At 65.7% G+C, this 67174-nt stretch overlaps 2 protein-coding genes and 1 long non-coding RNA gene across 7 annotated transcripts in view; 1 reads left to right on the top strand and 2 right to left on the bottom strand.

Moving 5' to 3' along the window:
- ADSS1 (adenylosuccinate synthase 1) overlaps positions 1-4782 on the bottom strand; it is a 17402-nt gene extending 12620 nt beyond the window's left edge. The window contains exon 1 of one of the 2 annotated variants that reach the window (XM_039255795.1): positions 4561-4782. In XM_039255795.1, coding sequence (XP_039111726.1) covers positions 4561-4635 — 75 coding nt within the window. In that variant the 5' untranslated portion in view covers positions 4636-4782. Of the gene's footprint in view, positions 1-4159; positions 4361-4560 lie in introns of those variants that run through there. The other variant, XM_039255794.1, reaches the window with a different exon arrangement.
- Positions 4783-7916: 3134 nt separating this feature from the next.
- Positions 7917-34936, bottom strand: INF2 (inverted formin 2). Of its 3 annotated transcripts, XM_039255793.1 has the most exons (23): positions 34791-34936; positions 23336-23735; positions 21962-22077; positions 21732-21891; positions 21333-21366; positions 19969-20110; positions 19124-19265; positions 18174-18911; positions 17367-17512; positions 17228-17289; positions 16679-16781; positions 16377-16462; positions 15933-16033; positions 15291-15361; positions 15113-15220; positions 14967-15037; positions 14164-14284; positions 13803-13967; positions 13596-13698; positions 13320-13481; positions 12238-12819; positions 11748-11804; positions 7917-8851 (listed from the first exon to the last, which is right to left on the bottom strand). In XM_039255793.1, the coding sequence occupies exons 2-22, from the start codon at positions 23724-23726 to the stop codon at positions 11749-11751; spliced, it is 3660 nt and encodes a 1219-aa protein (XP_039111724.1). In that variant the 5' UTR covers positions 23727-23735; positions 34791-34936; the 3' UTR covers positions 7917-8851; position 11748. The 3 variants fall into 3 exon arrangements, with proteins under 3 accessions (XP_039111724.1, XP_039111723.1, XP_039111722.1); XM_039255791.1 differs by lacking the exons at positions 7917-8851; positions 11748-11804; positions 34791-34936 and adding exons at positions 11811-11903; positions 25334-25351; XM_039255792.1 differs by lacking the exons at positions 11748-11804; positions 34791-34936.
- Positions 34937-51078: 16142 nt separating this feature from the next.
- LOC120247790 lies at positions 51079-54444 on the top strand. Of its 2 annotated transcripts, XR_005532414.1 has the most exons (3): positions 51079-51439; positions 51578-51669; positions 53088-54444. It is a non-coding gene; the product is annotated as an uncharacterized LOC120247790 (long non-coding RNA). The 2 variants fall into 2 exon arrangements; XR_005532413.1 differs by lacking the exon at positions 51578-51669.
- Positions 54445-67174: the final 12730 nt, after the last annotated feature.

The raw sequence follows: 67174 nt of genomic DNA, 5'->3' as shown, positions 1-67174 counted from the left end.
GCCCCCAAGTCTGGTCCGGTGCCCGCAGGCCTTGGGAACGCTGACAGGGGCTTGGCTGGCTCAGGGGATCATCCGCTGTTCAGGGACATCACCTCCTCGGAGGCAGCCAGGGGAGGGCTGGGAGCCTGCATGGGGGGCAGGGGAAAGGGTGTCCCTGGGGCGTCCCCCCACCCGCAGGGCTGTGGCTGCTCCTCCATCCGCACCACCCCTGCCTGGCCCAGCTGCCGGGTGCCTCTCCACACCCCTCCTGGCCTCCACGGTCCACACCCACAGGGCTCTGTGTGGCTGCCCTGGGGAGGGAGGCTTGTCAACGGCATGTGCACCCGATGTCCAGCATCCCTCCTCATCCCTGCCCCCCCCCCCGCCCCGTTCTCCAGCCCTCGGCCCTGGCAGGCGCCCTGCTGTTTGGAAGGCCTTCTGCTGACCTCTGATCTGCCAGGGCCCGACCCCTACAACCTGCTCGGCCACCACCCCTCCCGTTGTCTCTGAATCCCCAGCTACCCGGGTCCCCACGCTGCTCTGGACGGCTGGTTTGGCCACAGTGCCCTCTCGGCTCCGGCTCCCAGGGAGGCACCAGCCTGGCCGTCTGTCCTGCCATGCAGTCCCCTGCCCTCCCCAGCCCTGCCATCGTCAGTGTTGAGGGGCCCTGAGCCCCAGACTCCCCTTCTCCCCGACGTCCCTGACTGTTTTGCAGACAGCCCCGCCCCCGCCGCTGCAGCCAGAGCCTGCCTGTCCTCACTCTGGACAGCTGGTGCCAGCTCCTCCGCCCGCGTCCCTCCCCAGCCCTGGCCCACGTCCCGGACAAGTGGGCACCAGAAGCAGGGAGGTGAGCATGGGCGGGGGGGCGGGGCAGCTTCTCTGAGGCTGTGGAGTCCCCACCACCAGGCCCCCAAACCTAGGGGACAGAGAGGCCGTGGGCCAGCCCCGGTGTGCTTGGGGTCTGGTTGGGTCTGGTCTGGGTCCGGGACTGCAGAGTGGAGGTTTTATCACGACACACAGCAGGGGGCCAGAGGGTGGAGAGGCCTGGGGAGGGCCACCTGGGCATTGCTTCACCAGGTCTCTGTCTGCCGGCCAGCTCCTTCGCGGGTTCACTCACTCAACCCAAACAAAAAGTAGCCCTCTGCTCAGTGAGGCACCGGGCGGGGGCTGGGAGGAAGGTCCTGGGCTCCAGGCCTCACCTGCCGGGGCCACCAAGGGCTGTGTGACCTGGCAGGCCCTCCCTCCAGAGCCGCCGCTGGGTGGCCAGTGCCGCGTCAGAGGGTGCAGACGTGCAGGGGACCTGCTTCTGGAAGTCACACCGGGCACTCCAGGCCCCTGTCCCCGTGAGGGCCCTGACCAGCCTGGGGTTCCAGGTGAGGTGTGTCCTGACATCCATCCGGGGAGACGGGTCCCAGAGCAGCAGCAGCAAGCCGCAGGGCGTGGCCCCTCAACCGCAGCGGCCACCGTGTGCGCACCAGGCCTCTCCGCCACCCGCTCAAGGCCACTGGCCCTTCCCGGGGGGACTGGCTGCACTAGAGCGGAAACCAGGGGAGAGCCAGCACAGCACCCTCGTACTGAGCGCGGCCGCACAGGGAGCCCGGTTAACACTGCAGCCGGAACGAGGGATTGTAAATCTTGACCTTGGCGGTCCTGGGAGGGGGACCCGGAGCCTTCTGACCAAAGTAACTGTGGAAGTGGAGGGAGGGTTGAGCTGAGCGGCTGGCTCCGCGGGCCTGGGGCGGCGTCCAGGCTGCGGGTGGGATCAAGCAGCAGGAAGGACACTGACAGAGAGAGGCCGCAGGAGGTGTGGGGGTTCGTGGGGGGGCCGAGTGTCCGTGCAGGGAGCAGAGACAGGGATGCCAGCGCCACAGCAGGCCCCCAGGGGCCCCCAGGGGCTGCTGCGACGTGGCCCAGAGGGAGCCTGCCCTGCCAAGAGCAAAGGGAGGCCCCGGGGGACCCAAAGCAGCCCCCCCGAGACCCAGAACGCTGGGCACGGATGAGGGACTGCGGGGTGGGGGCTGGGGGGGGGCATGAAGGCCCGGAGGGCACGGAGCGGGGGCACGAAGTATCTGTTCAGTGAGAAGGGACCAGCCCCCAAAGGGCGGGAGGAGGCCAAGCCTGAGACCCTGGACAGTAAGGGAGGTCGTGTGGGAGTCCTGGGGCGCTGACCACAGGCCTCCCACGACGGATGGCTGACCACAGGCACCTCCCACGGGGTGCAGGTGGCCCCAGACCGCGAGGGCCACGGAGGGCTTCCCGGGTGTACAGACTGGGAGGCGGGAGGAGACCAGCCTGCTGGTGTGGAGGGGCAGCAGAGCAGCGGCAGCGTGCAGCCAGCCAGCGCGTGGGGGACGCGGCTGCCACTCAGGACGGCCCCGGGCCCAAGTGACGGGCCAGGTGACCCTTCTGGTCACTGGGGCTGGCCGGCCTCAGCCCTTCCAGGCAGCCGCCCAGATGGACTCCCGGCCTGGCCCGCCCTGCACACTACACGGGCCCGCTTCCCTGGGCCCCTCGCTCCCACGTGCCACCCCGCTCCCGGCTCCGTGTGGCTCTGTCACCTGATGGCCGTGACTTTGGGCTTCATGTATTCACACCCTGAGGAGGAGGCCGCCTTCCCCAGGGCAAAGGCTGGCCCCTCGCCGTGCAGCCGGACACCAGGGCTGTCTCCACGGCTGTGTGGCACACGTGAGGGCCCACACATGCCGCTTACTCTCACTCCTCAACTTTTCTGGGCCTCACTTTCCCTGCTTCCCCCGCTTGTGGGGAGGTTGGAGGGGAGGGGGCGCTGCGGGCTCCTCCCCACATGGACGGCTGGGGCTCCTACAGGCGGAGACACGTCTGATCCCGTCTGAGAAGTCAGATGGGGGCCGGTGCCCAGTGGGCCCTCAGGGCAGCTGACGGGCTTCCAGCCTGCTCTGCCCTTGGCTGGTCCTGTCCAGGACTCTGGCCAGTGACAGACCGGAGGGGGGGGCCTGGCCTGCTGACCGAGGTGGCAGAGCAGGGAGGTCCCGCTCCAGAACCATTTCCAGAACCAGGGGAGCACACAAAGCCCCCCCCCCCCAGTCTTTTCAGGAGGGAGACGGGCCCCAGACACACGGGAGAGGCTCCCTGGGGCCGGCAGGTTACATGCAGGGCCGAGGCGCCGTGTGTCCAGAAGCAGGGGACAAGGGCACCTAGCTCGTGTAGCGGGGTACCTGGGGACTGCCTCTGTCCCCTGGAGGCTCTCAGGGGACAGGAATGGTTCGCTGGCCCAGCTCAGGGCAGAGAGGGTGTGAGCCTCTCACAATCCCACCCCAGGAAGCACCTTCCAGGAACCCACTGCCCGGAGGGGGCCCAGAGAGCGGCTGACGTGTGCCGAGAGACAAGCGTTGGGCTCCCCCTTCCCCGGGGCCATGCCCCAGCCTAAGCCCTGCTGGCAGGGGCCGGGGGAAAGACTACAGACCAGGCCGAGGAGCTCGGGGGGTGTCCCCTCCCCTTTTGGGGCAGCATTTCTGGGCACGGCTCCAAACTGCTTCAAAGCCACAGCCTGCGGCCTAACGCCCGCCCGCCTGTCTGGGCCCTGAGCTGTCACCCAGCAGCCTGGCTCTGCCCCTGGTGCAGGGGGCAGTGTGCAGAGAGCCCACAGCTGGCAGTGCCCACCCTGAGCCCTTGGGGAAAGAGCCTGTCTGGCTCTCCGGTGGTGCTGCCAGCCACCGGGTCACCCTGGCCGGCTGTGTGCGGCCCCTCCCTTTCCCCCTGAGTCTGGTCGGGACCCTCCTTGCCCCTGGTGTGTCTTCCTTCAGGTCCTGGCCCCAGGGCCACCCCCCGGCCAGCTCTGTGCCAGATCCAGACAGGAGGAGAGGGCAGTGTCTCAGACCAGACAGGCGGGGGCGCCACCCCACCCCCACGCGGAGGGCCCAGCGCCACACCCAGGGCGCCCCACCCCACCCTGGGGGGATCAGGTGTGCCCAGCTCAGCACTTGTATTTATAGCTCTGCCCTGGCCCCCGCCTTGGGGGGTGGGGCTGGGCGGGGGAGGCGGTCCCTGGGGGAGGGGCAGGGGAGGGGGGTAGAGAGTGTGCAGGGGTCCCAGGTGTCCAGGAAGGGAAGGTATCTAGGAGGCGTGTCCAGGTCAGGGCCGGGAGGACAGGGTCCCCGGGTGCGAGGGGAGGAGGGGGCTTGCTGGGGGGGGGGCCCCGCACCTGGCAGCGGCTGATGATGTCGGCGTCCGTGGCCAGGAGGTCCACCACCTTGCCTTTGCCCTCGTCCCCCCACTGCGCGCCCAGCACCACGGTCACCCGGGAACCAGTCGCCGCCGCCTCCTGCTGCAGCCGCCCCCGCTTGATGCCGCCCGTGCCGGGGGGTCGGTCATTGGAGGAGGCTCGGGTCCCCGACATGCTGGTTTGGCTCCTCGGCTGCGCTGGGCCACGGGAGGGCCTGGCCGCTGCACCATTAAAAGGAGCCGGCCCGGGGTAGGGGGCGGGCCGGGGGCGGGCCCGGCCGGTGCGGTGGCGCCTCTTGGTGACCTCCAGGCCGCCAGTCCCGCCCCGCGCCCGCCCAGCCACCACCGGGGAGCCCAGCTGGGCCGCAGACGCTTACTCACAGAGGTGGGGGCCCAAAGACAGAGAGAGTGCTCCGCAGTGCAGGTTTCTCCCTGGGGGAACGCGAATGGGGGCATCTGCGTTCCCCCCGCCCAGGCAGGACCCGGGTCCGCACTGCACCGGGTCCCCACCAGGCCTCTGATCTCAGGATTTCAGGAACTCCAGCGTGGGAGTGCTGCTTGTAAAAGGGGCGCCATGTCCTCACACGCCACCTGGAGGGGCAGCATCCTGGGGGCTCGCTGCGCACCTGCCCTGAGCTGAACCTGCTCCCTGGAGTGAAGTGCGCACTCTGGTGGCCACAGAGAGAGCGCGCGGCGGTCCCCACCCGGCACACCCACGCCTGGTCTCAGGGGCTGTGTGTCCAGCATGGGGGCGGGTGGGCTCCACCGGGCTGTGCCGCCTTCGGTCCCAGGGCCCTAGATCCAGGGACACAGGACCGCTGATGGCAGAGTCCCCTGGCCAGTGGAGAAACAGCCAGGGATGCTGGCCAGCCCCACACCAGACCCCTTCCTGCCCCAGCCTGCGCGGGGACTGGGTTTCCGGAGAGGATCTGCATCCGTCTGCTGGGCTCCCGTGCTCCCAGCTGGGTGCCCGGGAGCCTCCCTGGACCGCCGACATCCTGAGTGGACTGGGGTTTGGGCGTGGCTCCCCCCTCCTCCCCCTCCCACCTCCACTGGGAGAAGGGGCCAGGCATGGGCCTGGGGGCAGGAGTGCACTCTTAGCCTCTCACCCGGTTCCCCCTGGGGGTGGGCAGAGGGCCCCAGAGCCCAGCACCAACCTCTGGGCAGGGCTCAGAGGGCCGCTGGGCTCTGCGGGCTCCGCGGGCTCCTGCCCCGGGACCGGAGCGCCCACGGAGGAAGAGAGCAGACTCTGGCTGCCACACACAGCCCCTCACAGAAAGACCTGGCACAGGACTGCCTGCCAGCCTGCCCCTCGTTTGCCCCCTCCTCCCCTCCCCCCCGGGGGCCCCGGCTGGGCTCTCTATGCTGCCTAGACCCTCCTCTCTCACACGGGAGCACAGGGCACACGGGCAGTTCCTTCCCCTGGCACTGCTGTGGGGTAAACGCCAGAGTGCGGGTTATAGGTGGGGTGCAAGGGGCAGGCCTCCCGGCCTCGGCCTCCACAGATGACAGCCCCCCCCACCCAGTGGCAGCGTGCGGGAAGTAGCTGGACACGGGCAGGCGGGCTGCCTTCTAGAAGGCCAGGCCAGGCCAGGCGGAGCCGCCCGAAGGTGGGGCGCAAGGTCTCCTGTGGCCTGGAGGGGCTGTGGCGGGGGGAGAGGGGGGGCTTGGTTGTTTCTGGGAGTGAGGGGGTGGGAGAGGGACTGGCTATGTAGACACCAGGCAGAAAGGCAGGATTGCAGCAGAAGGAACCACGAAGGTGGGAAGGGTTTGCATTTCCAGAAGGAGTGCAGAGGGGAGGATAGACGGCTGGAGTCACATCAGATGGGGGTGCTCCTCTCTGCGGAAGGGGGTGCTGGCTTGGAGCCCTTCCTGAGGGAGACCAGGGCTGGGCGGGTCAGCGTGGGGGTTCACACGGGATCTGCACGGCCCATCGCTGGCCAGCAGGGGCACCGACTCCCCCAAGCCCTGGTCTATAAATAGCCGGAGGGCCTGGGGGCGGGGGTGTCGGGCTTTTCTATAAAAAGCCCTGTCCTGGCCCAGCAGGTCACGCTGCCCTGCCTGAATTAGAACACACCCCCCTGCGGCCTGTGCACAGTGGGCCGGGCACCAGGGTGGCGGCAGAGCAGGTCAGCAAGCTCGGGGGACTCACTGTGTTAGCTCGGGCTCAGCCCCGTGGGGTTCCCACTCTCCAGGGCCACGGGCCCCCCGGAACCACATCACGCACAGTGGTCCAGGACACAGACACCACGGACGCCTGCACAGCAGGGGCGCAGGCGGACAGTGCGCCGCAGGGGTGAAGATGGCGGGGGGGGGGGGGGGGGGGGGGNTGGAGCCCTTCCTGAGGGAGACCAGGGCTGGGCGGGTCAGCGTGGGGGTTCACACGGGATCTGCACGGCCCATCGCTGGCCAGCAGGGGCACCGACTCCCCCAAGCCCTGGTCTATAAATAGCCGGAGGGCCTGGGGGCGGGGGTGTCGGGCTTTTCTATAAAAAGCCCTGTCCTGGCCCAGCAGGTCACGCTGCCCTGCCTGAATTAGAACACACCCCCCTGCGGCCTGTGCACAGTGGGCCGGGCACCAGGGTGGCGGCAGAGCAGGTCAGCAAGCTCGGGGGACTCACTGTGTTAGCTCGGGCTCAGCCCCGTGGGGTTCCCACTCTCCAGGGCCACGGGCGGACAGGAACCACATCACGCACAGTGGTCCAGGACACAGACACCACGGACGCCCCGCAGGTGTGAAGATGGGGGGGCAGTGCGCCGCAGGGGTGAAGACGGCGGGGGCGGGGCGGACAGTGCGCTGCAGGGGTGAAGGGGGCGGGGGCAGGGCGGACAGGCGCCGCAGGGGTGAAGATGGCGGGGGGCGGGTTGGGAAACAGTGCACCGCAGGTGTGAAGATGGGGGGGACAGTGCGCCGCAGGGGTGAAGACGGCGGGGGCGGGGCGGACAGTGCGCTGCAGGGGTGAAGGGGGCGGGGGCGGGGCGGACAGGCGCCGCAGGGGTGAAGATGGGGGGGGGTTGGGAAACAGTGCACCGCCGGTGTGAAGATGGGGGGACAGTGCGCCGCAGGGGTGAAGACGGCGGGGGCGGGGGGCAGACAGAGCGCCGCAGAGGTGAAGCCTGGCCGGTGACGCGCGGAGCACGCGCGCACACGAGCACGTGTGCGCTTCCCGCCGCAGCAACGCGGGGCGGTGCGCACCACGCGTGAGAGGGTGAGGCCCGGCCACACGGCGGGATCCTGCTCAGCCAGGAAAAGCAGTGGAGTCCCGACACGCGCTGCGACTCGGAGGAGTCCCGGGAACACGCTGCGTGGACGCAGCCAGTCACCAAAGGCCACGTACTGCGATTCCGCTTATACGAAAGATCCACAGAAAGCAGGTCCGCGGAGACAGCAGATTTGGGGACTGGGGAGGGGGCGGGGAGTGACCGCTGCGAGAACTTTTGGGGGTCGGTGGAAGGTTCTAGGACTGGATCGTGGTGCTTGGACGCCTCCTCCATCTGCTGAAAAGTCACCGAATTACTCACAGCGGGTGAGACGCATGTCGGCGAATTCTGCCCGAGAGCCGCGCTCGCCTCACGCGCCCTCGGGGGTGTTGTCGGCCTGCCCTGCCCCGTTCCGGGTGCTCCTGGGAGCAGCCGCCCCCGCCCCGGCCCCTCACAGCGGCTGGGCCTCCGCCCCTCGGGCACTGCCCGCCCTGCACCCTCGCCCGCAGCTTCTGGACACCACGCGCACTCGCTGGCCGGGCTCTGCTCTTGATTTATTGGTCTGAGGCTCTCCAGATGCCAGCCTGGGCGCGCACCCCTGCGCGGGCGCGGAGGTAGGGCAGGCTGCCCCTCGCCGGGTGCGCCCTGGGTCTCCTCTCCGCCCGCCGGCGAGGGGGGCACACCGGACCCCTCTGGTGGCTGCGGCTGCAGAGGGCGGTCACTCTGGGGACAGGGTGGTCGGGGCCTGGCGCGGGCAGCGAGAACAGATAACCTCCCACCCCCAGGATCGCTGTGCGGGGTGTGGACCCCCTCTTGTCCGCTGAGGAAGGGGACCATGGCCTGTTTGTGTCGTTCCTGGCCAGCCTGCCCCTGCCCGAGGCCCCAGGGCCCTGCCACCCGCCCATACCCCACTCGGCTACCGCAGGGCAGCAGGAATGCATTAACAACCCTATTTCAGTTAAAAACTGCTCTGCTGCAGCCTGGCTCAGCAGGCTGAGAGGCAGAGCTGGGAGCCGGGTAAGGGGGCAGCTGGGGCGCAGGGCTCCTTTGCTCTATTGGGGGAGGGCCTGTCTTCAGAAGCATCTGGGTACCAGGTGGCCGGAGGGCAGGGCGCAAGCTTCAAGGTGCCCTGGGGACACAGCCAGTGCCCCTCACCCCTGTGGGCGGTGCTGGGGTGCATGCGGGCGCCGGCTTGGGCATCGCATTCAGAAAGCAGACCAGGAGGGGCGGGGGGCGTGCAGGCTGTCCAGGAGGGTGCGGTGGGGGGGGGCTGGGCTCTGGTGCCTGCTGGGGTCTCGGCCTTCAGGAGGCCCACGTCCCTGGAGGGTAAGGCACAGAGTTTTGGTTTCCTGGGGGCCCTCTCCCGGCCAGGCCCTGGAGGAGCCCCGCTCAGCTGCACGTCCGGCGGCTGCGGCTGGGTGGAGGCCGCGGGCGCTCTGCTCTCACTTGGCTTTGGGCTTACGGCTGAGGCCTGTGGGGAGCGAGAGGAAATGGCATCATTAGGAGCAGACTTGCTGGGGACAGAGCCGAGGTGCCTGCGTGGGGGTCACCAGGCTCCTGCTGCCCCTCCGCCACTGCCCAGGGGCTGCACTGTGTCTCCTTGGGTCCACTCTGACCCTGGACCCTTCCTCCTGCACAGCAAGACTTCCAGGTGCGAGATGCTGGCATGACCCCCAGCTCCTGTCCATGAGTCCAGTCCAGACCTGGGCCCGTAGCGCATGGTCCACCCTCCCCGATCTCCAGCACTGCTGTCTCTTGGCGTGTCCCCAGCCGTGACCCTCCCGGTCCCTTACACTGTCTTCACCTGGACAGTTCTTGCCACCTGCATCCCCTCCCCCCCCAGCTGGCCTTGCAGGTCCCCTGCCCGGTAAAACCCTCTGGTCCAGGAGCCCTAGCTCAGCACACCCACCAAACACGCGCCCCCCCCGCCCCCCCCCCGCCACACCAGAGCCAGGCCCATCGCAGGCCCCCATGGGTCTGGGGCAGACTTGAGTTTGAGGAGCAGGCTTGAAAAAGATGGGGCACAAAACGAAGAGCAGAAAGGTCAGAAGTCACTCAGTGGGGCGCCTGGGTGGCTCGGTCAGTCTGACTGTTGATTTCGGCTCAGGTCACAATCTCACGGTTTGGGCTCTGTGCTGACAGCTCAGAGCCTGCTTGGGATCCTCTCTCCTCTCTCTCTGCTCCTCCCCCATTCTCTCTCTTTCTGTGTCTCAAACAATAATAATTTAACTTAAAAAGATAATCTTAAGAAAGGGGCGCCTGGGTGGCTCAGCTGGTTAAGTGTCTGACTTCCACTTAGATCATGATCTCAGGGTTCGTGGGTTCGAGCCCCGCGTCGGTCTCTGTGCTAACAGCTCTGAGCCTGGAGCTGCTTCCGATTCTGTGTCTCCCTCTCTCTCTGCCCCTCCCCTGCTCATCCTGTCTCTCTCCCTCTCTGTCAAAAATGAACATTAAAAAATTTTTAAAAATAATCTTAAGAAAAACATTCAGAGCAGGGTTCTGGCCCAGCCCCACTGCAGGTGCCAGGACATGGCGCCAGGCTCAGGGGGAGCCCAGGGCACCGCACAGCAGGGGTCTCTGAGTCACCACCTTAACCAGGTAATAGGCATCAAGGTCACTGACCACAGGGACGTGGCCCCGAGCCCTCCTGGGCTGCTCTGGTGGGGACACACGTCACGGATGCAGAACTCCTGCCCAACCACCACCTGGAGCCACGTGGGCTGGGGGCAGTGGGACACACGTGGGGTGAGGCGTCTTCCACAGTTTCAGGGTCACACGAGACAGACTGAGGTTGGAGGTCTGGTCCTGGGGAGGACCTCATTTCCAAAAAGTCCAAACCACGGCCATGAAAGGTGTGACGGGCCTGCCTGGAGACACCCGCCTGGGGAAACGCGCCTGGGGACACCCGCCTTGGGGACACGCGCCTTGGGGACACGCGCCTGGGGACACCCGCCTGGGGTCACCCGCCTGGGGACACCCGCCTGGAGACACCCGCCTGGGGTCACCTGCCTTGGGGACACGCGCCTGGGGACACCCGCCTGGGGTCACGCGCCTGGGGACACCCGCCTAGGGACACCTGCCTGGGGTCACCCGCCTTGGGGACACCCCCTGGGGACACCCGCCTGGGGTCACACGACAGACCCTGAAACTTCCTGGGGCGTGGTGGGAAGAGCAGCCTTGCTCTTAGGAGACCTCTGAGGTCGGGTTCAGGGGCCAAGTGTTATGATGTCTAGAACTTTCAAATTGAAAGTTGAGAACAAGGCAGCAAGTGCTGATCATTTTGCTATTTTTTGTCAGATTTTGCCATTTCGGGGTGGAGGGTGGGTGGCATTCATTATCATCTTGCAAACTTCCTGTTGGGTTGGCGTTTTGCAAATAAAAGTCTGAGGAGGCAAGGAGGACGGGGCTCCTTCCTCCTGCCCCCCCCCCCGAGATGAGGGCACCTGGGAGGGCTGTGTGGCAGCAGGGGCAGCACCCTGGCCCTTCACTGGACAGTGGCCACACGTGGCCGTGAGCCACCAAACCCACAGACCACACGGCCCACCTGTCCCCTACACCCAGGGCCAGCAGCGGGGACGGATCCCGACTTCTGAGGGACACACGGGTGACGTTCTAGCCCCGTTTCACACGAGAGCCCCGCTCGGGAAGTACGCGGGAGCAGACAGGCTGAAGGCTGTACCCGACCGTGAGGGTAAACTGTAAAGAGGGGTGCACCTGGCTTCACTCCTGCCCTTGCCTCTTCTGGGCACCGGCCGAGGCCTCGGGCCTGGGGCGGGGAGCCGGGCCGGCCTGAGCAAGGCCGCGGGTGTGTGAGAACCTGACGGGCCGCCACCCGTGACAAACCGGATCGGCATCCGCTAACACAGTCGGGAGCGCAGCAGGGCCCCCGGGCCTGGCTGTCTGCACCCGTGAGCCTCTCAGGCCTCGTCAGAGACACGGACGGTCCCGCCCATGCTTGGGGGCCTGGTGCTGTCGACCCATTCGTGGGCTCCAGGACCGGCCCCCCGGGGAACGTGTGGCCCGACCGGGGCTGGGTGTGCCTGTGGAAGGGGGGCGCCAGCCAGACTGGTCGGGACAGGGACCCAGCGGCCCTGCCCCCGGGAGGCACCCGGGTGGGTCTTGTCCACCCCGCCCTCTCGAGGCCCCGAGCGGGGCGCACAGCTCCGAGGTCGCACCTTGCCGCAGCGGGGCCGCCAGCTAAGCGAGGCAGGGGTCCCGAGCGGGAGGGCGAGATGGAGGGCCAGCAGGTCCCGCCACCAGCGGCAGGGGGCGCAGGGGGGCTTGGCGCCAGGCCCGGCGGCTGCAGGGAGCGGGTTAGAGGCCCCGCCTCCCTGCCACGTTAGTGCGGGGCGCCAGGCGGTACGTACCTTACTGAATCACACAGAGCCTTTTTGTTTTATTATCGTCAGAGTCAGGGACAACCTCTGCTTTCAAATAAGAGAAACGCACTCAACGGCTTATTCTCGGTCATCCCTGAGCTGGGAGCTGGGGCTGCGCGGACGCCGAGCCAAACACGGCTGGGCCTCACGTGGCCCCCGGCCACACCCGCCCCGCCTGCCCCTCCCTGCCTGAGGCCGCGTGGAGCGGGACCAGCGGGTCAGGGGCACGGCCACACGGGCAGCGGCGCCCACAGTCGCCCCTCCCGCGTGCAGAGGTGGAAGGGCTGTGGCTTCCTTCCCTCTGCGGTGGGGGCGGGGGGAGGGGGCCAAACGGCCGCTGCAGGGAGAGACTCGGGGCCCTGGTGGGGGACAGATGGGCTCTGACCACACACCAGTGCCCCCAAGCCCCGTGTGGCCTGCCACCCCAGGTCCCCGGTTTCGGGGGCACGAGGGATGATGGGAGGGGACCCCCAGTTACCTTCCTGGCTCCTTGAGGGGCGTTTCTTCCTCCGCTTGCCTGTGCCCTTTGAGGCTCGTTCCCGGGGCCTGGGGAGGGTCCCGGACCCCGAGGAGTCCATCGCCGTCTCCTCAGAGAAGGACCTCTCCAAGGACGTGTCCAGCGCAGAATCTGGGGCCGTGTCCTCCTGGTCCTCTGCGACACCGTGGTCACGGGTGGCCGTGGCCTCCAAGCTGTAGACCGTGCTGTCGGCCTCGGCCAGGCAGGCGTCCCGAGGGGCCTCGGGGTCTCCAGCGGCTTGGTTCGACCCCATGGCCTCGGGGGGCCGGTCACCAGAGAGCCTGAGAGGCTCCAGGGCCTGAGCTCCTCCCAGCAGCACCGGCCAGGCCCCCGGGGGGAGCGGGGAGCCCTGGGGGTCGTCTGTGGCCAGGACGTCGCTGGCATCGGTGTACCAGGAGGAACGCCTCTCCGGGGCCCCCGGCCCGTCCTCCCCTGACGGCTCAGCGGTGGGCTGTGGGCCAGGGGCCGGGGCGTCCGCGAGGTCCCTGCCGTGGGGCTCAGAGGCGGGACGACTGGTGCCTCCTACAGGGTCCCTGGTGGTCACTGTGGACGCGGGACACGGCAGCTGAGGGTGGCGCCCAACTCCCAGGTCAGCCCGATGGCGCCCGAGCGGGGGACGGGCCTCCCTCCGCACGCGCTTCTACCCGGACGCCCCCAGTTCCGCCCCAGAGTCATCGCCGGCAGCCTCCCGCAGGGGCTTCCCAGGGGACAGGCCCCAGCATCCTCTGTCCGCCCGCCATGAGGGCCTATTTCACCCCCGTCCCTAAGCCCCCGGGGCAGCCGTGTGGCGTGGACCCTCCCTGACCCCCGAGCACCCCGGAGCTCCAGGGACAGTGTCAGAGCCGCACTGGCGCGTCCCCCCCCCCCCCCCCCCCCGCCGCCTGGGGCTGTCACACCCGCGGGGAGCCCTCTGTTGTAGCAGAGGCATCCCAGCAGCAGAAGGGGGAGCCCGCCCTGCGGCCCCGCCTCCCACAGCGAGGCAGCTGAGAGGGCTTCCTGGAGGAGGCAGGAAACAGTGATGAGGAGGTGGGAGCCGGCCTCACCTGGTGCCTTGTCCCTCACGGGGTCCACGGCAGCCGCCTTGCCGCTCCCCTCTGCGTCCCCTCGGCCACGGGCCGTCTTCCGCAGCTGGAAACCCTTCCGGATGTCCGCCAGCAGGGCGTCAATGACACACACTTCCTCCTGCTTCCCGACTCCCCTCCTGACTGAGAAGCCCGGAGACCCTCAGAGAGGCGGCTGGTGGGTCCCCGGAGCCGCGCAGGCGACCTTGCAAAGAAGCCGACCCAGAGGGGTGGGGGAGGGGCAGGAGGGGGCCTCACCGGGCTTCCCGTCCTCGCCCCGCGGCCTCCGCGCCTCCTCCTCCGCCAGCTGCCGCTTCCTCGTCTCCGCCTTCGCCGCCTGCTCCTTCCGTTCCTTGTTGTCCTGCGCGGGCGGGCACGGCGGGCGCCCGTGAGCCCGACTGCGCCAGCCCGGCCCCGGGCGCGCTTCCCCGCCTTCCCCGCGGCGGGCAGGGGCCGCGGGCCCACCTTCAGGGCGCGGATGAAGAGGTCCCGGAAAGTCTTCAGGGTGCAGAAGGTGTCCTCCAGGGAGAGCAGCTGAGAGTCCTCGCACAGGTAGCTGGCCAGCTCCCGCTTCTTCTGCTCGATGGCCCGGAGCACCGCGTCCAGCGCCCGGGAGGCCTCGATGCTGGCCTGGGGCGTGGGGGCGAGGTCACGGCCCTGGGAGGGCCCCACGGTGGGCGCCGCCTGCCGTCACAGGGAGCCAGCCCAGCAGGGTGACGGCCACCTGCACAGGCCCCACTGCGGCCCCCGGCCCCGGCCTCCCCTGCGCCCAGCGGGCCCTGCCCGGCCGCCCCCGCGGCCGCTCCCCGAGCTCGGCCCTGCTTGCCTGGAGGCGCTGGGTGTACTGCTCCTGCACCTCGGGGAGGGAGGAGGACACCTTCCGCTCCATGTCCAGAAGCTTCTTCAGGTTGGTGCTGGCCTCTGAGCGGATGAGCTCAAGGTTGATCCTGCAAAACACCCGCGAGCCCCGTGGGGTCAGGTGACAGCTGGGGTCCAGTCTTGTGGGGGCAGAGGGGGCCCTCACCCTGCACACCCGTCGGCGCAGTGGGGGACCCTGGACTGTGCACCCACAGAGGCTTCTAGAAGCACATCACAGCTCTGGGAAGGGCCAGGCAGTGCTGGGGGGGGGGGTGCCAGGATAGTGACCCCAAAGGCCCAGCCCATCGTCCTGTGTGAGCCTCTGAGAAACGTTCTGCAGCTCTCTGACCTGACGACCTTCCGCAGCCGCGCGTCCCTGGGGTTGGGAGGCCCAGGCCACCCTCCCCGAGCTGCACCTCTGGGCCGAGTGACCCCCAGGGATGCAGCCCCACCTCCCCGGGCCTCCGTTCTGCCCATCTGTGCAACGGGCCTTCCTCACGGGCTGTTGTGAGGATCGACCTGATAAAGGGGTGGTGTTGAACTGGCTCCTGGTGTGGCCTCCCTTCCAGACCTCCACTTCCTCCTCTCAATCACCTGGGGACAGGCCACCAGACCACGATGGACCCAGGGTCCTATCTCAAGCTGAAAGCGAGCGTCTTGTGGGCATCTGGGGGCCCAGCCTGGTCCAGCCCCCTTACTGGGCAGGCCCAGAGGCGGGGGTCCTGGTGCGGGCAGGGGAGACGGGGGGGGCGGGGGCACATGGGCACGTACCCCGCTGCCTGGGAGGGCTGCTCCAGGTCCCTCGGGAGCTGTAGGAGCCCTGGGTGGCTCTTCTCCACCTCCTGCAAAGGGACGTGTCCGGTGAGTGCGCTGTGGCCACACGCCGGCCCCAGGCACAGCGGGCCCCGCGGGCGCACCTCCAGCACGTGGTGCAGCAGGGTCACGCGGCTCTGCTGGGACTTGGTCTCCGTGAGCTTGAGCAGCGTGCTGATCTTGAAGCCGTCGGCGTCCCCCGTGTGGCTGCCCTGCGAGGGCGGGGAGTCAGCGTCCTGCCCCCGGGGGGTGCGGGTGCAGCTGGGGGCGCGGCCCACTTACATAGTTGAGGAAGTTCCCTATTTTCAGGATCAGCTGGCAGAAGACGGGCAGCCGGTGGCTGGTGAGCAGGCCTGCGGGAGGGCGCAGGGCTGAGGGAGAGGAGGCTGCAGCGGGGGTCTCAGTGCCCCTTCAGCCCTGTCCCCCATGCTCAGGGGTGCAGAGCATGGCTGCACCCCCACGTGAACAGCCTTGGGGACCTGGGAGCAGGTGACACACCGTTAGCACTCACTGAACCCTCACACCCTGGGGCACGTGACCCCCAGCCCTTTCTGGGGGTGACGGTGCTGAGAGGAACCTTCTAGATGGTTGTCGCCGTGGCCTCCCCGGTTTTTAGCTAACTGTGGGGCTTCAGGGAGGTGGCCCCTCTGGCCCTGCAGCCAAGACGGGAGGAGACGTCCACGGCATGTGGCCCTGCCCCGTGGCCGTGGTGTGTTCCTGATGCTCCCTCATCTGGAGAAAGCGGTGAGTCTGTGTGCGCACGTGTGCGCGCGTCTGGGCGTGTGTGCACATGACACGCATCTGTATACGTGCGTGTGTACGCGTGCACATGTGCACCTGCAGGCGCAAGAGTGCCTGTGTCTGGTGAGGGGGCCCCTCCTCCTCCTGGTGCCGAGCCCCCCCCCGGCTTTGCCTCCCACTCACTGTTGCAGGCGGCGAGCACCAGCTGGGCCTTGGGCTGCAGCATGTCCAGCACGACGGCCGTGCCCTCGCAGAGCAGCATGCACTCCACCCGCAGCTGGTAGCTGGGGGCAGAGCAGAGCTCAGGGTCCGGGCCCCCTGCCCGCAGCTGGGCAGCTGCCAGGGGCGGAGACACAGAGCTTGGGAGGGTCCCCCAGCCTGTCTCTGTGCAGCACACATGCTCCGGGGCCACAGCAGGATGTACGCAGGGCCCAGGAAATGGCACTCCGGACAAACTCTGGGCGCTGCAGAGGAGGGCGGCCGCCTCCCTGCGCGGCACCCCTCGCTCTCGGATCGGGGCGATCGGGGCGGAGCTCCTCACGGGGTCCTGAGGGAACGGCGTGCACAGCCCCACCCCCCCTCGAGGTCTGGGCCCACCTCCCCTCAGCCCCTTCCCTGCTGGCTCACCAGGGAATGCCCAGCAGGAGGAGGTAGAACTGGTCGCCGTTGGCCAGCTTGGTCCGATCCTCTGTGAACGCACGCAGGTTTTCCACCTGCAGAGAAGAGGGTACCCCTGGGGTTCCAGATCCTGAACCTCCCAGGAGGCCCCCTGCACCGTGTGGACGTGTGTGGACCAGCTCAGGCCGGCGCCCGCTCACGCCCAGCGCAGCTCCGCACGCCGAAGCCCTCCTCCCCACTCCCCTGTACTGCACCCCGCCCCGGGCACGGCAGCCAGTGTCTTGCCCTCTCACCACGTGCCCGTGACTCACCTCGTGCTTCTCGGGGAGGAGCTTGAGGAGCTGCTTGAGGACCTCCACGTCGAATTTCGAGGTGTCCCCAGCCCGGATCATAGCGGTGACATCCTCGTTGGAGCTGCAGGTGAGAGGGGGTGGCTGGGGTGGGAGGAGAGGGGCCTCGTGTGGGCTCCTGGGGACCCTGCCAGTGGTGGACTGCCCTCGGCCTGAGACATCTCCGCCAGTCACACCTGTGAGGTTGCCGCAGCCCAGAGAAGGCGAACCACCTGCCTGGGTCACACAGTAAGGAGGCTGGGGGCTGAACAGAGCAGTCTCTGCCTCCCCCTTCCAGGGGCTGCTCACGACCGGGCGGTCTGGCTCATGCATCCCCCGGGGCTCCCTGGCCAGAGAGCCCAAGACCTGTGGGGGGCGCTGCGCTCTGTGCCCAGGGGTCCCAGCTGCTGTCTGGGTCTCCGGATGGGAGATGCACTTCCCGGGAGCAGCCTGCAGAGGGCACTGCAGAGCCCGGATGGGAGGTGCCGGTGAGGGTAGGGGGCTGGGCAGCAGCGGCGCTGTGCCACTCACCATCGAAACTGCTTCAGGAAGATGTTGAGGTTCAGGCTCTTCTTGGAGTCCAGAAAAGTGATCTGGAAAACACCCCCGGCCTGGTGTTGGTGCCCGGGGAGCCCCAGAGGCCCCTGACCGAGCCCCAGCCCGGCCCCACCTCTTTGGGCTCCTTCCTGGTCGGGGCCGCCGCTTGCTCCTTGGGCTTGGCCTCCGGGAAGCAGAAGAGCCGCTCGATGCTGGAGAAGTCCGGCTCCACCACCTCGGGCTCCAGGCTGCTCAGCAAGGCCCACATGGAGCTGTGCTCTGTGGAGGAGGTGCCCTGGTCAGGCTCGCGCCACCCCGGGGCTTGAGGGACGCGGGGAGCCCTCCTGTTGCCGTCACGCCGTGTGTATGCGTGCGGACGCCCGTGTGCCCGTGACCCGGCCGGGTGGCAGGAGGCCCCGGCCTTGACCTGCTCTGAGCATCGGCGCCCAGGGGCCCGGGCGTGTGGGGCTGTGGTGTCGGAGCTGCCCATCAGCTTGCAGGGGTGCGTGTGGGAAGCGAGGCTTTTCAGAGGTGACCCTCTGACCCGTTCCCGCCAGCCTCCCCCCACCCTGGATGGACGCATGGACAACGCTCAGCGGGGCCCATGCTCTGCACGTGGCCCCTGTAGGCCAGAGGCTCATGGGCCTGAGGTCAGCCGCGGCGCCACGACCCCCGTGTCCTGCCCAGACCTCCCAGGAGCTGAGTCCAAAGCAGAGACCACACGGCCCTGGGCCACAGTCGGTGGGGGGGACACGGAGGGCCCAGGAGTGAGCACATAAACTATAGCAGTTCCGGGCCAGCAGGGCCCAGCCCCTGCCTCAGGCAGGAAGCCACTCACAGAGCCAGGGCAAAGGGGGCCAGGGGGGAGTCCTCACCTCGTCCCACATCGGAGCTGGGGGAGGCCCTCACGCCACATCAGAGCCTGGGGGGGGCCCCTCACCTTGTGCCACATTGGACGGCAGCTTCTGCCAGTTGAGTTTCTTCATGCGCACAGTGGGAGCGTGCACCCGCCGGTGGCTTGGGACCAAGGTGGAGCCCAGGCTGGAGCCCACGTGAGCCACGATGACCTCCTCCACACCGATTGAAGACGGGCCAGAGGTACCCGGCAGGGGTGGGGGTGCAGGGGGGCCCCCATCTGTGCCAGGCAGTGGGGGTGGGGGTGGGCACCCCATGCCGGGGAGCGGTGGAGGTGGGGGAGGTAGGCCCCCGCTAGAGGCAGGCAATGGGGGTGGTGGAGGGGGTGGGGGGGCTGGGGTCCCCAGGCCTGGCAGTGGGGGAGGGGGAGGGGGCCCTGCAGTGCAGCCAGGGAGTGGGGGTGCAGGTGGGGGGCCTGGGACCCCCAGGCCTGGCAGTGGGGGAGGGAGGGGAGGAGGTGGTGGGGGGGGAGGCGGAGGGGTCCCCGTGGTGGAGCCAGGGAGTGGGGGTGCAGGTGGGGACGGGGCTTTCAGCTGTGGAGCGGTCACGTCCTCAACGACATGCAGGCTGCTGAGATCAGCCTCGGGCTGCGGGCCCTCCACCTCGGCCTTCGGGGCCCCACTGTTTTGGGGCACGCTGCCCCTCTGACCCTGGCCTAGGTCAGCCTGGACACTCTTGTGGGCCTTGCTCAGGGAACTCGGGCGTGGCCGCCCCTTGACAGACAGGAGCCGCTCCACCATCTCTTCCAGGGTGCATTCCTGAGCTGGGGTGGGGGGTCGGGGTCAGGGTCAGGGTCAGGGCAGAGGAGGTGGGCAGGGGGCGGTGGGAGAGGCGTGGCCACTGCCCTCAGGCGGGGGGCAGCTACCTTCCCACAGTGGTCCGAGACCCCACCATCTGTGCAGCACTCGGGGGTCAGGGAGGGGGAGGCAGGAGGGCCGTGGGCACGGGCGCCCCCGCTCGGCCCCACCTGCTCACCGTCACTGGCCAGGAGCACGGCCCGGTTCACCAGGGTCTCCAGAGCCTCCCAGAGCAGCTGGCTGGAGGGGAGGGTGGGCTCCAGGTAGAGCAGGCCCTGCAGCACGGACAGCAGCTGGGCAGATACTGGGGAGCAGCTCACCTGGGGGGCGGGGAGAGGCTGGGTCAGTGGCCATGCCCTTCCCAGGCGCACCTCAGCGTGCCAGGAACATCCACCCCATCAGCACTCTGTGCCTTGCAGGGGCCCTCGTGACGAGCTGGGGTCACAGTTCCCTGACCGTCGCACCGGTGACACTGGGGGTGGGGCCACTCTCCCTGCGGGGGGGCTCCTCGTACACTGTGGGACGCTGGTCCCTGCCCACTTGAGGCCAGTAGCACCCTTTGCCCCACTGTGACAACCCTAATGTCTCCGGATGTTTCCGGATGCCCCCTGGGGACACTTGCCCCTGTTCCTCGAAGGACAGAAGGTCCCGGCCAGGGAGGGCCCGAGCTGCACCAGGGCTCAGCCTCCTAGCCTCCTGCTGGTCCCGGAGCCCCTCGGGCCCTTGGACGGTGGCCCGCGTGCCGGGGCCCAGGACCGTCCCGCCCCCTCTGGGCAGCCCTGGCCTTTACGAGGCTGTCGTCCTGGGCGCTGGGGCCCTGGCTCTGTGCCTGTGACAGCCTGGACCTGCCCCCAGGCTGCCTGCTCCAGGTCCTGTCTCCTCACTGCTCCCTGATGCAGCTCCGGGTCTGGGGTCTGGCCCCCCTGCTCTGGTCGGGGTGAGGCCTGGAGGGCCGGGCAGGCAGCCGCGTCCCAGCCCAGGAGCCTAGGTGCAGTCCCTGGTGGGGTCCCCGCCCCGGCGCACCTTGTGGAACACGGAGGCAAAGACCTCCTGGTGGCTGTTCATGTTGATGCCACCGCAGACTCGCAGGAGCTCCTCCTCATCCTCGGCCTTGGCCTCCTCGAAGGCCTCCAGCTGGATCAGCAGGTCGGCGTCCTCCAGGTCCCTGGGGCGAGAGGGGCCAGCGGGCTGAGGCCACTGCCCCACCGGCCTCCCCCGACCCTGGCTGGACGCGTGGACAACGCTCGGCGGGGCCCGTGCTCTGCACGTGGTTGCTGTAGGCAGGGACAGCTGGGCCAGAGGCTCACGGGCCTGAGGTCAGCCGCGGCTCCACGACCCCCGGGAAGGGGAAGAGCAAGCTGTGACACCCGCAGGGAGAGATGCAACCCGGGGCGGGGGTGCATGCTGGAGTCGGCCAGAATGGAGGGAAGGCCTGTGCCCAGGCCACACTGAGGGCCCCCCACACCCAGACCGCACTGGGGGGGTCCCCCCATACCCAGACCACACTGGGGGGTCCCCGCCTGCACCCAGACCGCACTGGGGGGTCCCCGGCTGCACCCAGACCGCACTGGGGGGTCTCCGCCTGCACCCAGACCGCACTGAGGGGTCCCCCTATACCCAGACCACACTGGGGAGTCCTCGCCTGCACCCAGACCACACTGGGGGGGTCCCTGCCGCACCCAGACAACACTGGGGGGTCCCTGCCTGCACCCAGACCACACTAGGGGGGCGCCCATGCCCAGACCACACTGAGGGGTCCCCCTTGGCCTGCACCCTGACTATACTGGGGCCCACTGGGGCCTCTGTGAGGGGCAGGGCTTCTGGGCTTCTGGCCTGAGGAGCGGGAGCTCGGGCATTCACTGGGTCTAGGACCCCCCAGTCACCTAAGCCTGGCCAGTGAGCTGCGCCCCTGGCGACAGGGTGGGCCCCTCTTGGCACCCAGCACACCTCAGCCTGAGCTCAGGGTCAGTGACATACACAGACCCAGGTTGGTACCCTGGCTCCCTGGTCCCCAGCTGGATCCCTGGGGCTGGGGTCCCACCCAGGAGAGCCGGCCTGAGAAAGCTCAGGACAGGGGTTCTCAGCTACATGGATTCCCGGGTACCCAAATAAGTTTGAATTTCAGATACCCAACCAGTGACCTTCAGCATAAGTATATCCTATATGGCATCTGGGATATACTTACACTGAAAGAGCCCTCCTACTCGGCTAGCTGTCCTGCACTGCAGGTAGCACCCCTAGCCTCCAGGGGCAGCTGCCAAGGCCCCAGGCAGGGAGACCCCGCATAGTGGCCCGTCTGGCACACTGCGCTGTCACTGGGGCCTGGGTCCGGTGGGCGGAAGTCCCCTCCTGCCCTTCTGGAGGTGAGAACCGTGCCAGGGACTCACCGCAGCCGTGTCAGAACGTCCAGCAGCTGCAGCCCTGGGGGGGACGGGAGGGGTCAGCGGGCCTCAGGGGCTGCTCCAGCCTGCCCCCGCCCCGGTCACTGGCATCTCTGGTGCCTCCCCTCGGGTCTCCCCATGGCTGATTCCCATCACCCGGAAGGTGGCGGGAGGGGGACTCTGCCACGCCTGCGGGACACGCGGTTGTGCCCACTGAGCGCTCATCGCCGCGACTGGCAGGACTGGGGCTGGGGATCAGCCTCACCCCGAGTCCCCCGGGGGGAGCAGGTGGGGGCTGCTTCTACCTCCTTCCTCTGGGGTCCTGGGGTGGGGGGCGCGGGCCAGGCCGGCCACGGGGCACCGGCGGCGGAGGCCCAGGGAGGCCACGGGGCTGCGGGCGGTTACCGGTGAACTCCCCGCGTAGCTGTGTGCGGGTGCGCAGGTCCTCGGGGCCCAGGATGATGGCGTTGATCACACTGAGCAGGGTGACCACGTAGGGCACGTTGTCACTGTCCGAGAGCTCGTTCATGATGACACTGAAGCGGTACTGCTGGCTGCACACGGTCTGCAGGATGGGGTGGGCGGGGTCAGGGCGCACCCCAGGCCCACCGAGGCCCTAGGCCCCCGAGGCTCACCTTGTAGTGGTCCAGGGCGTCCAGGGTCAGCACGTGGCCCTCGGGCGAGTAGATGCACAAGGCAGCCAGCAGCTCAAACACCTGCTTCTTGACCATCACGTTGGATGTGTCCAGAGCTGCCAAGGGCGGGGGGGGGGGGTGGGGGGTGTCTCAGCGGGGTCCTCCTCCTCCTCAGCGGCTCATCACCACCCCCGCCCCCCCCCCCCCCCCCCCCCCCCCCCCGGGGCTGTCTGACCTGGACTCACACTCCCGCAGGTGGACACCAGAGGGCGCTCTGCACCAGCCCACTGGCCACCTCCAGGCTGGCCTCCCCAGGTGCGCAGACCCCGCAGGGAGGGGCTTGCGGGTGGGGGTCCGCTTGGGCTGGGCCTCAGTTCTGAGAGGGGTCCCTGCTGGATCTGGCCCCATGTTCTCATCAAACTCAGTACCAAGTGTGCTTACGACAGCCTGCGATGCCTCCCGGTCCTCACGGCCTGAGCTGGCACGGGGGGGGTGGGGGTACAGCCCAGCCCAGGCTGCGCAGGGCAGGGATCAGGAGGCCTGTGGCTCGCTCACCCACACAGGCACTCGCCCACCCACGGGCCGACTCACCCATCACTGCCCCTCCTGGAGCCCCAAGCATCGGTGGGACCGGGTGGCTCCCATGGGGCAGCACAGCTCGGCAGGCAAGGGACACACAGTGATCCTTGTTCACTAAGGGCCACCTGAGGTTGCTCTCAAGGGCTGAAGACTAACCCTGGGCGCGGCCTTGGGGGACTTCCTAGAGGAGGTGTTCGTGAGTCAGAACGTAAGGAGTCAGCAGGCACACAAAGCCTGAGCAGGAGGCTGGGGGCTGGAAGGGGGAGCCCCCTGGGGGCTGGACAGGGCACAGAGCGAGTAGGGGCAGGGGTGCGGGGGAAGGTGGAGGAAGATGCCATTGGCAAGCCTGGAACTGAAGGGCTGTGGTTCCAGTCAGGGTCAAAGGGCCTGGGGCGGGTGGGATGTCAGCGGGACTTGGGTTTTGTGAGTCCAGCTGCCAGGGCAGGCACCTGGGTGGCGGGTGGTGGGTGTGGTGTAGGCCAGAACTGGGAAGGGGTGCGGCCCCGACAAGCACAGGGCTGGATGGGGAGGCCAGGCAAAGTCACAGAGCAGAGGGGGCAGCGAGGTGCAGCTGGTGGAGGACCGTGGCTCCAAGGTGACCCGGATATCTCGGGCCTGGGGCGAATGGGAACCTGGTTCCTCCTCCAGGAAGCCCTCCCTGGCTGCCCAGCTGAGTCCTCTCCCATGACCCCAGCCCTCCTGCTGTCCTCCATGGCCTGGAGCCTCACGCAGAGTCGCTAAGGGGTGTCTGTGGCGGTCTGGCCGCCCGGTGGCCCCCCGTGGGCCGCGGCTCACCCAGGGAGAGCTGGCGCACGTAGGCCTGGTTGCTGAGGATGTACTCGACGCCCTGCTGCGAGTTCAAGACAGCGCGCACGCAGCTGATGCAGGTGAGCTGCAGGAGGGCGTCGGCGATGCGGGCCACCCCGCGGCCGGACAGGCGCGCCAGGGCCTCGAGCAGCAAGTCCAGGCCGCTCTGCTCCAGGAACTGCACCATCCAGCCGCCGTCGCTGCTCTCCAGGCGCTTGCGCAGCCCCGAGTAGTTGACCACGGACGGCATCTGCAGCAGCCGGATGCACAGCTCGGGGTCGGCGCTCTCCAGGTTGGCCTCCGTGGGGTCCGCGTCCTGCGCCCCCAGCTTCTCTTTCAGCACCGCCCACTTGCGCTGCGCGCCCTCCTTCACCGACATCTTGCCGAACTGCGGGGCCGGGGGAGGGGAGCGTGAGTCCCCAGCCCAACCCGGCCCCCCTGGGGGGTGTCCCCGGCCTCAGTATCCCCACCTGCCCAACGGGTTTGCCCTGCGTCCTGCTCACACCGGGCTTGCCGAGCGGACGCTGTGGGCAGACCCGCGTCCCACCAGGGCTGCCACCGCTCCGGGGCTTCCTCCGTGCCAGGCGCTCCTGGTGCCCACCCCCGACGGAACCGCCGCAGCAGCAGGGCGGGCAGCAGCACCGCCTCCCTGCCCACCCGAGGGCCTCAAGGCGGCTATACCCGCAGGAATACCACTGACCCAGCAGTGATGATGTAACGAAAGTGCCATCTCCCAGGCTCCCTTATCTTGTCCCAGAGCCTTCCCCTGCCCACTGGGCAGGGCAACTCCAGGCCCTGGGCGCTTCTGGGGGTGTGCTGGGGGAGGGGCTGACTTGAGGGTCATGCCCGGTGCCCACGCAGTCACGGCCTTCCCCGGGGGGAAGCAGCCGCCCTGCCAGGCCCTGGCTTCCGGGGCCCTTCGTTTGCCAACCGGTGTGGACAGAGCACCAGATGTCCCCCTAACGCACACCTCTCCCCTAAAGAGGGCAGGCTGTGCCTCTGTCCCCCAGCAAGCTCCCTACTCCAGGCCCTCAGTGGTGACGCCGTCCTCAACCACGGCCCCTGGGGACTGGCCTCAAAGGTCAGGGGCAGCCCAGGCTCTCCCACGACCATGTGTGGCTCGGGTCTTATATTTAGAGCCTGAGAAGGACACATGGGGCTGCGAGAGGGAGCCCAGGAGCCAAGCGTGGCAGTACCCCCGCGCCCGGGGCAGCCACCGCCAGCTCCAGCCCCCCAGCCTCCCGCCGCGCCCACGTGACAAGACGGGAACCAGGGAGGTGCCCAGAGAAGCCAAGTCACGTGCCCACCGCCCCCAAGCTGGGAAGGGCAGAGCTGAGTGAGACTGGACCCCAGTCCGAGGGGGGCTGGGAGAGGCCGGCCTGGGATCTCAGGGCTGCGGGACCTGGTAAGTGGCGGCGAGACCCCAGGGGCCATCTGAGGTCACACAGGAGATGGAGGCCGAGCGGGCACGAAGAGCCCAGCGGCCTGTCCCTGGCTGGGCTGTGGGCCCTCTGTGCTCACGGTCGGTACATCTGGAGGCCTCGCACCCCCTCTGCCTCGGGGAGTCTCGGGTATCGTCCCTTGGGCTTCCGGAGCCTCTGGCCCCCTCCCCTCCTCCACCGGCCCGGCTGGCCTGGCACCTTTCAGCATCCCTCCTGTTTGTCCATGCCAGGAGCCCAGCGCCCCCACCCAGCCCTGGCTGACTGCCGGGAAGGCCCCTGGGGTCCCCCAAGGAGGCGGCTGGCGGGGAAGAGCGGCTCTGGCCTGCGTGTGCACCCAGCTCTGGGCTCACCGGCCCTGAGCCCCCCTTCCGTCGCCCGAACCTCTGGGTCAGCCTCCTGGAGATGCCCTGAGAGGGAGCGGGTATGGGCATCCCTGGGTGGCCGTCACCCTCCCCCAGGAGCCCTTACAGCCCTCCCTGTGACTGCATGGGTCCCCTGCCCCCTCAGGCCTGACCCTCTCGCCCTTCCCCCACCGTCCACTCACCCAGATGCGCAAGACCTTCCGGCTGCCTCTGCCCACCCATTCCAGGCCCTGCCTCGGGCTGTGCCGCACACTCTCCCCTCTTCTCATCACTGACCGCTGTGCTGCCCGCCTGCGGCTCTGGTCCCTCCTGGGCAGCCTCCCGGTGGCAGGGGAGGGGCCGCTCCCACCACCATGAAGAGCACACACTGCCACGCACCTCTGGTGCTGCTGCCTAGATACAGCTGGGCTGCCCGGCCCCACCCCCTTCCTTCCCCGCCCCTGCCCCGCCCCACCCCCACCAGCCGGTCCCTGCTTCCCTGGCACAGGCTCAGTGGCTGGAACACGAACTCTCCCAGGCCGGGCCTCCAGCATCCGAAGAAGTGTCGTCCCCAGCCCAGAGCCCCAGGGGTCGCTAGATGCAGAAAACAACCTCCCGGAGCCAGCCGGCATGGCCTCAACGCCCCACCGGGCATTGCCCAGTCCCCTCTGTGCGCTCCCAGTTCCCGGGGGCCATGGGCTCGCTACCCCCAGAGACCCCACCTGTGGGGGCTCCTTTGGTCTGTGGAGCTGGGGTGGGTGGGACCACAGTGGCAGGTGACCAGCCCATCCACCTGCCTGTCCACGAAGCTGTGTGCCTTGGAGCTGAGTGTCACAAGCTGGCCATGTGCCACAAGGCACTGGGCAGTGGCCCCGCGTGGACAGGGCGTCCAACTAGGGGAGTGAGCCCAGTTGGGTGGGGTCACTCTTCCCCTCCGTTAGGCCACCAGGCTGCCCAGCCTCATCCAGGGCTGTCTCCCTAGAAATGTTCAACTGCCCTTCAAGACGAGCTCCTGAGTCCACGGATGGGCTGCGGCCGGGCCAGATATGAAGACAGGACTCTGACCACCAACTGCAGCCCAGCCCGGGAGGAAGCCGGCTCTCCCCGCTGCAGACCTGCCGGAAGTCGGACCTCTATCTCGGACAGCCACCCACCCTGGGACGGGGTCCCCAGTGGCTGGGGCTGGGTGACCGCTCCCACAATTCTCGTTGCCACTTCCAACTGTGGACCAAGCAGAAAGCCGTGCGTGCTCCCCGAGCAATCACGTGGGCTGCCTCGCTTCCCCAGACCTCCGGCTACCCCCGAGCCCCCTTTTGACTTCCACAAAGCTTTCTATACACAGAAAACACTTAAATATTAACATATACATTCTACAGTGCACATGTGTGTACTACTTGTACACATCCTATACACTCAGATATTGTACGTACTGCATAGTGATAATTAACCCGTGTATTCCTTAGTACATACACACACTGCACAGTAGGTATATGCACATCATCTTACACACACGCAGTAAGCATGCAACATGCATGTGCACCACAGGAATACCTCATATGCGTGCACGTATCACATGCAGTAAGCATGCACCATGTATCATGCATGTGCGCACTGCACAAACACCTCATGTGCGCACATTGCACACATGTAGTAAGCATGTATCGTGTAACACGCATGTGCGTCCTACAGGAATACCTCGTATGCGTGCACACAATATTACACACACGGCAATGATTACATATAAGACGTATAGATGTGGGCCGTCTGCCTGGCTGGCTCAGTCAGAGGAGTGTCCGACTCTTGATCTCAGGGTGGGTTTGAGCCCCACGTTGGGTGTAGAGATTATTTCAATAAATAATAAATAATTATAAAATAAAATGTTAATAATTTGAAAAAACGAATGCTTGAAAATACGTATAGATGCACCACATGCATACACTACGCACGCGCAGGAAGGTGGACATACACACACATAGCAGAGACCGGAAGTCTCCCACCCTCCGGCCGCCTGGAGTCTGTCCAAGCGGCGGTGACCCACTCCCCGCCTGAAGCGGCTCAGAATAAACGGCCTCTGCCGCTCCCGGCCAAACACTTCCGCCCGAGCCCCGGGGGGAGTCGGAACAGCGAGGGGCCTGCGTGGGCGGCAGCGCGGACGGAAGCGCGGCTGTGCGCCGCGGGGAAGGCACGCTGCCCCTCTGTTCGCGGTCGCCGACGCGGCGGTGGCTGCGGGGCCCCGGCGGGCGGAGTGCGCGCCCCGGGGCGCTGTGGCTGAGGCCACGCGGGCCCCGGCCTCCAGCCGGCCCAGCCGTGCCCAGCTTGTGGGCTGGGCACCGGGCCCCCCCGCCAGCCCGGGCGCCGAGACAGGGCGGGGTCGCTGGGACCGTCGCATTCCCGGCCCCGCGGGCGGGGCTGGGCCAGCCTGCGGGGGCGGGGCCACGCGCTCGGGAACGGGGACCCGGGCCCCCCCGCGGGGCGCGGCCGGTGCAGGAATGTTCGTTGGCACAAGTTTTGCAGCCGGCACCACCCGCTGAAGAGCACGGGGGTCTCCTCGGTTCGGGGCCGTGGCCTGTCCCCAGGGCAGCTGGGGGCGCCCCTCCGTCCCCAGCCCCGCTCCCGTGGAAGTGTGCAGAGGAAGAGGCTGCGGCTCCGACCCGAGCGGGAGGCTGCCCGCGGCTCTCCAGCGTTCCAGTTTTTCTGCCAGTAACGCGGGGTTCCCGTGGGGGCGGGGCCACGCCTCCCCTCCCAGACTGTGACCCCCGAAGGCCGGCCTCGGTCGAGGCTCTCCTGGGTCGGCCCAGGGCTCACCCGCGCTCAGGCGGCGCACACGGGCAGCCTTGGGGGCCCGGAGGAGACTGGACGCTGGCCCCCTGCACGCCCATCTGCTCTCCGGCGCGCACCTGCATCCCGGCGCCCACAGGCCCAGGCAGCTGTGCTGACTCATGGCGCGCCACCGCCCCTGCCTGTCTGTCACGTTGTGTGCAGGGGGGCGGGGTCAAAGCTGCCCCCAACCCGACCTCAGAGGCACCCCCGGATACGTAAATGGGGAAACTGAGCCAGAGCCGGAGAGCCCCCCACCCCCAGGCCGGGCTGTGTCCGGCTGCTGAGCGTCCTGGTGCCAGAGCTCTGCACGCTGGACCCGGGGGGGGGGGGGGGGGGGGGGGCTCCTGCTCCGTGATCCTTGCGAGGGCGTGGGGACCTGGGGTGGCGGCGAGGGCCAGGGAGGGCACAGGCTGGGGACCCGGGCACCGGTGAGAGGGGCTGGCTGCTGTGGGCAGGCAGCTTCAGGGCGGCCCTGCCAACATCCCGAGGGGCTGGCACTGCTTCTGGGCCCAGAGCCAGTGAGGGCGGGGGCGGGGTGCAAGGAGGGAGCTTGTCTTCCTTGGGGAAGGCGGGTAAACCGGCAGGAACGGGGTTCCGGAACTGAAGGCAGGGGCTGCCACACTGTATTTTTAGCTCCGAATTTTTCCACTGCCTGGTAGCCCTTGGACTGTGCTTCCCGGAGCTGGGGGCAGCCAGGGCCCCGCAGTGCTGGGGACCCCTGGGGCCGATCCCACTCCCCTCCCTCCCAGAACCTGGGCTCCTTATGAGCCTGTGGGGCACACACCACTTCCCCACCAGCCTGCAAGCTCTCAAAGGGTTGCGGGTCTGGGTCACCTGCCCTCGGGCTCATCGGGTTAGGGGCCCCGGCACGGCGGGCCTTGGGGAAGGAGGAACGCCTGAGTGCCTGCCCATCACAGGCAGAGTGCAGAGGACCTCGGCCAAGGGGCAGTGCCCTCCTGGCCCCCCCGGCCCCCCCTCGGCCTGTCTCACGCTCCAGCCCCCTGCTGCCCGCTGTCCCAGGACAGGCTGCAAGACCCACGCCCCCCGAGCCCTCGGCTGAACGCTGTGTGTGAGGACGGCGGCTGGGCCACAGGGCATCAGCAGTAAGACAGAAGGGGCGGCTTGGGGGCGGGGGGCGCCGAGGCCTTCACAGCAGTGTTGGATTAAAAACAGAGACAGGAAGTAGGACACCAAGCCGTACTGTGTAGGATTTCAACCATAAAACATATCACACAAGACACACGCCTGAATGCTAACAGAAGCTGCATCTGGGGTGAATGTGGTCTTTGTCATAATTAGAAAGAGAGAAAGAGACCATGACAGAAAAGGCCCCAAATCTCAGAGGGAACGGAGCTCAGCTCAGGTCACCAGGGAGGCAGGGCAGAGCGCGCGGCTGGTGTCCTCTGGCACTACCGCACAGTGTCACAGCCAGGCCCGGCGGAGGGGCGCCGAGAGCCAGGGGACACCACCGGTCAGGGAAGCCAGGCCACTGGGCCGCAGGCGCTGGGGGCAGGTGGGAGTGAGGTCAGACACACAGAGCCCGGGCGCAGCCTGTCTGCATCCTCGGCGGGTCCCACCCTCCTGGGTTAGGAAGAGAAGCCACAAGAAGGGCCGGCCTGGTGTGGGGGATGGACCTGGGCAAACAGGAAACGCCGGTGCGAGGGGGGTGGGGGCTGGTGCCGCCCCCGCCCCTGCCCTTCCCCATCGCTCCCTGGGAGGAGGGTGTTTGTAGCAGACCCCAGGCCGGGCTCCGCATGACTGCATTTCTGGGACCAGGCTGGGGGGGTCTGGGAGGCCCCCAGACTCCAGCGGACGGCTCACTGGGTGAGGGAGGGCAGGAAAGGGTGGAGGCACCCACGCCAGGAAGCCAAGCTTTCGCTTCCACCTGCGCTGAGGGCTCGCGGGGACTGGGTCCGCCCGCACCCCCTGCGGCCTCCACTCCCCCAGCTGCTGGAGGGCAGGCCCAGCGGGAGCCCCTGGAGGGGCCTGGCCGCTTCTGACGCTCCCAGCCCTGGTCCGGCGCCTGGCGCCCGAGGCGGGGGGAGGGGCAGCACAGGAGAGTGGCACAGGGTGGCGGAGGCTGGCAGCGAGGGCCACTGCTGCCTTCTGTGGCTGAGCCACTTCCAACAGTGGTGCCCGAGGGGAGGGAGAGGTACAGACCTGTGCTGACCGTGAGGACCGGGCTGCCCCCAAGTGTCCGAATCCGGGGCTGCTGGACCCACTGCAGGCCCCAGCGCCCGCCACAGCCTCCGCCGCGGGGGCTCTGCTGGGCCACGGGAAGACCTAGGCCACCAGAATCCCTCCTCCCTGGGTGCTGTCCCCTGAGATCAGATCAAGCTCAGAGATGCCTCCTCCAGGAGGCCCCGTGTCCTGCCCTCTGGAACGGCCTCTCCCAGGCTGGGAGGGCCCTCGGTGCCCAGGCGGAGAGGGGCTTGCCAGAGACCTCAGGCTTCAGGCCCTGTGTGTGCTTGCGGAGGCCTCGGGGGGCCGGGGTGGGGCTGAAGACTGCCCGCTGCCCGCCCCGCCGCCCCTCTGCCCGCCCCTGACCGGGAGGACAAAGCAGTGGATTGAGGGTGGGGGAGGGGCGGCGCGGCACTGCCAGGGGCTGTGGCCAGGGCCCCGGGGGGCAGAGGACAGCTCAGGCTCTGGGTGAGATCAGGCTGTGCCGCTGACTGCCCGGCCATGGCCCCCTGGACAAGCCACAGGACCCCCGGAGCTCTGGCTCGGGTCCTCAGACGGGGACGGGCAGGTGGATGGCGGCCCCTGTGGCTGCTGACAGAGCAACGGGACGCCGTCTGCAAGGCCGGCAACGCGGGAGCGCTGTGCCCACCTGCCTCCCATCCACCGCGCCCACCGCCAGCCCCCCTCAGCCAGGCTACCAGGGCCGGCATGGAGCTGAGATGCGGCCCCTCCCGCTCAGCGTCCCCGGGCCGCCTGGCTCAGGGACCCAGTGCCAGCGGCCTGGCCCACCCGCCCGGGTGCATGAGACCCAGGGTGTCCAGCACAGACACCCCAGGTGCCCATGCTGGTGGCACAGGCCAGGCCCATCGGGGGCTTGTTTTTCTCATCTGTAAAATGGCTGGGAAGTTCTCCAGGGACACTGGGTGGGCTGAGCCTGTGGCGCCTGCCTGACCTGCGAGGCCCCCCCAGGGGGTGGACCCCCCACCTCCTCTCAAGAGTCATCTCCCAGGTCCCCCCTCTGGGCCTCCCTCCCATTGCCCTGCCACGTCCTGAGGGCGGGCCCCCACCTCCACGCCAGCCCGCAAGCAGCAGGCAAGGGCAGTGGTGGGCACCCAGTCGGCGCAGGTGGGAGGCGGGGAGGGCGCGTCTTCTCCCCACTGCCCGCTGGGCCAAGTGCAGACGTTGACCTCCCTGCTGCTGCGGGCAGACGGCCGTGTCAGGCTGTACTTGGAGCAGACCGGGGACACAGGCATGGGGACCTGGATGGTGGCGGAAGCAGGTCGCACACTGAGGTCACACCCAGGCCCGAGAGGACCCGGGGCCAGGCACAGGTGGAGAGACTGATGCCCTCTGACACAGCAGGCCGGGGCCCCTGCCGGCGTCCACACCCATGTCCACCAGCACTCCGCAAGGCCAAGATCAAGCTCAGGGACAGAAAGCCCTGCCCCACAGGCTGTGTGTGTGTGCACGCGCGCGCGCATGCCCATGTGTGTGCATGTGTGCACGCTCGCGTAGGGGTGGGCACTGACTGGCCTGGGCATGCTGGGGGTGGGGCAGTGCAGGGAAGCCACCACCCAGGGCCGTGTGTGTGTGTGTGTGTGTGTCTGGAGCTGACGTCGAGCCCTGGGTTAGCCTTAAGAAGATTCCGCCTCAGTGGCACTCTTGCTCGGGGTGGGCCCGGCTGGCCTCACGGGAGTAGGTGGCCCTCGGTCCACCTTCCCACCTTCCAGCTTCTCTTCTCCCACTTGGGCCGGGCTCACGGGAAGCGGCGTGGAGGAGGGTGCCCCAGCAGCACACGGGGCGGGTGGCCTGGCGCGGGCAGAGCGCACCCTGTCCTCAGGCAGCTCTGGGTTCTAGTCCTCCCAGAGGCAGTGACCGCCCCCCCTCCTGCCCACATGGGCTGCTCGGGAGTCACCCAGGTGGGTGCCCCAGGCCTGCCCCCTCCCTTGTTGGGAGGCCCGAGGGTGCTGCTTGGCCAGGACGAGGCTCTCCCATTTCCAGAGTAGTGGGGACAGGGGACGGGGCGTAGCTTGGCCTCCAGGTGCGCCCCGGGCCGGCCAGTTCTCACCCTGACCCCAGGAAAGCACTTTCTGTACGCCTGCGCTCTGGCCACCAGAGCAGGGAGGTGAGCCCGGAAGCCCGGTGCACACAGTAGGGGCTTTATAAAGCCCTGTCAGAATGGCGTCCTGTCAGAATGGCACCACGGACTCTACGAGCCAGCAACCCTGTGCCTCAGTTTCCTCTTCTGTAAAAAAGACGGACATCACAGACCCCGCGCTTCACCAGTTGGGCATGAGGGCTGGAGGCCGCGGGGTGGGAACACCCGGGCGGGTCCGTTCCCTCCCCCGTTCATTCACCGGTTCCGCTCACAGACTCCGCTCAGGGCCCTGGACCGCTGCGGTGCGCAGGCCGGGCTCAGGGCTCGCTCTCAGGAGGCTGTGGTGCACTCGGCAGAGGGGAGGCCCTGAGCAGCCCACACCTTGCCTACTCACCCCTGGGGAAGGTGCTGTGGAGCCGGCACGCAGGGGTGGGCCCTCCTGGGAGGAGAGGCCGGCCCTGCCCCCTCTCTCCCTGCCTGGCCAAGGCGGAGGCCGGCAGGGTCCGGAGCAAGAGTTTCCCTTGGTCTGGAGCTTTCTCTGCGCGCTGGGTAGGTGGGCAGCTGGCGAACAGACCCCATGCCAGCTCAGGACTCGGGCTGTTCAGAGGTGGGCCCGGCAAGGCCCTCCTTGCTAGGGTGAGGCTGGTGGGGTGGGGGCCTCGCGCAGAAGGCCACACAGTCAGATGCACTCTCACACCCCCAGGGACCAGGAGATTGCCTGGCACACACACTCCCTCCTTTATAATGGGTAGAAACCAGCCTCCTCATCCTGGACATCCAGGGCCCCCTAGGTCTGCCTACAGCCTGGCCTCAACCTTCCAATCCCGGCCTGTCTCCCCTAGACCCACTTGGGTCCACTGCCTTTCCTGACCCACTGTGTCCAGGAGGCCTTGAACCATGCAACTACTAGACCCCTGCTGGGTGCGAGATACAGTGGGGGAGGGGCAAGGCAGCTGAGCCAGCCTCCCCCCCCCACCCGACTGTGCCTCCTGGTTCCTCCTCTGGGCGCCTCGGAGAGTGCCCACACCCCAGTCCAGAGCCAGGCCGGCGGTGGCAGCCACCGGCAGGCAGCACCCCGATATTATCCAGCCACCAGCCACCCCTCCCCCGCCCTCACGAACCTGCTAACTTTTCCAGCCTGGAATCAAGTGCACTTTGAGGAAAGGCGAACAGAGTCTATTTAAGGTTAGGAGCTGGCGGTCCCGGAATGTGAGGTGTGCAATTAGCTCCGACAGCCGTCAGCACCTCCACAAAGTGGGGGCCCTCACCTGACGGTTAACTCTTTGCTGTAAAGCGGTGGGACCTCGTGGGACAGGCCGCCTGACTGGGTCCGGGAGGGCAGCCCCACCTGACTGCTCGGTCCTCTCCTGGGCAGGGACCCTCTCCCTGTCTGCTGGCTGTGATGACCTGTCCATCATCCCCGAGCTCCTCGGTGGGGCCAGGACAGGGCACAACTGCGGGCTACTGCTCCAACTTGGCTTTTCCAATGGAGAGCTGCTGCTGCCCCGGTGAGGGATGGGGGCAGTGCGGGGCCCCAGGCCCAGAGCCAAGTGCTGATACCGGACACCCCAGGGCTGCGGCACCCTCTCCCCCAGCACTCCCTGCCCTGGGCAGTGCCGTGAAGGGGGTTGGGGCATCTGCTCTGGGTCCAGGGAGGAGGTCCACACCTGAGCCACTGTCCCCACCCGTCAGGGTGCAGATGCGGAAACGACATCTGCCCAGAGAAGGCAAGCGTCCTGCCCGGGACTCGCTGCCGGAGGACCAGGGGGCAGGGCTGGTGGGAAAGGAGGTTCCCAAATCCAGCTCCCGTGTGGGTGTGCCTGACTCTCTGTGTGTTAGAGCAGAGCACCAACGCTTGTGGTCACACCTGCAGCCCCCATGCAGCCTGGGGCCCTGGGCTCCAGAACCCCAGGAGGCTGGGCAGTCAGACCCCCCCTGGACGCAAGGCTCATTCCTCAGGCCCCTCCCCAGGAAGGGGGTCTGGGGACGGGACTGGAGGAACACAGAAGCAGCCTCCACCGGGAGAACCCCGCGCAGTGATGGGGGCTCTCGCTCCTCCGAGGCCTGCGGGTGCCAGGGTCCCGTGTGCACCCACCTGCGCGCCTGCAGCTAAAAACACAGCAGCACCGGGACCCCCAGCCCGCGCGTACCTCGCGGGGCCACCACGCTGCCGACCCGAAGTTGAAGTTTATTTTCCCAACTGTGGCTGATTCATGGTCAGGATGCGGCAGCCGCGAGAAGGGGAAATTCTGCCGTCACCGGGCGGGGCCCTGGCTCGACTGACCCCCCGGCCCACCACCGTGGCCAGTGCGTCCCGGCTGCGTCTCCCGCCGGGGTCGGCAGTCCGGGATGAGGTGAGCCCCGGGGCCGGGGTGTGTGTGTGTGGGCGGGGGGGCTCCCGGGGCCCCGCCGGGGAGCTGGGGGCCCGCCGCCCAGTGCCGGCACCTGGAGCGCACCCCGCGCTGCCCCAGCCCCCCCTCCCCAATCCCAAGACGCCCCCTCGCTCCGACTCAGTTTCCCCGGCGACTCCTGGGGCGGGGGGCCCAGAGGCGCGGACTTACCCAGCGGGGGTGCAGCGGCGCTCACTCCGGTCCGGCCAGGGGCCGCGCGAGGCCGCCCACCGCGGGCTCCGCACCGCTCGGGCTGGGTTGGGCTCGGGCTCCCGCTCCGCGGGGCGCGCGGAAGAGGAGGTGCCGCCCCGCCCCGGCAGGCTGGCGGCCACGTGGGGAGCGGGCGCGGCCGGGGGGCGGAGTCGGGGAGGGGTCGCCGGGAGGCCCCGCCCACCCCGCCGCCCCCGACCGGCGCGCGCGCTGGGAATCTCCTTTCGCCCGGAAAGACCCTGGCGGCCGCCAATCCCCGAGGTCGCCCCTTCGCCACCCTGCCGGCCTCGCTCCTGGCGTCCGGGGGCGGCGATGGGTGCGGAACACGCGGGGCGAGGCCTAGGAAACATCTGGAAGCCATTTTCCCCACCTCAGACCTCACTGCGGACCCCCTCCTTGGTCTGCACTGCGCCCCATCTTGTCACCCCCCCGACCCCTCCTCCAGGTCCAGGCCCAGTGGCCGGTGGGCTGCCTCCCTGGTGTCGTTTATCTGCCTGTGCCCCCTGCATGGAGCCCCTGCCCTGGCCAGCTGGATTCCAAGTCCCCCCACCCCCATCCCCAACGTAGGAGACGGCTCTTTCCAGGGCTCTGCTATGGAGAACGCCCCCAGCTTTCCGGGCCAGCCCCTGCAGCCTCCTCCCCGCAGCCCTCCGGGAACGCTCCCACATGGGGTCTGAGTGGTCTCCAGGCTGCTCCCACTGGGCCGGGCCGCGCAGGCAGCAAGGCCTGAGGGAGCTGCCCCTGCTCCCGGCACCCGGGGTTGCTGCGCCCACCCTCTGTCACCCCTCTTCTTGTGAGGCCTAATCAGCCCTGCCAGACTGCCGACCTGGTCCATGAGCGCACATTGCCCAGGGTGGGCCTGCCCAGAGCAGGTTCAGGACGCCTGGCTGACTGGCTAGGGAGAGGCGGCCCCGGCCCTGGAAGTCCCTTCTGAGGTCTCGCCCTCAGTCGGAGCTCCCGGGGCGCGGCCCGCACCAGGCCCGCGTCCAGCCCCTGCCCTGGGGGCCCTGCGCCAGCGCTCTGCGTGTGCGCCAGGCGTGCGCACGCCTCGGGCTTGGCAGCTTCCCCCCCAGGGCGAGGAGCCCGGGACCTCGCAGCTTGAGAACGTGCGGTGGCGGCGTGGCTCTGCGACACCTGCACCCGGGAGGGCGACGCGGGAGGCGGCGGCGTGGGCGGGGCCGGGCGCGGACGCAAGGCTGGGAAACCGGCCCTGCTCCATCCAGATCCTGCCCTCGCAGCAGCCGCGGCGCCCCTCTGTTGGCTGCCGATCAGGCCCGGAGCTCCGGGCCGGTCAGTGCCTACTCCCAGCGGCGTGTGCGGCCCCTCCCCAGCCCAGCAGCCCCAGCCCGGAGGTGTCTTCTAGGTGGGCCCCAGGGCAGCAGGCCAGTCCCGCATGAGGGCCCCTGAGCACCCAGGAGAGCCGGCCAGGAAAGGTGCTTGCTGACCCTTGGACATACTCCAACCTGGAGACTTGGGACGTGATGGCCACTACTGGGCGGGGACTCAACAGTTCCTGGAATGCACCCAGTCCTTGCCTGGGCAAGTGTCCCTCAGCCTGGAAGACGAGCCCTCTCCCCCCCAGCACCCTGCCCCTCTCCTCGACCCGTTGAGCTTCGGGGCCTCCTCTTCCTGCCCCCCGCCCCCCCGGAGCAGGCTTCCAGGACTCTCCATGCTCTCCTGGGCCCTAGCAGCTGGTGCCCGGCATCGGCAGCCCCTGGAAGCAGGGTAGGATCCAGGCCTGGCTGACTCAGCCGTCCTGAGCTGGCGCCTGGCGGCCGCCACCATGCTTCGTGGGTGTGTTTGCTGACCTCACGGATGCAGGAATGCGGTGGAGGAAGGTGGGGAGGACCTTCTAGCCTGAAGACCGGGCTTGGGGGGTGGTCCGGCGGGGAGCTTGGTGCTGAGCATGGCCTCTGTGCTCGCCCTGCACCCCTTCTCTCACCCCTCCCCGGGCCTGCGGAGTGGGCAGGGTCCCGAGCCTCACCCAGAGACTGGAGCAGAGGCCTGGCATGGGCCGGGGTCTGCATCCGGCTTGCCAGCCCTCTGCGGCCCCCTGAGGGAGGCTGCCGGCGGCTGGCGCCACCAGGGCTGGCTCCCTTGAGTAGGTGCCTGCGGTGGGCAGGGCCCGGGATGGGGGTCCCCGGTCCAGGCCCTCGTGGTCGGACACCCGGACAGAGGCACGCGGGGGAGGCAGTTCTGTGTTGCACCCCGAGGGCTGAGCTCAGCGCAGGAGCGGGCAACCGGCCGGAGCAGGGAGTGTGCGTGTGAGCCTGTGTCTCGGGTGCCTGAGGTCAGTGGGGTGGCGGGCTGTGGGTGTGGACACTGGTCTCACAGTGCCTTTTCCTCCGGCCGGCGCTCTGCACTGCCAGGCCTCAGCTTTGTGGGCTTATCCTGCCGTAACCACTGAGGCATATAAAGACCCTGGTCCCCTTTGCTTTTAGTGGCTCTACACCCCCAGGCACCCCTCCATCCAGGCCTCAGAAACCGACATGGTTTCCTGTCCCTGAGGGGAGAAGCTTCCACCTCAGGGACCTCCTGCAGCCACTGCCCAGCACACTCAGCCCGTCCGATGATGGACGTTCTTTCTGGAAGCCATTGTCCACCCGGCAGGTCCCACCCTGGGGCCTGGGGCTGTTTTTGGAGCCGGGGGTGTGCCCGTGCCTATACCCCAGATGCCCGAGCGCCAGAAACACGCTGCAGCTCAGACACACTTCTAGCCGCAGCCAGCACGCTGGCCGGAGGTGGCGTGCCTCCCAGCAGTGACACTGGGGGCCCATGAGCTCCCGCACAGCAGGGTGCCCTGCCCCCCCAGACCAGCACGGAGCCGGCCACCCCTTCGCGTCAGGAAGCCGGAGATGGAGACTGGGATGGGCAGACTTTGGTTCTGCCGGTGTGAGCCCTGCCGGGAGTGGGAAGGCGGGCGTGGGCACTTCTCAGAGAGCAGCCTCCCTGCCTGACGTGGGAGGCGGAGGTGAAGGCCAGGACACCCCTGAGTGTGGTGGGTGGGCACTCATGGGCCCAGAGGGGGGCCCTAAGGCCACCGGATGGAACCAAGATTTCATTTCCCTAGACAGGCGCCCAGAATGCTTTTTCTTGCTTTCATTTCGAAACATCTTTCCTTTTGCTTCCCTACCGGGGTGCCCTGACATGACTTCTGACACTGATGCAGAATGAAGTCGGCGCGGGCGTGCCAGCCCACCCGCCTGCACACCCACCCCCCACCTCCACTCCTCCATCCATCCACCCACACACCCACCCACCCACAGACAGCCCCCCCAACTCCCACCCACTCCATCCACCCCCCGTCCGGCCGTCCACACCCCCCACCCCTACCTGTCCATGCAGTGATCCACGTCAGGGCTAATTCTGCCTGGAGACTAAGAACTTGGGTACCAGCCTCGCCACCGGCCATTCGCCTCTGTGCTTGTCCATAAGGACACGACATCCCTGGTCACCTCCAGACAGGTGAACTGTAGTGGGAGGCAGCTGCGGGCCCTGCCCTTGGGCTCTGCCCCTCTCAGCACCCGCGTCTCTCCCTCCTTGCCCCTGCGGCCCCAATACCCACTCAGGGCCGCCTCTCACAGCTGCCCACACGCCCTCTGTGTCCCTCGGACCACAGGGAGCACCCGCGTGCCAGCCTGTTCGTGCCCGGCTGTGCGAGGCCCGGCTGGGGCAGGGCCTGCCCTGCTGCAGGTGCTGCCCCCGGGCCCCAGGACCAGACAGCTGCTCTCACAAGGACAGAGGCCCGGGCGGTCAGTTAGAGGCTTGGGTCAGGGAGTGACATCCGCCCTCTTCATCTGAACACCCGCTCACACGCGCAGGGGAGTGTCATCACTTGCAGATTCCGTATTTGCAAGCTCGCCTACCAGTTAACTCGTGTTTGCAACCGTAAAATTGCACGCACTTGGTAACGCACCCAGAGCAGCAAAAACTTTGAGTCCCCGATGAGCAGGTCCCCAGCTGAGGTCGAAGAAGGGGGTGTCCCGCCTCCCGACTTCGTTCCACGCCATAAGCAAGGATCTTTCTCCGGCCTATTCAGGACTGTGTTTCCCACATTTTTCTCCCTTTGGTTGAAAGCTCACTGACGAAATGGCGATGCGGCGCTGGGCCGTGCCTCCTGGGGGACACGCTTGCGTCAGGACACTTCCTTCAGGTGCAGCTTACAGAGCCGCTGGCCCCGAGCTCAGTGAGAGCGAGTCCACAGTGGATAGTCGGCCCTGAGCACCACGGGTCTGAACTGCGTGGGTCCACCCAGCTGCAGATTGTTTTTTAACAACTACAGTCAGGTGCCATGAATGTATTTTCCTTATTTTCTTGGTAACGCCTTCTTTTCTCTAGCTTACTTTATCGTGAGATTACAGCCTATAATACATATTTCATACAAATATGCTACCAACTGATGGTTTATGTTACAGTAAGGCTTCTGGTCAACCCTGGGCCATTCGTGAAGTCTTGGGGGAGTGAAAAGTTATACGTGGATTTCGAACGGTGCAGCGGTCAGTGCTCTGAGCCCCGCCGCTCGAGGACCAACCCCAGGCTAACTGAAGCGCAGGCTGGCAGCCTCTAACCCTGCGTCCCCTAGAAGCCAGCTGGGTGTTTGTGGTGACCCTGGACCAGGACCATCAGCCCTAGGCCTCCACTGCCAAGTGTGGTCCCTTCACTGCCGTCCGTGTCCCCGGCTGGGCGCTCCCCGCACCGAGGCTGGGGTGTTGGTAGCGCTGGCTGTTCTCTGGGTCTGCGGTCCCTCTGTCCGTGGCCTGCTTCCCTCAGGCACGTCTCTGAGCTGGGCCGGCCAGTGGTCCCTGCCCCCCTGAGGGGTGCCCCGGGGCCATGGCCGGGGACAGGCCTGCAGAGCAGAGAGGAGCTCTGGGGCTCCCGCGGACCCGGGGGAGACAGGCTGCCCCTCGCCTCCCCGGCCTCCTTTGGCTGCAGCCACCAGGGGAGGTCTAGAAGGGCTTGTGCGGCTCTGCACGGAGAACGCAGAGCGATGGGGCAGCCTGACTGGTTTATACACTGGGGGCTGTGTCACCTGTGTATAAAGGATCCTGCAGTTAACCAGGGGGAAGCCGCTGGGAACTGGGGGGAGGGGGTACCTGGGGGCACATCTGATGGAGTCCCCGGGGACTTCAAGGGTGAGGAGGACCCCGGGACCCACTGTGCTCCAAGCTCTGTGTCTGCACCATGCAGGTGTTTTCTGACTTACCCCGCCCTTGGCCTTGAAGCTGTGGATTCAAGGGTGGGTCTTCTCTACCCTCTAGAGAGGGAAGCGGCGGGGGGGGGGGCAGGGGAGAAGGGAAGGGGGCTCAGAGGAGTGGAGGAGGGCACTTGTCGGGATGAGCACTGGGTGTTGTATGGAAACCAACTTGACAATAAACTATTAAAAAAAAGGGAGCAGGAAATTTGGAAACATGGGCCGGGGGCAGGGGACGGGGGCAGGGGGCAGGGGACACGGGATGGGGCAGGGGACACGGGATGGGGGCAGGGGGCAGGGGGCAGGGGACAGGGGACAGGGGACGGGGCAGGGGACAGGGGACGGGGACAGGGGGCAGGGGACACGGGACGGGGCAGGGGACAGGGGACGGGGGCAGGGGACGGGGGACAGGGGACGGGGGCAGGGGGCAGTAGGCAGGGGACGGGGACAGGGGCAGGGGCAGGGGACGGGGACTAACAGTTGGACGCTCCCTGGTGTTCTTGGAGAGACGGGACCAAGTGTGCAGCCCTCGCTGGTGGCTTTGGCTCCTGGACCATATTTCTTAGAGACACGGTGCCAAGCCTGGGCGTTGCTGGTCCTTGAAGACTTTATTTTGGGGAAGGAGCCTGTTACCGGGTATTTATGAATGGAATCGCTGCGGGTGGCTGTGAGCCTGGGGGCCGGTGCCTGCCTCACTCCGACCCACCCCTGGACCTCCAGTCCTGCCCCAGGGTCCCCAGCACCGCAGCCACCTGTGGTCCCACATACCCTGCGTTCAGGCCTGGGCCCCAGTTTGCCCCGGGCATGCCTGAATTAGATGCCAAACGTCTAATGCCAGACTCTGGACTGGACAGTCACTCCGAGGCGGGGGAGGGGCCCCTGCTCCACCCCCAAAGCCCCGCCCACCTGCCAAGTCTCTGCTCTCGGACCCCCAGCCCACCTTCCCCAGCACCCATCAGGGCCCTGCTTATGTCCCGAATAGCAGCCGGCGGTTTAAGGGTTAAAGAAAACCAAAAAGCTACGACCCAGAGGTGGTTCTTCTGCAGACACTGGCTGCCCCAACTCCCAGCTGCCTCCCTCGGCTGGCTCTGCAGGGGTGACCCCTCCCTCCCCAACCCCCTCAGGCCCTCCGTGCACCGTGCACCTCCCTCCACCGAGGCGCTGCCTCTAGGCACCAGGCACCTGTTTCCCTTCTCTCCCACTGAACTTTGACCTGTCCCTCCTCACAGGCTGTGTGTCATTTGTCTCCCTGATTAGCCTGTGGTTTCCAGGCCAGGTGTGGCAGAGGGGCGCCGGGGTGCGGGGTCTGAGTGGTCTCCCCGCTCTGGCTCTATGGGGGTGCCTGAGAAGGAATTGCGGACTGTCTCTGCCACAGTGTGTGGTTCAGGACCCCACAAGCCGCTCCCCGCCCCCAGGCAAGCCCTTTGGGGCGGCCCCACATGGCACCACCTTTAATCCCTCAACTGTCGTTACTTTGGTCATATTTTTAAAATTAACTAGAAGTCAGGTGCTAATTTGACAGGCTGTGACTGGGCTTGGCCGCCGGCCGCGGTCACTCGGCCGTGTGTGCAGCAGCCCTTTGCCAAGCTGGGTGCGGCTCGCAGTGTGAGGGCGCCCAGGGCCGATGGCCACCAGAGCCCCTGATCAGTAGGTCCTTCCGGACGCGTCCCCAGCCGGGCTGGGAGCAGCCAACACAGCGTCTAGTCCCTGAAGGCGACGGACAAGCATGGCGCCAGGCTTTCGCTGATGGCGGTCACGAGGATGACTTCTCTGATTCCCATTTTAAACTGTCCAACGTATGTACACAGATGCATTTGCAAGATCCAGATTCGGAGACTACGGGCGGGGGTCGCGAGAGGCCCCTCCCTGCTGTAGCTTCTCAGGCACCCTTGACACCCCCCACCCCCACCCCCGGGAGCCCGGGAGCGGGAGCTGTTTCTCTGCACATTCCAGGCGGTGAATTGCCCCATCGCGTGGTGTCCCGCGCCCCCCCCCATGTTTGCTCTTCCTGCACAGGACCTGGCTGGGGAGGGTGCCAAGTGATGTTTGCTGAGTGTGTCAGCCTGTAGTTCCGTTTCCACTGGGGGAGGGGGGTCCTGGGTGGGCTGCAGCCTCTGTGAGCCGGGAAAGCAGCCCCTCCAGCCGGAGACCCCAGCCAGAGACCCCACCTGTAGCCTCTCCTCCCCTGGCTCCCACTGGTCCAGACCCATCTCCAAGGTGATAGGCTTTGTGCGTGTAAACTTCCCCTGGAAGGGGGCTCTGGGCTCTGGGCTTTGGGCCAGGTGTGTCCTGGCCGGGGAAGCCCGCTGACCCCAGCTGACAGAGCCTGGACTCTTCTCCCCCGCCCCCCTTGGGCTGGCAGAAGCGGCCAAGTCCTTCTCCCAAAGCTGCTGACTCAGGCCTGAATCACGCCCGCCTCGGCCTCCTGGAGTGGCTGCTGGAGAGGGGAGGGCAGTGGTGAGGCGGGGGAGGGGCAGGCTGGAGGGGCTGGACCGGGAGGGGGGAGGAGGGAGGGGTAGGTACCCTCCGACCACCACCCGCAGGGCCTTGCGCAGCCGTGGGCCACATTTCAGGAGAGGGCCTGGCCTGCCCGGTTACGCCCCGGGGACGGTGGGCAGTGTGGCCCAGTGGTCCAGCCCAGGGGCACCGTGGCTCTTGGCCCTGTGCCCCTACGCTGCCAGCTGCTGGGCAGGCACCCTGGCTGCTCGGGTCCGGGGCCCCTTGGAGGCCAATGCAAACAGCAGTCCCACCCCGCTCTTCTGGAGGGTTCTGCCGTGTGAGCTGTGTGAACCCCGCAGAGCGGTGCCCTCCCCTCTCTGTGAAAAGGAGGGTGAGGTTGTGGGGGTGGGGTAGGGGTGAGGCCCGGGACTGGTGGGGGCCAGCTGGCCACTGGCGACTAGGGGCTGACGGGGGCTGGGAAGTCAGGGCGGCTCTTCTGGACAAGCCACGGAGCAGGGCAGGGAGGGGAGGGGCAAGGGGTGGAAAGGGCTGGGGCAGTGACGGGGGCGAGGGACGCTGGGCTGCGGGGAAGGACCCGCTGGGGGCAGGGCCAGGCCGGTGGGGTGAGACGTGAGTGTGTGTGTGACTGTGTGTCAGAAGTCGGCTTTTGATGTCTGCCGCAGGCCAGACGCCCGGTCTGTCGGGAAGACACGGGAGACGGGGGTGCTGAGCCGCTGAAGGCAGCCCGGTCCCCCTCGTATTTGCTGAGGACGAGGGGAGCTTAGGCTTAAGGGGACAGGGGGCCATTTACAAAGGTTGGGGCCACTCGGGAGCCTGTCTTGACCAGCATGCTGACTTCCTCTGGGGCCTCAGTCCCGCTCAGCCGTGACCCCAAGGTCTCTGCAGGGCCCGGTCTTCTGGTTTGCCCCATCGTCTGGGCGTGGGCCAGCGCCCATGGCTCGAGGGACAGAGCGTGGGAAGGAGCCTCAAGGCCCTTCAGAGAGGCACTCAGAGAGGCACATGGCCACAGTGGGCGCTCAGCACGTGACACAGCGTGCCCGCCCGCCAGGCTCAGCCTGTTCCACTGCCCCACGGCTCTGGCCAGCACGGGTCACCACCTGTCAAAAGACAGGCACCCAGGGCCCAAGGGGCTAGGAGCTCGCTCAGGCCACACAGCGGGCAGGTGCCACGGCCGGCTCCAAGCTCACACGGGCGGGGGGGGGCTCTCCACCAGAACAAGGCTCCACAGGCCCCACGTCTGCGACCCCTACCCCTCCTCCCACTGCCATGGTCAGGAGGCCAGGGGACTCTCGTTTTTCCCAGCTTAAGGAGCCTGCAGCCCAGAGCGGAGCAGCTCACAGGGAGGGAGGGGCACTGGGCGGGCGGGTGCCCAGGGGACCCAGGGACCTACTGACTGGGAGCACGGGGGTCGCTGGCTGGAAGGTGGCCCTCAGGTCAGGCAGCAGGAAGCCCGGCCACCTGCACAGGCCCCACAGGAGCGGATGATCCTGTGGAGGGAGCCACGTGCTGTGGCCCGGGGTCTAGGGTCCTGGGCAGCCCTCAGCCTGTGGCCCTGGGCAGATGGGCCTCGAGCTCAGTTTCTGCAGCACCCCCTTCCCCAGGAGCTGGGGGGCAGGGCGGGATGAGAGGGGTGTGGGGTGGCCAAGGCTCTCTCTCTCCCAGGGGCACGGAATGGAGGTCTAACTACAGCCTTCGGATCTCAGCGCCCTGCGGGGTCAGACAGCTGTGTTGTGCATGGGTGCGTCCGAGCCTGTGCCTTGTCTGGGGGGTGGCTCTGGCCTGTGCCTTGTCCCGGGGGGTGGCTCTGTGGCCTGTGCCTTGTCCCGGGGGGTGGCTCTGTGGCCTGTGCCTTGTCCCGGGGGGTGGCTCTGGCCTGTGCCTTGTCCCGGGGGGTGGCTCTGGCCTGTGCCTTGTCCCGGGGGGTGGCTCTGGCCTGTGCCTTGTCCTGGGGCGTGGCTCTGTGGCCTGGCCGGGCAGCAGAGTGAGGAGAGAAAGACAAGGTGGGGTAGCAGAGAGGAGCTGGGGAGCCCCACAAACTGTCCTTGGCATCTGGAAGGAGGGCTTGCAGAGGGGGAGGGGAGAGACGCTCTGGGTCGAGGGTCCAGGGCCGATCCCGGGCGCCGCCTGCCGGGCCCTGGCTCATACTTATTCCCCCACCCCCACCCCGGGAGAGGGCTGGTCCGTCTGGCTCCTGCAGCATTCCACACTGACCTCTGGACCTGCTTTTGGAAACTTCTCTCCTTCTCCCTCAGGGCGCCCTCCCAGCCCTGCACACCCCTCCCCCACTCTGCGCCCTCCCCGGCGGTGGAACTCGGTGTTCCTGAGAACCAGGGCTCGGCCCTGCCCAAACCCCCCCCCCCCATCTTCCCACCAGGGACACCGGGGAGCCCGGGACTCGGGGTCCTCCCCGCCGCCGCCCAGCGGCGGGACGTCAGCAGGTGGGCAGGGAGCCCGAGGCCTCGCAGGGGTCTGCTCCGCCTGGGCCTGGGGCGGCCCTGCGTCCCGCAGAGGGCGTGGGGGGGCCCTGGGGCGGGCGAGGGCGGGCTGCGGTGTGGGGCTGAGGAAGCAGCCGCGGTCTGAGTCATGCTCCGGAAAACGAAGGAGGCCGTTTCCATCGCCATCTGTCTCCTTGGGAAGAGGAGGAAGAGGAGAGGGCGGAGGAGGGGGGCGCGCCGTCCGGGCCTGACGGGGGTGCTGTGCGGGGTCTTTCCCTAAGCAGCTTTCACCTCGGGCCCCCCCCCCCCCGGGCCCTCCGATCCAGGGCGGGCCGTGTGGTGCACAGCAAGGGGGGGCGGGGGAGGGAGGGGCTCCTTGGGGGCTCCCCCGCCCCAGAGCCTGCAGGTCTGTCCTGAGCTGAGCGCGGCTCGTGCCAAGCCCCCCTCCTGAGAGCGTGAGGACCCAGACGTCCCCTGTCCCCTGGAGCCGTGGGGACCCTGCCTCGCACGTCCCTGGGAACCACCGCCCCCCACGCCCCGCCCCTCCAGAGCTGTGGGAGGAGCCGGGCCCAGCGCTGCTGAGGAAGAACCCTGCGGGGGCTCGGGCTCGAGGCGCTCCAGCCCCTCCTCTTGCCCCTGCGTCACCTGGGGAGGGGGTGCCCTCTCTGTCTGGGGCAACCCCCCAGGCTGCCCCGCCTTCCCGCTCCTTCCAACGATGACATGCAGATGTAGCAACTGAGCCCCGAGAGAGGAAGGAGCTCCCAGACCCCTGGTCTCCCCAGGACCCCTCGCAGCAGCAGGCCGGGGAGTGGGGCTGGATCCGTGGGTTCCAGGGCGCGGACAGGAGGCACGCGTGGGAGTGGGGTCTTCTGCTCAGATGGAAGGCTGCCTTCCCCAGCCGCATGCCCCCTTGAGCAATGTGGGGGGCCCGTCCCCCGCTCCCTAGATGTGTTATCTGCCTCTCTGCATTCAGGCGCTAGAAGATACTCAGGGCGATGGCGCTGGGGCCCTGGCCCCTGACGCTGGTGGGGGTGCCCATGGGGCTCCATGCAGCCCTGCGACCTGACCCCGCGTGGTTCTTAGCGGCACCGCAGTCGTCAGGAGCATTTTGGGTGGAAGAGCGAGCAACCCGACCCGGTGGGGAAAGGAGACAGAGGGGTTGGCCGGCTGAAGTCCCAGGAGGTAGGAGAAGGCCCTTCTGGCCCCTGCTGGGTCTCAGCCCTGCCCGCCAGCCTCCTGTCTCCCCCCTCCCCCACGATGGCACCTGTAGCCGCTGCTCCTGGCGCCAACGGAGGAAGGGGTGGTGGGGATGAGGGGCCCCACCCCGGAGAGAGTTCCCACCCTCGACGGTGTCTGTGGTGGGGACCGGGGTGCAGCCAGGACTGTGGGCTGCTTCCCACAAGACCTTGGTTCAACAAGAGGGCAGCTCTCCAAAGGAGGGAGGCTGGCGGGAAAGACATGCGCAGGTGCCACGGCCCTCCTGGTGGGAGCCCCTCCCCTGCAGACAGAGGCGGGCCTCCCTGGAAAGATGTGGTTCCCAGGGCTCAGGACCCCCGGGGGCAGGGGTGTACCTGACTGGAGATCAGCACTGAAGAGGCCTCTGGAGGGAGGGCTGCCTGGAGAGGCTGGCAAGCTGGGCCGTGGCCATGGGAAAGGGCAGCTGGCTGGCAGAAACTCCATGGTGCTGGGAACTGAGAGGTAACCTTTTATGTGAAATCAGGTAGGGGGTGGGCAGGCTTTGAAGGCTGCAGGGAGCCCCCGCCTTCCCATGTCAGGGACACAGGGCCCATGCCCGGCACACTGGGCTTCCTCTTCCCTGGGGCACAGCAGAGCATTTCCATGTTACAGATGCAGAATCTGAGAAGAGAAAGTGGGAGATGGTCAGGTGCGTCAGGCTGAGGGTCTTCCAATCAGAAGACACTTCCTTTGCTTCCACCCTGGCTCTGTCATGGGTTCCTTAAGGCTGCTTAGTCTTAAAACCATTACGGTATCCAGTGTCCATCCATCCGTCCATCTACCCGTCCATCCACCTATCCATCCATCCATCTGTCCGTCCATCTGTCCATCCACCCATCCATCAATCCATCCGTCCATCCATCTATCCATCCATCTATCTACCCATCTATCCACCTGTCCATCCACCTATCCATCCATCCGTCTATCCGTCCATCCATCCATCCACCGACCCATCCATCCATCCATCTGTCCGTCCGTGCCCTCGTCCATCCACCCATCTACCCATCTGTCCATCGATCAGTTGATTGATTGATTGATCCACCCATCCATCCATACACCTGTTTGCCTGTCCATCCATCCATTCATCCATCCATCTATCCACCTACCCATCCATCCCTCCATACATCCATCCGATATTTACTGAAGCCTGCCATGTGATGGGCACAAGGTTGGCACTTGTTAAACCAGGTAAACAAAAGCACAACAACACCCTTGAGTAGTGTTGCCAAATTTAGTAAATAAAAATACAGGACATCCAGTTAAATTTGAATTTCAGATAAATAATAAATACTGTTTAGTATAAGTATAAAAGTATGTCCTATGCAATGTCTGATAGAAGTATGTCCCAGATATGGCGTGGGACATACTTATACTGAAATTTATTTGTTGTTTGTCTGATATTCAGATTTAACTAGATGTTTCTGCATTATCTCCCAACCCCGCCCTGGTCAGCTGGTAAAACAATGGGAAGAGGGACACATTGACAGTCCACATGCAGGATCTAATATAATCCTTATCAAAATCCATGAACTTGGTGATACTATCTCCATGTTAACATTGTAAATACAGAGGCTCAGAGAGGTTAAGAAAATTGCTCAAAGTTACCCAGTTAGTGATGGGTAAACCAGAAGCACAAAAGAAATGGTTTATTTAAAAAAAAATGCTTGTCATTAAAATAACAAATAATGTAAAAAATTACAAAAAGAGTCTGTAAAAGTTGTTTTAAATTTGTCTACTAAGAAATAGCCATCGTTAAATTGCTAAACCTCGTTCCAGACATCTTCCTTTGGAGAGGAGGAGGCGGGGAATCCCTGAAGAGCAGAGCAGGGTGATTGTCTCAAGCTTTACTCTAACATCGAACATCAAATTTCTCTTACTCGGATTCAGACAGAAGGAATTGTTGAATTTCAGAGAAGTGTTTTATCACAACAAAGGACGCTGGTTTGGCTAAAAGAAGGGCCCTCCCGTGTCTGTAGCCGCGTCAGGCAGAGGCAGACTGAACCGGCGGGGACATGGCTTCCTGAGTCTCTCTGCTTCCAGAACGACACGTGGCTTGCGTGGCTCCACCCAGGACACTTTCACTGAGGTGGCAATGACACAGACAGTGCACCGAGGCCGCAATCTGAATCAATCACCTTGTGAGCAACACGCAGAGGCGGGAGCCTGGCCCCCACCCCTGCTTCAAGGCTCCCCCAGGGCTCTCCTCCCGCCCACGCCCCCACTCAAGGGACCCCAGTGCTCTTTGCCCCATTTGTCTCCTGGGCTTAGTCTTCCTTTAGGGGGAGCCTACTGGGCGAGCCCCCTGGCGTCTGCTTGCCCACTTTTCTATGGGGTTGTCTATCTTTTTCTTGTTGATTTGCAGGAGTTCTTTATATATTTATACATCCTGGACACGAGCCTTTGCTGCTTTGCTGTACATGTGTATTGCAAACGCCCCACCCGGACATGTTTTCTGTCGCGGTTGTGACGCCCATAGGTTTACCTGTGTTTTAAACTCAGCGAGAGACTCCAGGGGCGCCCGGGGGACTCAGTCGGTTGAGCATCCGATTTCGGCTCAGGCCATGATCTCACGGTTCGTGGGTTCAAGCCCCGCGTCGGGCTCTGTGCTGACAGCTCAGAGCCTGGAGCTGCTTCAGATTCTGTGTCTCCCTCTCTCTCTGCCCCTTCCCTGCTCACGCTCTGCCTCTCTCTCTCTTAAAAATAATAAACATTAAAAAAATAAACTTGGCGAGGGATTCCGAACGTTGTTTTGCACTATCTTCGTTTGAATTTGTCCACAAGTGTCATCCGTTTACGGGCTCCTCACGTTTTTCTATATTTTCGCGTCTACACCTGGGGTCCTGTCCTGCAGCCTCAGTGCGGGTCCTCCAGCTTCGCTCTCGGAAGAGGGTCTCGGGTGTGCTGCGCTCTCTCCCGGGAAGGGTGTTTTCCGCGCCTCGCCCTCTGCCCCGCTGCTGCACGACCGTTGGGCATCAGTCGCCTTTCCCACCGCTCCGCGGGCCCGTCGTGACCGGGTGTGGGAGAGGCTTGCGGTTCTGGGGTGTTCCCTCCCGGATCATTCATTTCTTTTATTGAGCGGTTAACCGAACTGGACTCAAACCGTAAACACTGTCCTGCGTAAGGGCTCGGCTCTGTGCCGTTAGCTGAGCTCCTTGGACCCGGGCCCCCGCCGGCGCGCCTCACAGAGCCTCCGGGGGGTTGAGGGAATTTCTCAGGGGGCATTTGGGGCTCCCCTTCTGGGGCCTTCTCTCACCTTCGGGCGCTGTGGCCACCCCGGCCCCGCCCTCTGGCTCTGGCAGGACGGGGGTGCCTCCAGGGAGTTAGTGGCTCTCAGGTAGAGCAGGGCAAGGGACGCCTGCGCAGCGAGTCCCCTCTCGTGAGCGACCATGTCCTGCAGGCCGTGCCGGCTGCGGCCGCACCCCTGCTGGTGGACGGGCGTCTGGGTGTCAGCGACGGTGGGCAGCGGTTCCACCCGAGCTGGCCCTTCGCTGGAGCGGCCCTGGGGCAGTTGGGGGGGGGGGGCTGGAGCCCACAGCCCGGTCTGGACAGAGCAGGGCAGGATGGGCCGTCCTGTGCTGAGCCGCCGTCTTGCTCTCGAGCCTTGCTTTAGGGACCGGCCTCATCAGAGACTTAGCTGGGAGCCTGGCTGGACCAAGAGGGCACAAGTGTTTGGGGTGCGTGTGGAAGCTCTGCTGGGCTCTCTCTCCGTCCCCGGGGCTCCCGGCCGGGGCCTAGCCCAGTCCTCGGCCAGCGCTGGGACCCCGCGATCGTCAGCCCTCCGAGGGCTCCCCGTCTCGGGGCCGTCAGCCCGTTAGGCCTCCGCGGCCCCGCGGCTCTCTGAGCCCGAGCAGACGCTCTAGTGCCTGTGGCCCCTCTGGGTCCCCAGCAGGAGCGACGCCTTCCTGGGGGGTGGGGTGCAGGGGAGACTGCCCTTCCTGCCCCTGCAGGCCCAGCACCCCCAGCTCCCCCGGGGAATGAAGCTCAACTGCGAGGCAGGGCCAGAGTCTGTTGAAGTCACTGCTTCTCACATGGCATTAAAAAAAAAACAAAACAGCCCGAACTTTTAGAACCGGGTGCCTTTCGCCCCAGCGATGCCAATCTGGGGACTTTTCTCAGGCAGTAACTGAGCTCGGGCGGGCTCAGGGTGGCGCGGCCACAGACGGAACCCCGGAACGTGACTAGACGGACTCGCCGGAGTTGCGGGCGCCTGAGGCGGGACTGTTACGATGTTGAAAGGAAAACCCTACAAGCAGCGAATTCCCAACCGTAGGTAATTTGTTGAAAAAAGTTTGATTTACGCACAGTATTGAGTCACAGTCGCTAAAATTATTATGGCAGACCTGGTGGAAATGTCACCGTGTTCTGTTACTCACAGAAGTCACCAAATTCCCAGGTGGCCTCCGCGCGCAGCACACTTTGGGGATTCATGTCTTTTGGTCAGTATTTCCTGACTTTAAAGTAATGACTGCTTTTTGGGGTGTGTGTGTTTGAGGTACGATTTACGTGCAGTGAACGCACAGGCGTTTTGACAAGTCGGCCGTGGGACCCGCGCCCGGGGCGAGCTGGGGAGGACGTGCCCCTTCAGCAAGTCCCCCGAGCTCTTTCTGGTCCGCGCGGTGCCGGGGATGACGGAGCGGTCAGAGGAGGCGGAGCAGAGGGGCATGCAGCGTGGTCCTGTCACCGAGGCCCCGTGGCCCGACAGGGGGAAGTCCGCGCCCTGTTCCCGGTGCCCTGCCGGCGTCGTGGCCTCGTGACCGCCTGAGGCTGCTGCCCTCCCGGTCACCTCAGGGTCACCTCACCAAAGGCACAGAAGGCCTTTGTTACTGGGATGTCACCTGCCCTGGGAGGGGATGGGACTGAGAGCCGACTGCATTCCACAGACACAAGGTCTCTCTTCCTCAGCTGCTGGTGCCCATCAGCCCTTCTCAGGACCTGCCCGGGGCCCCAGTGGCCGTGGGGCGACACCGCCGAGCAGCCCAATGGGCAGGGGCCTGCGCCACGGGCCAGCTCCACGGCAGGGCCCGAGGGAGGAGCTGGGGGAGGGGGGCTTAGACAACACTGACTCCTCGTTCTGGAGGCCGAAGTTCAAGGGCAGGCTGCAGGCAGGGGCAGTTCGGCGGGCGGCCCTCCGCCTGCAGAGGCCACCTTCTTGCTGGGCCCTCCCATGGCCAGCCCGCTCCTGAGGGCGCCACCCCCATCTGATCAGGACCCTATGACCTCATTTAACCTTTGCAGCCCCGCCAGGCCTGTCCCCAAATCCAGTCACACTGGAATATGGGCTTTAGCAGGTGAGTGTGGGGGGGCACACACTTCCGCCCAGAACAGACAGCTACCGCAGCCGGGCCCGCGGGGACGGCCCGGGGCTCCTGGTCCTGGACGGCAATTTCCCGCGGGGACCCCCATGCCCCTTGATCTCATCCTCGCAGGTGTCTCGGGGTACTCCCCTCCTCGGGCTCGGACTCACCCTCCAGAACGCCAGAACGCCAGGGGGTCTTTCCCCCATGGCTGCTCCTGCAGGGTCTGGGTGAGGGGGCGGGGCCATCCTGTGCGTGGGGCGGGGCCGGTCCTGGGCGAGGGGGCGGGGCCTGTCCTGGGCGTGGGGGCGGGTCCGGTCCTGGGCGTGGAGCGGGGCCGGTCCTGGGTGAGGGGGCGGGGCCGGTCCTGGGCGTGGGGGCGGGGCCGGTCCTGGGCGTGGGGCGGGGCCTGTCCTGGGTGAGGGGGCGGGGCCTGTCCTGGGCGTGGGGGCGGGTCCGGTCCTGGGTGAGGGGGCGTGGCCGGTCCTGGGTGAGGGGGCGGGGCCGGTCCTGGGCGTGGGGGCGGGTCCGGTCCTGGGTGAGGGGGCGGGGCCGGTCCTGGGTGAGGGGGCGGGGCACGCGGGGGACAGCGGGTCTCGCCTGGAAGGCAGGACCGCCCGGCAGCGCGCGCCCATGTCCAGCTGGAGGATTACTTCTCTGGTCAAAGTGAGAAATTAAAACACCTTCCGTTGGGTACCGTGGCTCTTACTTATCGATTATTGAGGCTGGTGAATAAGTCGACCTTCTAAGGGGGGAGTGTTTGCCCCTCCCGGCGTGACAGTGCCCCGCGGAGCAGATGGTGAAGGTTTGGTGTGTGTGTCGGAGGGGTGCACCCAGCCTCCCCAGCCCCCGGCCCCGCTGAGAGATGAGGCACCGGCCTCGTCCGATGCGCGCAGGTGTCCAGGGGCCCCGCTAAGCACCACACGTGCCCTGCAAGTCCCCTCAGTTCTGACACCATCCACCTGGGGACTGGCCTCAGCCCCCTGGTCCCGCGAGGCCGCCCCTCCCCCAAGCTCAGATGCCCGTGGCCATCCTGGTTGTCAGCTGTGACAACCTCTGACCAGCTGGCTGTAGGTTGGAGGTCCCAGTGACCCCTCCCTGGGCTCACCTGGTTTGCTAGAGCTGCTCGCAGAACTCAGGGAGCACTTTACTTAGAGGATCAGCCCTTTATCTGAAGGCTGGAACTCAGAACAGTGGGCCCAAGAGCTGCAGAGATGCGTAGAGCGAGGGAAGGGCCGGGGTGGAGCTCCGTGGTTTCCCTGAGCAGCCCCCTCCCCAGTCTCCAGGAGTTCAACAACCAGAAGCTCTCTGACCCCAACCCCATCCTGTTTTGGCTTTTTATAGAGGCTCCGTGGCAAAGGCGTGATTGGTTATATCATCGGCCATTGGTGATAGATTCAACCAGGCCCTCTCCCCTCCCCTCTCCCCTCCCCTCCCCTCTCGTCCCAGAGGCCAGGGGGTGGGACCGAAGGTTCCCGCTCTCAGATCACAGGGTTGGGTCCCTGGCCACCAGTCCTATCTCAAGGGCTTTCCATCATCTCCCCATTATCATACACCTTATTGGGTCTTATCACGTAGAAAATCCCAGGGGTTTAGGGAGCCAGAAACAGGACACAGAGCAAACATACGTTTCTTATTACAGGTCTGCATCACGTCCCCGTCCCCCTCGGGCTCTGAGGAAACACAACTAGACGGACAGCTCACTGGACACACAACCAGGACCAGAACACGCATCCTGGGGCCACAGTAGCCCGAGGCGCGGGCGCCCTTCCCGGAGCAGCACGTGGGGCACTGTGACGGGGACAGATGTACCAAGGGCGTGACCTAAATAAGCATGAGGACCTCATATCAAACACAGCAACTGGGTTAGATGTTCATGAGAGATAGAGGAGCACCGTATCGGTAGAAGCAAGAAAAAATCATAAGAAAAGGAAGCCTCAGTTCTGACAACCGTGATTGTAGATGACAAATGGGGACGGGGACAGCTGAATGGGGGCAAGTGGTGAGAGCAGAGCAAGCACAGAAGGTCAGCAGGAAACCACTGCGAGGTGAGACTGGATGTGCATCGAGCAGCTGAGAGGACACAGTGGAGGGTTCCCTGGAGCACGGGAGCCCCGGGGCAGGGGGTGCCGTCACCGCCCACCCTCCCGGGGCTGGCGCCACGTCAGAGCCGGAGGCGAGGGTCAGCGGTCAGGCTCCCCTGAGCTCTCAGAGGGACAGGCCTGCACTGGGACGTCCCGGGAAAGCCGTCCAGACAGCAGGGGGCGGACAGAGGGACACGGACCTGGGGTACATGCGCGAGGGGCAGGCCGGGAACTGGATCTCATACAAGCCTGAGCGGCAGAGTGAATCAGTCGGAACCTGTACAGCCGTTGGGAGGGAACCCAGGGCCGAGGAGGAGAGGGTTAGTGTCCCTGCAGGAGACGCAGGCCCACGGGCAGAGAGGCCCACAAAACCGCAGGCCGTACCCTGTGCGCCGCTCCGTGCGGGCCCCTCTGTGCAGGCCTCTCCATGCGCCCCACCCTGTGCGCCCCTCCGTGTGCGCCACTCCCTGTGCGCCCTTCCAGGCCCGCCCCTCCCTGTGCACCGCTCCGTGCCCGCCCCTCCGTGTGAGTCTCCACGCGGGCCTCTGTGACGCTCCCTGGGACACTCCCTGCAGGCCTTTCCACGGGGGCTGCTGGAGCACCCGCAGCACAGCACTGCAGAGGCTCCCCCACCCTCACAAGTGCTCCAAGAACCCGAGGGGGCGGCCGCAATCCGCCGATGACCTACCTCGCCCCAGAACTCAGCGCTGCGACGTCCTCCAGGCGCTGTGTGCAGCAGCGACCCTGACGGAAGCAGGTGGGAACACAGACGCGGGAATCCCAGCACCACGGACGCACAGGCCCTCTGGGCGGCTGGACGCCACACAAATGGACAATGGATACTTCCAAACCACCTTAAAGTCAGTAAGAACGATGCCATCTATGAAAAATAATGTAAATCAGAATCAGAAATAACACTGAATGTTATTTGGAAATGAAGATTAAACCAGAGGGCGGAGGCCCTGACTGAGGGGCAGCAGTGTTGCTGGGGAGGTGGGCTGGAGCCACGGGCTTGGTGAGGGGAGCGGACATGTGCTGAGCCTCCCGGCACCGGGCTGAACACCGTCTGCACAAACCCGCTTCTGTGATGGTCAACAGCAGCATCGCCCTTAAGAGCCCAGAGCAGCCCCAGTAGCGTCAGCTGATGAACGAATCCGGTACATTCTGCCGCGCAGCAAGTGCCGCTGTGACCATCAGCAGCCTCTGAGTTTCATCATGACAGGGGCTGGGGCCCCTGCTGGCGGGTGTCCTGGGTGGAGGGAGGGCAGCAGGAGAGCATCCTGTCCTGAGAGCCTTCTGCGGCTGCACCGTGAGGACACTTAGAGCACGCAGACCGTTTGCCCTGCAGCCAGGAGCCATCAGTACCTGGCTTTGCAAGGGGGGACTGGGGCCGGGGGGGACTCGGTCCCGGGGAGGACTCGGTCCCAGGGACCTGGGGAGGCGAGGAGGCTCCAGGAGTTGCTGGGCTCCGAGGGAGAGGACCCGGAGTGGAGACCGTGGAGGCGGGACCTGCCACGTGGTGGGAAGGATGGCCCTCAGGCCCTCTGGGCAGGGGACACCCTGTGCTGGCCTGAGCTGCCCAGAGTGCCTGGTGGCCCCGTGGCAGCACAGGGGGGCTGGGGCCTTGGCCATGGACTCTACCTGCGCCCTCTTTCTAGGCTTCAAGGTTGAGGTCAGCCTGAGGTGGGAGGGACGGGGGACCCAATGGGACTGAGGACGTGCCACGCTCGCCCCACAGGCAGTGGCCACGGCCAGATCACTCGGCTCTCGGCCAGCTGACTTAAGGGCGGCTCTGGGTGACCCTGTGCGCAGGGCCGCCCCCCCTGGAGCCTGGGCGCAGCTCTGCAGGAGCCAGAAGAGAAAACCGGGGTCCCCGAACCCATCCACCTTCAGGGCCTTCTTGGCCAAGCCTGGCTTCCAGCAGGGCCCCTCCTGCCTTCGCGGGGGTGGGGTCCGCCCAGCTGTGGGGCCCTTCACGTGGTGCCAGAGCCCCGGGCACCGTCGTGGCCCTTTCAGACCCAGTGCCTCTGTCCCACATGAGGGCCGGTGCCCCAGCCAAGCCCCTCAGCCAGAAGACGGGGAGCTGGCTTGGGGGGGGTCTGAGCTAGGACCCAGGATGGCGGCGTCCGGTGACCCCCCTACTTCTGTAGGTGTGGCAGGTGCTGAGCCACCTGCTGTGCAGGCTCCTGTCTGGTTGGGTGAGAGGAGCTCCCTCTGGTGGCCAGACGCGGCATCACCCTCCTTTGTCTCGGGGTCTAGTGGGGCTGGGATGGGGGGGTGGGGGGGTGAGGTCCCCATGGGGTCCCCAAAGACCTCCAAGGGCCGAGTGGGGGCACACAGTTTCGGGTGAGCAAGGCCCAGCGCCCCAACTTGCGCAGGCGCCCGCCACACCCGGCCTCCCCCGTGATCCCGGAGAGTGAATCAATGTGCTGTTTGTAACCACGGAAACAAGTCTCCTTTTGTCGGCAGTGAACTTGGGTGAACAAGGGCGCTTGGAGCTCACGGAGAAGTGGGGGCTCGGCTCTGAACAGTAACTTTCTCAGGGCAAGTAATACTCATTGTGGAGACAGGGAGTAAACGGGAAAAAGTCCCCATCGCTGTGCTCCAGAGATGCTTTCCAGTTAGAGTATACTTCTGCTGTGAGAGGGGTAGCGTAAATTGCATCTCAATCAGTGGTTTTGTTTTGTGAGCTAATAATTGTGAAAATAACGAAATCTGACGCGAATCCTGAGCCTTCTGACTTGCAGAAGACAAAGTGACATTTCAGTTTACAAAAGTACTTTAATTTTTTTAATGTTTATTTATTTTTGAGAGGGGAGGGGCAGAGATCAAGGGAGACAGAGGATCCAAAGCGGGCTCCCTGCTGTCAGCACAGAGCCCCACGCGGGGCTCGAACCCATGGACCGTGAGATCATGACCTGATTGAAGTCAGAGGCCTAACGGACTGAGCCCCCCGGGCGCCCCTGGGCGCACACTTTAGTTGCAGGAAAGCAGTGTGCCGATCGTCAGGCTGGCACGCACACACCACACCGCGTAGGGATGACATTCTGCGGCAAAGCGCTCTGGGACCCTGGAAAGGGAGAAATAACTTTTGTGCGTGGTTACAGAATTGCCTCTCTCTCCAGTCGATGATGCTGGGCATTCCATCGCCACAGCATGGTTTTGTTGGATACAGACTTCCAGGCTGCCCCGGAGTGCACCGACCCCGAGCCGTGTGATGCATTTGCGGGGGCTTCTGGGACAGGCACAATCAGCGTTTGCCCCTGGGGTGGGGGCGGGACTTACTGGAGCGGCAGGAGGGAATGTTCTGGAGTGGCTTCTGTTAGAAGGCGCTGGCGGGTGCGCTTGGGTGGTGGCTCCCAGTACTGAGCTCCCGCCGTCTCTGGGGGGTGCCCCTGCTGGGGACACTCATGTGCACAGAATCACTCAGCGGGGGCCCTTCCCACGGCTTCCCCTGAGCGCGGTGGCTTAGGGTCATTGCGCCCACGCATCGGCTCTCCATTCCCTTCCACGGCTGAGGAAGGTGGGCCGCGTGAACAGCTTTCCTTCAAAGAGAGAGAACCGTAAACAAATTCCGAACTTGGTTAACCGCCTGTCTGCTGAAGACTTGCAGGAAGCGGGCGGATGGCTGCCGTGAGGGACCGCCGGCTGCTGGGGCGGGGCCCATCTGGGCCACTCCTGGTGGACGACTCGGAGGTGGGCCTGCCTGTCCACGTTGCCGTGGGAGGGAACATTTGCAGGGTTCTCACTTGGGGCAGCACTGCTTTCCGCGATCCATGGTCGCCTTGGCCACGTCATGGATTTTGGCACCAGCGACCTTGTTACCAACTTCATCAAGAGTCTGTGATGTGACGTTTCATTTCCTCTTCAGCTCAGAAGACTGTGAGCCGCGTGGGGCAGCTGATGTGTCCCGAGCGCCCGTGGGCGGCCTCTGTGGACGCTTGGTCACACTCAGCCTCCAGGCCACGAGGGTCCTCACCCTGCACACGAGGACGCAGGGCCGTGCAGGCGGGCGGTCACGCTCTGCTGGTCCAGGTCCGTGGAGCTCAGGGCTTGGGGAAGCGGGACCTGTTGTTGGCTCCGTGTCTGCCTGCGCGTGGCCAGGGAGCGCTGCCTGCACGGCCCCTCCTTTTTTTTTTTTTTAATTTTCTAATGTTTTATTTATTTCTGAGAGAGAGAGAGAGACAGCGTGAGCAGGGGAGGGTCAGAGAGAGAGGGAGACACAGAATCCGAAACAGACTCCAGGCCCTGAGCTGTCAGCACAGAGCCCGACGCGGGGCTCGAACCCACGAACTATGAGATCATGACCTGAGCCGAGGTCGGTGCTCAACCGACTGAGCCACCCAGGCGCCCCGCCGCCCCCTCCTTTTTAAAAAAGTTTATTTATTCATCTTGACAGAGACACAGAGAGACACAGAGAGAGCAGAGGAGGGCAGAGGGAGAGAGAACCCCAAGCAGGCTGCTCACTGTCAGCACAGAGCGCGACACGGGCCTGGAGCCCGGGAACCTGAGCCGAAATCAAGAGTCCGACGCCTCACCCACCCAGCCCCCAGGCGCCCCTCCGTTTCCGCCGCTGGGAGCCTGCTGAGGTTCCTGCGGCTCCTCCCCGTGCTCTCTTCCGTTTGTTTGGTATTTGAAAGGAAAAGACTCTGCTGCGTGCCGGGCCCTGTATCTATCCATTTACGCTGCTCCCCTGTTCTCCTGATACTGTCTGAGCTGGCGGTCGCTGCCGCGCTGGCCCCCTGCCTGACCGCCACTCAGGCGGATTCTGCCTGGGATTCTGGCAGCTTTCCTCTGCATGTTCTGGAGCAAAAGGTTAACAACTGTGATGCAGGCGCCACGCCGTGTCAGCGTGGCCCCGCGGGGCCCCGCTGTGGTCTCTGCCAAACCTACGGCCCGATTTCCAAATGTCATTTCCCGCGGGACCGTGTGGGCCCCGCCCCTGCAGTGCTCTGGACGGCGAAACCCACCGTCCCAGACTCCTGCCCACGGAAACCGCGGGGCCAGGAGAAGAGCAGCAGGCCGGTGCCTGAGCCGACTCGGGGACCCCTGGCCCCGAGGCCTGCCGCCCTGCAGCCCCCCGGAGCCGCTTGGCGGGCAGAGGGAGGAGGGCGCAGCTCCCATAAGCAGTCAGCTGGGACTTCCTCTCGGGCTCGGCTCCCAGGCCCCGGGGCCCTTGATCTGATGGCTGCAGGGCTCCCTGTGGCCCCGCCAGGTTGCACGTGTCCCCACCGAGACGGCCCGGCGGCTGGGGGGCGTTCCTGGGCCGGGGCCCCGCAGACCAGGCCGTACTGGCGAGGTGGCTCTGACGTGGTGGCGGAGGTGGTAGGGGAGGTGGCGGGGGGGGGGCTGCAGTCGGCCACAGCTCTGCCTCCCTATTGCCCAGGTGGGTCACAGGCACTGGGATGAGACGCCGAGCTGATGGGTACTGTTGTGTGTGAACTTGAGTGGCTACGTGGTGCCGAGTTATCTGGTCAGCAGTATTCTGGGGATGTCTCTGTGGGTGGTTCTGGATGAGATTAACATCTGACTTGGTAGATGACGGCCTCCTCGTGTGGGTGGGCCTCACTCAATCAGCTGAAGGCCTGAAATAAAACAGAAAGGCCGAGTAAGAGGGAGTACTGCCACACGGGTGCCTTTGTACTTGGAGCCGGGCTGTCCTGGTGCTCGGGCCTCGGCCGTGGCCTAGAACTATGTCGTCGGCTCTCCTCAGTCTCTGGCTTGCTGACTGCAGTTCTTGGGATGTGTCATCCTGTGTAGCTGCATGAGCCGGTCCCTTATAGGTCCCTCCACACGCACACGCACAGGCACGCCGACACACACGCGTGCACACACCCCATGCTGGTTATTGGTTGTTTCTCAGGAAACCCTGCAGAGAATGACTTCCATTCTGGTAAGACTTCCATGTCTACTAAGGAGAACTACTTCCGTGTGCGGCTCGTCTCCTGGCTGCTGGGCCATCAGCTTATCCGGGTGCTCTGAGAGGCCTGGCCTGGCATGCCACCCCCGCTCAGAGGCACTGGGGGTATGAATTACTGAGGGCGTCCTTGCAGGGGGCCTGTGAGGGGGTGTGCAGGGGCAGGGCATGGATGCCATGGAGGGTCCTCCAGCATTTTCCCGGGGTTGTCCACAGGTACACTGTGTCCACGGGAACACTCTGTCCACGGGTACACTGTGGCCACTGTATTCTTCATGTAAATGGAATGCCCTCTTTGTTTCACTGAGTTCTTTCGCCTGGAAATCTATCTTGTCTGATATGAATGTTGTCACCGGTTCTGCCTTCTTTAAAATAAAATGCACTGGGGCATCTGGGCAGCTCAGTCGGTCAAGCGTCCGACTCTTGATTTTGGCTCAGATCATGATCTCACAGTTCATGGGTTCGAGCCCCGTGTTGGGCTTTGTGCTGACAGCTCGGAGCCTGCTGGGGATTCTCTGTCTCGCTCTTTCTCTGCCCCTCCCTCCCTCTCTCTCTTTCTCTCTCCCAAGAATAAAGTTAAAACACCCAAACAAACAGAAAAACCTCACCCAGTATATCTTTGTTCATCATATATTCAACCTGTGTCATTTCGTGTTTCGTGTCTCTTATGAACAGCTGGGTTTAAAAAATGATTCACGTTGGGACCTTTTGTCATTTACTAGCGTATTTATGACATTTATGTTTATTGTACTGTGTTCTTGGTCTTAGGCCGGCTGTCTGATCCATGACCGTGGCTCACAGGCCCCCCGGCTGCTCCCTTGGCTCCCCCCTCCCCGGCTCCCCCGACTCTCAGGAGCGCCCACCAGCTGTGTCTCCTCCTGAAACCAGGGTCCAGGGGAAGGTTCCAGGTCACAGAGGGGTAGACGCACCTGACCTGCTGAGAGGATCGACGTCCTTAGGTGTTTTATTCGTGGTCAGCCCTAAACTTTAAAAATAAAAACGCTGCAGCCCGCCTTCCGTCCACATTGCAGGCCGACCGCGTCTGCCCCTCTGAGGGAGAGGGCGCTTAGCCTTCGTTCTGCGTCCCCACCTCTCGGGTTGACTCCTTCCAGAACTCTAGTTTCCACCTGCTGCTAATGCTTTTTACCCGAAATACGTTCTATCTGAGGAATCATTTCTTAAGAATCTCATGGAGCTTTATGATAAGACTGTTGATGATTATTACGAGCAGTTTTATGTTTTATGGCTTCTTTGTGCCTCATCATGTGCCCCCCTCTCTCTGACTGATGCTCCGCACACCGGATGCTTTCCTTTCCCGGAGAGGCCGTGGGGTGCGCGCCTGCTGTCCCCTCCGCACGTCTGGGGGACGAGTGGCCTGGGCACCGGGCTGCAGACCCCGACCTCCCCTCCAAAAGCTAATTTCCGTGGGGGGTTGGCGCCGTGTTGTCTATTAGCCCCTCAGGTCCCAAATGGGGCAGCTGTGCCCACCTGGCGCGCCGGCCTCACCGGTGGCCTGCTTGTCCCACGGCCGCGCTCCGTCCACCCTGGGCAGGGCTGCCGCCTGCAGCCTGTGGGTACGCGGCCTTTGGTTTCTTCTCACTGTTACCCCTGCCCGATGCTTAGCGGTCACTGGGCCGGGCCTTCAGCTGGCTGACCAAGACCACCCGGCTGTGGTTAGATCGGAGAAACGTCCTCTCTCTCTCTTAAAAACATTTTTAAAAAAATGTTTATTTTTTAGAGAGGGAGACACAGAATCCGAAGCAGCTCCAGGCTCCGAGCTGTCAGCACAGAGCCCGACGCGGGGCTCGAACCCACGGACCTCGAGATCATGGCCGGAAGTCAGGCACTTAACTGACTGAGCCCCCAGGGCATCCCTCTCCCGCTTTTTAACTCAACATTTTTATTTAAAAGTTTAGGGCGCCTGAGGCGCTCGGTCAGTTGAGCGTCCAACTCTTGATTTCAGCTCAGGTCATGATCTAGCGGTTTGTGAGATCGGGCTCTGTGATGACAGGGTGGGGCCTGCTTGGGACTCCCTCTCCCTCTGTCTCTGCCGCTCCCCTGCTCTCTTTCTCTCTCTCAAAATAAAAAAAAAAATCCTTTTTAATAAAAGAAAATAATATATATTTAAGCGTGCACTGAAGACTCGGTGTGTATAGCACAGGAAGTGATTACTACGGCCCAGCTCCTCACCTCCTCACAGTTAACATTTCGGGGACCTGACATCAACCCTTCTAGAATGTTCCTGGTACTCAGTACAGGCTCGTCAAGCACGGTCACTGTGCTGTAGGGCGATCAGGAGACCGAATCATCCCGCGAGGAAAACTGGTCGTAACAATGTTTCTCCTCGGTCACACTGTCCCAGGGCGTCTCCCGCACGTACGTGTCACCCGACGACACCTTACCTGCCCCTTTCCAGAGCACGTTGCTCAGCTACAGGTGACGAGCCCCGAGTGGAAGTGGTTCAAGCCATGTGGACACTTGCCACATTACCTTGTGGACACTTGCCACTTATTTGTCCAGAAGCTGAAGGACGTGGCCCCAGCGTGAGTTCAGTGGCCTGACCACAGCCGCTGGGACCGCGCCTCTCTATCCGCCTCCTGCCCTGCCGTCCTCAGCACGTGGACTTGCTGCCTCTTGATCACAAGCCGGCTGCCAGAGCTCCGGCCGTCAGGGGCGCACACACTCTGTGTAAAGACCAGAAGCGGGGGAGCCAGCGAGGTGCCAGAGCCCCCACAGAGCCTCTCTTCTTCCGCGAGGGACGTCCCTGCCCGGGAGCCCTCACACGTGTCTTACACGTCGTGTGGGGAACCCTTGCTTCTGAGGAGACCCGGAAAACGACCTGCTGGTGCTCTTAGGCTCTGGAGTGGAGGTTGGGCAGGGGGAAAGGACCGAGGGGCCCGTGCGACACGCCCGCTGTCCCTGTCCGCGCCGCCCCCTGAGCCCAGGGCCTCCGTGTGGGATGGGCGTCGGGCTGGCGGCGTCCAGGCCACTCCCCGGGGAGCCTTCCTGCCCACCGCACCTCTAATTTCCAGGAGCCCCCCGTGCTCCCACCTTCCTTCCCCAGGGCGGCGGCGGCCTTCCCGAATTTTCCTTCTGCTTCCTGCGTCGTCTGCTCCCTCGTGAGCGGACCTGGTTGTGTCTGTCGTCCGTTACCCGCGGTGCTAGTCCTCTTCTCAACCAGCCGCGGGTTCTTAGCCGCATGTTGCTATTCGTAAATGAAGGACAAGACTGACGGGAATTTATCGCCAGCGGCACAGCCAGCGCGTGAGTGTGGGGTCCTTCCTGCCCTCCTGGGGTCACGGCCTGGCCCGTGGGTCTGTGACCGTCTGTTCGGCACAGGGCCCGGACCTGAGGCGTGACCGTGTGTGGCCTGCCCGAAGCACCTTCTCCTGTGCCCTGCAGCCCAAATGTCCAGCCTCACTGGACTCAGCCAGCGACCGTGACGGGGACGACAGAGGGCCTGGCCTCCCTGGGGCCTCAGGGAAGCCCTGGTGGGGAATAGAACCCGCCCTAAAATCGAAGCAAGTGAATCGTAGGTAAAGGGAGGGGGGTCAGTTCCAGGCAGGGAACAGCCAGTCAGGAAGCCCCGAGGCCAGAGACTGGCTTGCTTTGAGCAGCTGCGGGAGAGCTGGAGGGGTCAGTAAGGTCCTGCTGGGCAGGGCAGGGTGGGCCTTGGTGTCTCCCCAGAGAACAGGAAGGCAGAGGTGGGTTTTAAGCGGGGTGGTGCCAAGGTCAAGTTGGCATCTAAGAAGGTCCCTCGACTGCCTGTGTTGCAGGAGGGGGCAGGTGTGCAACGGGCGGGTCTGGGGAGAGGAGACAGTGGGAGGGGCAGGGAGGCGGCCCTGGGGGGCGGGGGTGAGGGGCCTGATGAGCTTCCTCCTTCAGCCCCCAGCCCCCACTGGAGCCAAGCCGGAGGCCCACAAGGGGCTCTGTCTGTGCCCCCCCCCCCCAGGGGCGTCTCCCTGCCCCTCTTCCTCCAAGGCACTGGCAGCCCGAGCGAAGTGGGGGTGCATAGAGGGGGGTGGCGGGGCACTGGGGCTCTGCCCTGCACCTCCCATGTGCTCTGGGGCGGGGAGGATGGCAGGGCCCAGGACCCTGCCCCTGGTGAGAACCCCCAGAGGACTGGTGGAGGCACCCCCAGGCGCAGGGACCCCAGGGTCGTGTCTGCCGGGGGGGGGGGGGGGGGGGGGGGGGGGGGGGGGGGGGGGGGGGGGGAGGTTAGGGCCGGGGCCCCAGGCTACCTCGGTGGGCCTGCGGGCAGAGGTGCTGGGCTCTGTCCCGCGTCCCTGCAGGGGCGTCCGCAGGCCGCTGGAGGTGGGGTCCCTGAGCAGGGTAGGGGGGCAAGCCTGGGCAGGGGCGGCCCCGGGGAGGGGGGTCGTCCACCATCCGAGGTCGCGCCAACACTGGCCACGCGAGGGCGCCCGAGCTACACCCACCGTCCCGGCCTCCGGGACCCCCTCCCCGGGCCGCATCCGATCCGGAAACGCGGGGCTCTCGGGGCGCCCCGACCTGCTGGGGCGGGCCGCTCCTGGGTCCGGGGGGGTCCGGGGGCAACCCACCCACGAGGGGCCGTCCGGGGGGCTGCGGGCCTGACTCCACCAGCCCTTGGATGAGGGCCTCTGGGCAGGAGCACGGGGAAGCCGAGTGAGCAGGGCGCGCGCAGGCCCGGAGGGCTTCCTGGGGGAGGCAGGATATCGGGCTGCGAGGCGCTGGGGGCGGGGCCGGGATGAGGGTTCCGTGGTCGGCGCTCACCCCACGCGGAGGACTGGGCGACCCCTCCCCCAGGAGCCGGGCGGGAGGCGGCCGGTCCCACCTCGTTCCAGGGGCTGATGCTGAGGGACGGGCTGACGCCTAAAGGCTGCTGTGCAAACGGAGGTATTAACGCGGGCGGGGGAGAGGCTCACCCTTGTTAATATTTATTTAGTCCTCGGCCCCGTCATTCAAGAGCCTCATAAATATTAATCCCCAATTAAACATTTATGTGAAGGCGGTTGCTTCTCCTCCCCTCAAGGAACCTGGCTGAAGCTGGGGCTGGTGGGGGGTGCGGGAAGCGGGGTCTGCGGCAGGGCCTGGGGGCTGGAGGCGTCAGCCGCGGGGCTCGGGGGGCCTCGGGGGGCCTCGGGGGGCGCCTGGGCCCAGCCGCGCAGCTCGGCCCTCGCGGGGTCCTCAGGGTCGGGGCGCTGGCGTCCAGCTGCAAAATCCATGTCCTGAGCTGTTTGTTGCCTCTGAAACCTGTCAGTCATGTACACACCGGTGAGATTTACTTGGCACGGGAGGTGAGCCAGGGCCTGGCAGAGGAGTAGGCTGAGGTCAGGCGTTTGGGGGCCCCCCCCCTCAGGCCCAGGCTGGCGGTGGCCTCTGACCGGCCGCAGGGACCCGGGGCGGCGGCAGAGGTCTCCAGGCTGCCCTCGGTCGTGCTCCACTCCGGGGGAGCTTTTCTGTTCTTGGTTTTGGGGGTCGGTTCAGTGGTCCTCGGGGCCCCGGCCCCAGCAGCCTGTCCGGGCAACACCCCCTTCTCTGTGCGCCCCCGGCCCCAGGAAGGACCCCGTTGCAGGCAGGGAAGGGGTTTGGTGGGGGTCACATCCAGCCGGGCGTGTAGGGCTCCGCGGGGCGGGCCCCACATCCTTGCCTAGTGGGGTCTGCGGTGCCCTGCGAGCCGGGTGGGGAGGGCCGAGGGTTTCTGGGGTCCCCGAGCCATGGGGCACAGGTGCCCTGCTCTGAGGTGGCGATGCCGCGTGACCCCCCGCCCCCGTGGCTGGGGAGCTGCTGGCGCTCTGCCTCCCGCGGGCTGTTGGAGGAACCTTCCCCACACGCTGTTTCGCGCTTCTGCCTCCGGTCCATCTGGAGCCGCTTTTTATAGGGCGCAGTGTAGGAATCCGGACGCAGCTCCGCGGCCCGAGTCCTCTCCCCCGCGCCCCCCTTCCCCTGTGGGGACGCGAGCCCCAGCCCCGTTCGGCCGGCTCGTCGTCTGTCGGCCCCGGGGCTGTGAGCCTTTTCTCTTTGCTCCTCGGCCTCGCGTCTTCCTCGGGGACTTTAGAAGCCGCTTTCTCTCCGAGTTTCTTTAAAAAAGCTCGCGGAACCGCAATCTTGGTGATGTTAATCTAGAAAGCGACCTGGGGACAGCTGTCCGTGGCGAGTCACGCACGTCCTGCGGCGGCGCTGGGGGTCCAGGCGCTCCGTGTAATCGCCGCTCAGTGGCCGCAGTGGCTGCTGGGAGCGGTGTCTGATTTTCTGGGTGATTTTTGCTGGCAGAGTCATGTCGTTGGTTTCTGTAGGTTTATCTTGTAACTCTTATTAGTTCTAGTAGTTTGATTCGGTTATGTCTGCCACGAGGAGCCACGGGGAGCCACGAGGAGCCACAAGGAGCCACCAGGACAGCCTCGTCAGCCACAGGCAGTGGCAGTTCTATCTCCTTCCCAGCCCTTACATCTGTCACTTCATTGTGCTTTTGCACGTTTCTGGAACTTTCAGGATTCCGTTAACCAGGGCGACAAGGGACATCCTGACTTACAGCTGATCCTGAAGAGATCAAGTCTTGGATTTCTCTCTTAAGTCTGATATTTCAAGAGAGTTTTTGGGAAAAAAATATATTTTATTTTAGAGAGAGAGAACGTGAGTGGGGCAGAGAGAGAGAGAGAGAGAGAGAGTCCCAGGCAGGGGCCACGCTCAGTGCGGAGCCTGATGCAGGGCTCAGTCCCACGACCCTGGCATTGTGACCTGAGCCGACATCAAGAGTTGGAGCTACCCAGGCACCTGTAAAATTGATTCTCTCCAGTGAAGGATGTTCTCTAGAAGTTTTCAGAAATTGTAAGAGGTGTGGAACTGTACTCAGTCCGTCTCCGTGTCTGTTGAGACCATTCCTGGGGGTTTTGCTCTTCTAGTCTTTTCAGGAGGCCCGTGAGTCACGCAGCGGGCTGGCCCAGGGCGAGCCTTCTCTGGACCGCGCGTAATTTTTACCCACAGGTTTTGAATGATCGTAAGGTGCACCGCTACTGATGTACCTGAGAGACGGAACGCTGAGTGTAAAACTGTGCCCGTGCCTGATCGTGTGGCAGTTCTGTTTCATGTTGGTGCGGGGGCTCCTCCGACCTCTTCAGCCACAGCATTCGGTCTCAGTGCCCCCCACACGCACGCAGAGAAGACAAAGCGGAGTTGGTGAGTTCTGCTGGTTGCTGCGCAGAATCACTCTTCCACTTGAGCCCTTTCATGTCCTTTTTTCTGCCCAGAATCGTGCCCTGTGCAGGCCGTGCAAGCAAGCAGAAGCAGCCCCTGCCTGCGCCCGCCGCCCGGGACGGAGCCGCCGTGCCCTCGCCCAGCCGGGTACGGAGCTCAGGTCCTCACCGACCTGCTGCAAGAGGCGCAGACCCCACTGGGGGCGGGTCCCCAACAGCACCGTCACCGCCTCACACACCGGCTACCTGTTAGGGACGCAGAGCCACTGCACTTCTGACCCACTGGCTACAAAGCCGGGGTTCCCGCCTCCCCCCTCCCACCCCCCCATGGTCGGTTCAGTAACTCAGTGACAGACTCACTGAGCCCAGGGCGGTGATGGAGGTGTTATCAGAAGGGACACAGGTCAGTTGGCAGCCCAATGAGGAGACACACGTCTGTGTGGCCTGTGGACTCCAGGACGTGGCCCGCCCAGCACCTTCCCCGTGTCCACCGCGGGCAGTGCACCCAAGCCCAGGCGTCCAGCTTTCCTAGGGGTCTTATTCCGTGGGCCTGACT

The sequence above is a fragment of the Hyaena hyaena genome, unplaced genomic scaffold, assembly GCF_003009895.1.
Source record: "Hyaena hyaena isolate Hyena2069 unplaced genomic scaffold, ASM300989v1 scaffold_546, whole genome shotgun sequence".
Lineage (NCBI taxonomy): Eukaryota > Metazoa > Chordata > Mammalia > Carnivora > Hyaenidae > Hyaena > Hyaena hyaena.
Note: the sequence above shows the minus strand (reverse complement) of the source record. Positions and strands in the feature narration are given on the sequence as shown.

What these genes read in the sequence shown, in the direction of transcription:
- INF2 (XM_039255793.1), bottom strand. Translation starts at nt 23,726, where the DNA reads ATGTCGGTGAAGGAGGGCGCGCAGCGCAAGTGGGCGGTGCTGAAAGAG. An exon ending in TTGCCTCCGTGTTCCACAAG is followed by an intron (nt 19,266 to 19,968) that starts GTGCGCCGGGGC and finishes CCCGCCCCCCAG; the next exon opens with GTGAGCTGCTCCCCAGTATC. An exon ending in GGGCGAGGACGGGAAGCCCG is followed by an intron (nt 13,482 to 13,595) that starts GTGAGGCCCCCT and finishes CGGGCTTCTCAG; the next exon opens with TCAGGAGGGGAGTCGGGAAG.